Genomic DNA, 72089 nt, shown 5'->3' on the forward strand with positions numbered 1-72089 from the left:
ATTGTGAATGTGCATTTCAAGAACTTAAGAAACGTCTCACCACTGCCCCTATTCTTACCCTTCCATCTGGAACTGACGGATTTGTAATTTATAGTGATGCTTCTAAGAATGGGTTAGGATGTGTCTTGATGCAAAACGGAAAAGTTATTGCTTATGCTTCACGCCAACTCAAAATTCATGAACAAAATTACCCTACCCATGACCTCGAACTTGCAGCTGTTGTTTTCGCCCTTAAGATTTGGAGACATTATTTGTATGGAGTTTCGTGTCAAATTTTCACTGGCCATAAGAGTCTTAAGTACATTTTCACCCAGAAAGAACTCAACATGAGACAACGTAGGTGGTTAGAACTTCTTAAAGATTACGATCTTGATATTCAATATCATCCCGGAAAGGCTAACGTTGTTGCAGATGCATTAAGTCGGAAGTCTCACCTAAATTCTATCCTAACTTTTTCCCGAGCCAACCAATATGATCTACAAAAGATGGAAATTGAGTTTATCATGAAAGGAAATCCTTGTTTGAATGTGTTGGTAATGAATCCAACTTTGATTGATGAAATTAATAACGCACAATGTAAGGACTTGCAATTAGAAAGAATAAGGGGTGAAGTGGAAAATGGGAAGTCACCTGGTTTTGTCATTCAAGAAGATGGAACGTTGAAGTTTCAGGGAAGATTATGTGTGCCAAATGATGAGAAGTTGAAAAAGAGAGTTTTAGAAGAGGCTCATAGTTCACCATACTCGATTCACCCTAGAGGAGATAAGATGTATAAGGATTTAAGACAAAGGTACTGGTGGAGCAACATGAAGCAAGAAGTGGCATAATATGTGGCTAAATGTTTGACGTGTCAGAGAATCAAGATCGAGCATCAAAGACCAGCAGGTTTGTTGCAACCTCTGGATGTGCCAGAATGGAAATGGGATTCAGTTTCAATGGATTTTATCATAGGTTTACCAAGATCCACCAAGGGAATGAATGCTATTTGGGTTATTGTTGATCGATTAACGAAGTCAGCGCATTTCTTAGCAATGAAGAGCAATTCGAGTTTAGATCAACTGGCTGAGCTATATGTGAACACTATTGTGCGATTGCATGGAGTGCCCAGTTCTATTGTTTCTGATCGTGATACGAGGTATCAATCAACCTATTGGAAAGAATTGCAGAAAGCTCTTGGGACGAAACTTAACTTCAGTACTGCATTTCATCCAACGACTAATGGACAAACAGAACGCACTAACCAAATTGTTGAGGATATGTTGAGAGCTTGTGTTTTGGATTTTCAAGGAACGTGGGAAAAGTTTCTGCCTATGGTTGAATTTTCGTACAACAACAGTTATCAGGCCACCATTGGTATGGCACCGTACGAAGCGCTTTACGGAAAGAAATGTCGAACACCATTATGTTGGAGTCATATCGATGAAGCACGTGTTTTAGGACCAGAATTGATTCAAGAAACTACTGACAAGATTCGTTTAATCCAATCAAGAATGATGGCAGCGCAAAGTAGGCAAAAGAGTTATGCAGACCAACGAAGAAGACCACTAGAGTTTGAGGTCGGAGGTCACGTGTTCTTGAAAATTTCGCCAACGAAAGGAATAATGAGATTTGGTCAAACAGGGAAGTTGAGCCCAAGATACATCGGGCCATATGAGATACTAGAAAGAGTAGGTGCAGTAGTGTAGACACCTACTTTTGTCCCCATTCCCGAAAGGGAAGGTTCGATGATGAAAACATAAATCTACACTTGACAACGCATCTCCTATAAAATAACGAATCTCAATTCCCCTTTTCGTTTCACCCGAAACCTGCTATTTATAGAAACCTGCTACTTATGGAAACCTGCTAAAAATAGTAACTGCCGTAATGGGCAGCTGTTAAAAGTGGCAAGTCATAAAAGATAGAAACCTGTCAGAATTAGGTGTTGCACTCCAACATAAATCCTAAATGAGATAGAAACTGCGAGAGAATCCTATTCCTAATACGATTCGAAAATAAGAGTTACGTATTGATCGAAATCCTAACGAGCCTAGAGTTCGTAACGGGCCCAGACGCATTCCGTCATAAAATTAATACGCACTAAAAGACTCGATTAAGTCTCATACACTCCGGATTCTAAGAGTCTGAATCTGACAAAAAAACGGCCCAAACAGCAATTTCAACGCCCAGGCCTGGGCGTTGACATTTCCTGGATCCTATTTTCAACGCCCAGAGCTGGGCGCCGAAATCTTCGGCGCCCAGGCCTGGGCGCTGAAAATACCTGGTACGTGTTTTTTCCTAATTCCTCGTGGATTAGAGTTCTGCAATTCTATCTTTCCACGAACTCTTTTCTATAAATAGGGCCTTAAGGTCGACGTGAAAAAGAACAACAACACACAATGATTATATTCTGAGTATTGACTCTAAACCCCTAAGCCTAAGCCTCACGCTGCAAAACTGATAACGCGTTCTGTCGCAATCGATCCATAAATCGAACAGAACTTATCCCGTCCCATAATTTGAGATTCGTTAAATAAAAGGAGAAATAGCAAAGTCAAAGTGGTAAGTTTTCTGAGAACCGTGACACACCTCTCAAGGGTGCGTCGTAATGTGTCCCTTTTCCATGGTTTAATTGCTTTCCTCGCCCTTTTATGAACTGTTAAACTAACTAAAATCTGATTGTTCGATCACGCTTAATAAATATGATATTTTTGGGAAATTGGATTATCATGCTAGGTCCCTTAAAATAATCTAAATCAGATAATCGCGCTCGATCTAGTACTATATGTTGCATATTGTTAAAATCAACTCAGATTAGTTTAATAGTTAACGCATGTCCCTTCAATTATTTATGCTGAGCTAGTAAGGATATCCTGCCTCTGGAGTTATCGAAGAGCGAGTACTCCTCTCGGTAGTTACAGTCCCCCGAACCCTCAATCTCTACCCTGCGGGTGTACGTTGAGCGATCCCCACCACCAGGGATCACAAGGGAACCTACGGCCATCGTGGTCAAACATAATTGCACTCCCTTTATGTCACGATAACCTGGTTTTGTCAGTTTTTCTCATTGTCGTTAAAAACTGAATGGCGACTCCTATATTACTAGTGAATTGGGTGTAAACTCACAAGAAATCCAATTACACTTGATTTGACAAAAAGAAGCGTCACACCCACGAGGGACGAGGTCACGCATTAGCCTCGTGCTTTTTCGACCCCCTCACAAGTAGCGTATCGACTAGCTTTACCAACCAACTTGGAAAAGGCGCATAATGTGTTCCACGTGTCGATGTTAAGAAAATATGTTCCTGACCCTAGCCATGTGATTACGCACGAACCCTTGATGTTGCGAAACGACTTGACTTACGAGGAGAAACCGATTGAAATTCTTGAACGAAGAGAAAAGCGACTTAGAACCAAAGTAATTCCAATGGTTAAAGTCTTGTGGGCAAACCACTTGACATCTGAAGCTACATGGGAAGTCGAAGCGCAAATGAGATCGAAATATCCCTAGTTATTCATTTAGAAACGATAAGATGTATGAATTTTAATATGCTACTTGAATGATTATGTTATAATGTTATTCCGCCATGTGTGTCTAGCGTATAGAACGAATAAGTATGAATTGTATAATTTCTATGAATGGCTAGTTCAACTGAGCTCATGTTTCGAGGACGAAACTTTTTCTAAGGGGGTAAGGATGTAATACCCCGAAATTTTAAATTAGATTTATTAAAATTAAAAATATTTATTAACTTGATTTCGTTTTAGTTAAATTACGAATAATCGAATTTCGTTATTTTAATCATTTTTACGATTTATTTTCAACGATAAATTTATAAACTGAAATTATTTATTTTCCGTTAACGATAATTTTTAAGAAATTATTTTAAATAAACATTTCTATTTTTAGCAATTTCTGAAAATTACAAACAATTTCTGAATTTTGCCAAAATTGTGAATTTATTAAAAAAATTAAAAAAAAAAGAAAAGAAAATTTATTTTTTTTCTTCCTTGCTCTCCACGCACAAACCATGAAGTTTTGACTTCCTCTCCTTCCCTCAAATCAGTCCCCATATATTTGCTTGAGCCCCAAGGCCTTTCCCTTCTAGAATCATTCCAAAATTTAAAAATTCCATCAAATTTCTGATACATTTCAATACCAAAATCAATTCACAAAACTGAAAATAAACTCCCCTTAGTTCTTCTTTAATTCGAACCACCACCACCACCGGCAGCCACTGCCACCACCGTCCACCATCTCCACCATCACCTACCACCAACAACAACCACCTCAACCATCCTGACCATCGTACCCATGGGGCATCCGCCCATTGAGCCAAGGCTCTCATGTTCTCGGGCCAAGGCCCCATGTTTTATGGACAACGGTCCATCGTGGAAGACGTTCCACCATGTCATACTTGCCACGGCTAGCATGTGCACCCAAAAGTTATGAATGAATTAAATAAAGGACTTTATAAAATGTTTTACATTATTCTATTCTCCCTGTGTTATTAAATAAAATGAATTGAAATGAATTTACGTTGCTAGAATAGTTCGTTACTGAGTCTTCGGCTCACCGTTAATTAAATTTACGTTGCTGGGAACGATGAGAACGAGTAGTGGCGAGGATTTCACTTTAATAATATTCACTTAGTTTATGCTTAATGTTTTAATAGTTTAATTAAAGACTTTTAGTAAGTTATGTACTTTTATTTTGATAATATAAAGGATTATTATATATATTTTGGGATTTAATAGCTCATGATTGATGGTTGCCTTGTAATTTCCAAAGGGAAGTTACGGCCGGTAATTCCCCGACCGAATTAGGTTAATTCCGCTGCTAATTATGCTTTAATAATTGAATTAGAGGTCGGGGTGTTACAGGCGACCACATTAATTGTCAAGGGACATTACATGATTGTTTATGGATGTGAATTGTATTACGTGAACTTGGTGAATTCATAGTTGATTTGGTGGACGATCATGTGAATTATTATTGTTGGAATTATTGATTTGTTGATTGAACAAGCATGTTGGGATTATTATGAGTATGAATTTCATTGTCAATCATGTTGTTCAATATTTATGCATGTATGGTTTGTTTCACATGCAAGGGATGGATTATTTATTTGTGTGCTATTGTACGGGATGTCTAGCATACTTTGAGCCAATTATTCGTACTTCGTTGTACTATTTATTTTACCACATGTGAAGGGTTAGCTCACGTAAGCCACCGCACATGTAGGGTTCAGTTGGGAATATTATGTATGAAATGAATTAGGATTTGTCGTGCAAGGGCACAACCCTCATGTTAATGTGCATGATGTGGAGTCTCACTTTGGTGAGGAGGAACATGGTAGTAATATCACAAGTGTCTTTCCTTGTTGATCACAAGTCCTAAAGAATTTAAAATAAGATTGTTTTGGTTGTTGTTTATTAACTGTATGTGTGCATGTTGGTGAGTCTTGAGTTCGCCTTTAATAAAATATTAATAAACGTAAAGTGCAACCAGAACAAGCTTCAAAACTCTTGGAATGTATATACCTTGAGTATGAACAATGGGGGGAGTCTTGCCGGAAAGCTCGTACTCCTACTAATGATACAAGACGTTGTTTCATTTATATTACGCGCAGGAATTTCGTCGGTATGGCCCGAAACTCGGTATGGCCCGATTTTATTATTATTATATTTGGTATATGGTTGGCTCCCATCACCTTTTCCCTTTGTGGATTATTCTTTTGGCCCGTTCGAAGCTTATTCTAATTAAATTGCGATTCAAGAGTCGAGTCAAGAGTCGAGTCTTGTATTCATGATTGATTGTTAATTATTATATGGCTTTTGCATGTTGATTAGTACTTAGTGAGTGATGCATGTTTTAGTTTCATTCACTCTATGCTTGTAAGTACTCAGCTTTTGCTGACTACGTGCTTTGTGTGTTTTGGTCATGGTCTTTGCCTTAATGACCCTATGATGATCTATCATTTGCACTTGCATTGATGGGGAGTAGAATAAAATAGCAGGTTGGTAGATCGGAATCATGTGGCTTGGGATGATCGAGAGAGTTTCATGTTTTCGTATTTTGAACTATTTAACTTTACTTTAATTATGTTTAAAATGTTTGAATTATTTATACTTTGGGTTTTGGGCCATTATGGTTCCAAATTGTAGGAGGCCTCAATATTTCATTAATTATGTTTTTAAAAAGTTAGTTGACATTTAATTCCGCTGCGTAATTCTGGTAATAGCCTTAACCGTTATCACGGTGGCGGTAATGCTTTAGTAATTCCTTTATTTTAAGTTGGAAAATAATTTTATAAAAACAAGGAATTATTAGGGTGTTACAGATAATCCCACCAGACCCCATTCTTTAAATACACTAAAGTAACCCATTTGATCCAAACATTGTCTTGCTTGGTGACCAGAGCCCATACATACTTGCCCATATTGGCTACATTCCACAATAGGACATCCTTGAATCCCAAACCACCAGTCTGTTTATCACAATAGACCTTCTCCCAAGAAATGTTACTTGGTCTGTGACAATAAGCATGACCACTCCAAAGAAATGCTCTACAAATTTTCACAATGTTCTACAGTACACTATTTGGAAGCACATAAATCTGGGCCCAATACATATGCAAGCTAAGCAAGAAAGAGTTAACTAATTGCATTCTAGTTGTATATGAAAGGTTCCTGGAACTCCACATTTTGATCACAGCTGTCATCTTATCCACCAAAACCCCACATTGAGCAACATAAATCCTTTTGGAGCAGATGGGAACCCCAAGATATTTAAAGGGAAACACACTCTTGGTAAAACCAGAAACCTCCACTACCCTTTGAACTTCACTTTCAGCCATACCATGACAGAAAATGGAGGATTTCTTTTGGTTAGCCTTCAAACCAGAAGAATCTGAAAAAGAGCTTGAAAGCTTGCAGTAAGAGGTAAATGGGGGGGGGGGGGTGATACTCACCTTTACAGCAAAGAATCAAATCATCAGGAAAACAAAAATGGGTGAGCCTAGTATCTTTGCATCTTGGGTGGAACTGAAATTGAGGCAGATCACTCATATTATGCAAAATTCTTGAAAAATATTCCATGCATATGACAAAAGGGAGAGGTGAGAGGAGATCTCCTTGCCTCAAACCTCTATGAGACTTAAATAAACCATGCATTGAACCATTAATCGTCACAGAAAACTTTGGCGTGGTAACACATTCCATGACTATATCCACAAACTGTGTTGGGAACTCCAAATACTCCTTCATTTCCTTTAGAAATTGCCAATCTACAGTGTCATAGGCTTTTTGCAGATCAATCTTCATCAGACAGCTAGGTTTGACACCCTTCCTCCCATAATGCCTCACAAGATCCTGAACCACCATTATATTGTGAATAATATACCTGCCATGAACAAATCCACCTTGCATGGTTCTCCAAAAGGAGATCAGGAAGCACCTGTGTAAGCCTTCCACACAAAACTTTAGTAATACACTTATATAAAGTGTTGCAACAAGAAATATGCCTAAAGTCACTAACATTCTTTGGACACTTAGTCTTAGGAATTAAAGTGACAACTGTGTGATTTGCCTCTTTTAACAATTTACCATGCTGGAAAACATCTAAGACATTTGCAATAACCTCATCCCCAACTATATGCCAAGAACCCTTATAGAAATAGGAACCAAAACCATCAGGCCCTAGTGCCTTGACACCTGGTATAGAAAAGAGATCTACCTTCACCTCCTCTGCAGTATATGGGGCATTAAGAATTGCCCATGTGATGATCTTGGCAGACATGACCAGATTGTACAACCTGTTTAAAAACAGGAGTTCTAGGCTCATGAGTACTTCCCAACAACACCTTGTAATAGTCTAAGAAAGCTTCTTAGACATCTGCAGGCTTGTCTTTCCACACTCCCCTCATATCATGGATACTATACACCTGATTTTTCACTGTCCTGCTTCTAATACTTTGGTGAAATAAAGTTGTATTCTCATCACCATCTTTAATCCATGCCCATCTTTAATCCATGCCAATTTAGCCTTCTAACTCAGGAAATCTAGATACACCTTATGCTTAATCCTCTACTCCTGAATAGCCTGTAATTCCATATCTGCAAGGCTCTGATAAGTAGGAGTTGAGTGCATGGCCTCTTGAGCAGCAATCATTGCTTGGTAAGCACTCAAATCAGTAGCCTAGACATACGTAAACCCAGTTTTATTAAGGTCCTTAAGAGGAACCTTAACTTTCTTCAGCTTGGTAACCACAATGAACATTTTACTCCCACTTATTTGGGTATTCCATGCTGCATGAATAATATCATTGAAAACAGGAGAAGTTTTCCACATTGTGAAATATTTAAATGGTTTTCTCCCTCCACCAATCCTGCGATACACAGCCATCAAACCAGGGGAATGATCAAACTGACCTTCTGGCATAAAACAAGCTTCTGCAGATGGATAACACCCTTGCCAAGCATAATTAGCTAAAACTCTATCAAGTTTTGAGAAAACTCTATCAGTACCCTGCTGCTTATTATTCCAAGTGTACAGATTACCAATATCCTCCATACCACATACATGCATGCAATTATTAATGTCAACCATATCAGCATGCCTAACTGGAGCACCTATTCTTTCATCCACAACCATGACACAATTGAAGACCCCACAAAGAATCCAAGGACTCTGAACATTAAGAATATTGAAATTCCTCCATAATTCCTGCCTCAAACTATGATCATTGAAAGCATAAACAAAAATGCAGTGAAAACTTGGCATACCACCTACAAGAGTGATATGACAATGAAGAAACTGACTTGAAGCTGCTACAATGTTAACTATAAAACAACCAGACTTCCAGGCTACAACTATCCTACCCCCAGAGTGATAGCTAGAATTGTTGGTAAAACACCAGTTTGAAAACACCTTCTGATAAAGCTTACCTAGATTGGGCAGCTTTACCTTATGCTCCAAGAGACCCACAAGCCCCACCTCATACTTATGAATGAAATGCTTGACTTCATTCTGTTTTTGAAGTGAATTGAGCCCCCTGACATTTCATGCTAAGATCCTATCCATGAGGGTGGGGAGAGTCCCCCCTTCCATTTGTACTTCTCTCATTCCCTCCACCAATAATCACCTCAGTTTCATTTCTGTTTCCAGCCTCATTTTGAACCTCAGTCTCCAAAAGATGGAATGTATTAGTTGTTTGAGTTGGAATCACTGGTGAATTCCTAACTCTGATTGGCCTAAGGGCCCTTTGAAACCCCTATGGATCCATAGTTGAAGCAGTCTCACCAGTTTCACCACCCTCGGGTACCTGAACCTGAGTTACTAATGTGTGTTTCCTAACCCAAACCTTCTTAGTGTTACCCTGCCTACAATAAGAAGCCATATGTCCAACCATTGTGCATTTTGAACACACAGTTGATCTCCATTCATAATGCACACTAACCCTTGTCCATCATGAACTTTATTTTCATTATATTGGGTCATTTGTTTTTAACTCATCCAATACTTTGATTAATCTCCCAAGGCTCCTATTTACTTAATCCAACAACCAAATAAGTTATAAACGTCTACTTGTCGATCACCTAACAATAATTATGAAAGTAAAATCTGCATTTTTTAAAGAACAAAAAAGCTATCCCCACTTTAATTATTCGTTAATTTGTGTTCATGATACCAAAGTAAAGAAGCAAAATGATCGAATGAAGTAATGTGTACGCATCTTGAGTCTTATTAGCTCTATTGATTACGCTTATGTTAAACTCTCAAATGTTATGGAAAAAACCTTCTTCGATCTTGCTAATTAAAATTTGTTAAAGTTAGAAAAAATGGCAAATTTGATTTTATTAGTAGATTATGGCTAGTCTCCTTTAAAAGGTTTTAACTTTTAATTAACTAAAAACGTCTCAAGTTTAAATACTCACTTTTCTAGACGGTCCTTAACTATAATTTACTCTAACCTTATTAAACATGATATAGCTATAGTTGACACGTTCATGTAATTAATAACTAAAATATGGATAAGACTATATTAAAAATATTAACTGCCAAGTTTTGTATCGAGGCAATTTTTTTTCTCTAGAAGATAAACAAATTTATTATCGCAATACTTATTTTATTTTAGTTCACTTTTAAGAATTCTTTTAAGATAGAACTTTATACGGAGTATGTTGAAATTAAATATTTGATTTATTGACAATACACGATATAAAAATGAGTTTCAAGAAGCTTTATGCGCTCCGCACATATTTAATTTTACCATTTCCCTCCATATGAAGGTTTAGATTAGAGAGAGCTTATATAGGAAATGTTGTCATAAAAAAATTTACATAATTAAATCCATTTATTTAGGGGAATATCGAAAAAATATGAGCGGAAAAACTTTTATTGTGAAAGTGACACGTGTCATCTTAAGTTTTAGGGGTCTCTGTTTTAGTATAGATCGATATAGATTATAGTCATGTGAGATCTTGTTATAGTCCTCTCATTGTACAAATTTATATTAACTTCTTATAACTTTTACCTAGTGATAAACTAAAGATATTAATTGATTGAAGTATTGCAATGACAAACGTGATAAAGAAATGTGTAAACATAAAAAGAAGGGAGAAAATCCATGTTATTTCCATGTTCAATTATTATGCTTCAAAAAGATTGCAAATTAATAAATGCCTATTTTCTCCACATGGACGTATATTAAAAAAAATTGTGCAAATTAACAATAGTGTGAATAGAAAATTAAAAGGCAAGACAAAAAAAATCTCTAACCAAAGGAATCGTATTCTCCATTAGAAAGAATGAAAAGAATCCATAATAAAATATTGATGTATTTAATAAAGTAATAATAAAGATATAATTCATACAAAGGAGTAGTCAAAAAGCAAATAAACCATGAAAATTTCATGTAAAGAAAGGAAGCCCCCAAGAAACGTACCATGGAAAGGCAAAGAATATTATTATATCATAATTTTAATTTGCATATATATATAAATACATGATCATCAAACATAACCCTTGAAAATATTAATCCTAACAATTAATATTCAACAAAATATTCTCTATATTTTTCGAAAAATGTCTAGCTCAGATTCAAAAGCACAAATGTTAAGCCCTTTGCTAGTAAAAGCTGGAATCCCAGCTGCTCTTTCTGTTGCAGCTTACATTTGTGCGAAGATCCTCTCGAAAAGATCGAACTTTTCGACCTCATCTTCATCGAATTATACGGAACAAATTTATCATGTTGATAGCCTTAATAATGCAACTTCTTATGATCAAAGTAATGAAGATAATGATGCATGTTTGCAAGTCTTAGGGCATAGTAGTAGTAGTAACTTAGAAGACAAGTTACTAGAACTCGAAGATCTTCGAAAGAGGGAAAGGGAATTGATGAGGCGATTTCTTCAATACCGATCAATGAAGGAGAAACAATTTATGCTAATGGAGATAAAGTCTAAGATGGTGTTGGAAAAAGCTCGAGCCGAGTTCATGTTGAAGGAGATATCATTAGTAAAAGAGGAGAGTAAAAGGGTTGGAGGTTTGATTTTGGAGTACATTAGAGTTGTGAATCTACTCGAAGATTCGAACAAGGAAAATGTGTTGCTTTACAGGAAAGCAAGGAAGTTATGCAAAAGAGCAAGACAAAGGTTGAAGATTGTAAGGGAGCAAAAGTTGAGGATTGAAGCAAGAGAGGAAGAGGTGTTAAACAATCAAGAAGAGGTTCAAAAAAAGGATGAACTTATTCAAGAATTGGAGGATGAAATTAGTGAAATGAAAGAGGTTATTGATCATTTGCAAAGGGAGAAAATTGAAGTCTCTAACAAGGTGGAACTTGGTGAAAATTTATGTTCTTCAAATCCAAAGGTTAATTTGTTCTTTCTTTCTTTCAATTATAAGCTGGATCAGCTCCCTTGCACGTATGGATTTTCTAATTTTCTTTTTATATATAAAACATTATAGAATATTCCCCTCACAAAGTTACTACATAATTAATAAAATTTTGAACAAATTCATTTAATCATCTAATATGCAATTTTTTCGTACTACATATTACATACGTACTCCGTATAATATTTTTTATGTTTAATATGTTATTTTGACAAATTAGTGAGTAAATATATTTTCCATTATAATATAGCGACTTGACTAAAATGTTATCAAAAATCTTTTTTAGCAAATTATTATTACGTGGTACGTCTTATATATTATTGCCATAATCTAGTAATTGATAAGTTAATTTCTTTTACCTGATAAATCAGAATAAAAACCAACTTTAAAATGTTCAAAATATAGTATTGTCTTTGTTCTTGAATGTTAGTCCTATATTCTTATTGTGTTTTTTTTAAAATTAGTCCCCATTGAACTATTCCCTTATTTGTCCAATATTTATCCCGTTTTATACGCTTATAAATATCCTAATGGTTCACTTGTTACTCTCAAGTAAACTTTTATCCCGTTAAAGCCCTTAGCTATTTCTCTCTTCTACCCATATGAGTTATATTCATTGATATTCACGTGACAATTGAACTTATGTTGGATTATCTTAGATTCAAAAGGAACTATATAACATTCAAGAACGAAGGGAGTAGTAATACTTTCTTTATATCAATACAAGAAAAAAAATTCCTCGTCCTAGATTAATTTTTTCACTTTTATTTTAGAAAATACCCCATAATTATTTTAATACCCTCTCTTTCCACTATCAAAAAAGTCAGGATCTCACATTTTATCACATTTAATAAAAAAAAAAATACTACTCAGCATATTCTATTATTTTCTATCAATCTACTTTTCTATAAAATAATATCCTAGTATCTCCTTTCCTATCAACTTTAATAAAATAATACTTCCTCCATTTTTATTTATATGACACATTTGAGTTTTGAACACTATTCACACTAGCTCATTTGACTTTCATTTGTGATTTAGACTTAAGAAAAAATATAGTAGTGTGAGATCTTGTTAGATTTGTCTCAATAAATATTTTTTAAATATCAACTTTTTATATTTTTTCTTATCTATAATTGAATATATTAATGTTTGAAATCGTGCATTAACAAAATTGACTAAATAATTATGTCATTTAAATAAGAACAAATGAAGTATTTGATAATCAAACAATAATGGCACAAAGTAATTTGTGACGGAGGAGAGTTTTTTAAAATTCTAATTGTAGAAATATAATATGTGGGAAAATGAGAAATCTCTCTTTTTCTTTTCGTACTTTCTTTTAAGGAAAGAAGCCATTTTAGCATCTCAACTCACAAGTAGTCACTACTCACCAACTTTAATGTAAAGTAACCATGAAAATCCCACGGTTTTGCGTTAATTTATTTTAATTTAAAGTTAAAAGTTGCATATGTTGTTTTGAGAAACTTTATTCTACTTTGTCTATTTCTTAAATGTTGCACCATGATTGACTTTACTCTTTGTAACTTAGGAAATTAATTAGTTAAAAGTTGAAAGTTGCATATATATATATATATTATTTACGTAATATAGTGCAGCTAATTAGGAAACTAATTTGTACAAAATATTTAAGAAAATAAATATTTACATATTCTAATTAATATTCTAAAATATTTATGAAAATAAATATATTTACATATTTACATATTCTATCATTAACCTTAAAAAAATGTTAGTTGTTGTGGTTTTACCTTATACCGGATAACTGTTAAATATTTTATTTTAAGGTAACTTTACATATATCCGTCTTACAATATTTAATATACAATGGATGTAGTTAAAAGTTTGTGTTTACACATTATATGGAGCATGACCTTAATTTGAACTTGTAGGATGAGATAGAAGGCGTGACAAAGGAGGAGCACGAAAAGGTCCTAAAAGAGATAGAACAACTCGAAAAAGATCGAGAAGTGGAGGCGAATGAATTAACATACTTAAAATGGAGCAACGCATTCTTAAAGCGTGAATTATTGAGGTGCAATGAGCTAATTAACAAAGATGAAAGCGGCCGGAACCAACCCACCGAGGAATTCGAGTCGTTGGAAGATCATCATCATCATCATCATCATCATCATCATCATCATCAGCACGGTGGTCGTGACACCGATGAGTACAACACAAAACTAGCACTTTCAGGCCACGATATTGATGATGATAATGAGCCGTGTTTGGGTACTAATAATGGTAATCATCCTTCGAGAAGGCGTCGGTTTATTCAGAAGGTTAAAAAATGGGTTGAAGGAGGGAAATTGGATGAAAAAGAAAAGGATGATGATGATGATGATGATGTTAAGTGTTTTGGTAATAAGCATTCCAGTTATGAGGAGGCTCATCATAACTTGGTTGTTCATCCTAGAATGTCATGCTCTAGTGTTTAGTACTACGTACGTCTTTAATGCCTCTTTGTTATGTGTTTTAATTAACTGTTACTCCTTCGGTCACTTTTACTATTAGTACATTGTTATTGTTTTTAATTGTGCTACTACTCCCTCTGTTACATATATATATATATATATATATATATATATATATATATATATATATATATATATATATATATATATATATATATACTTTTTTAACGGTTTCTTATGAAATGTTCCGGAGTTTTGAAAAAATTCACCAAATAACCTTTAAATACCCCTATTTTAATACTTAATATCCCAAGTACCTCTACTTTTAACGCGTCGTTAGTGCGCCGTTAGCACAAATACAAAATTTATGAAATACCATTGTTTTATAACTTTATTCACCAAATAACACTACTATAAAACTAAAGTAACTAAATCCCTTCACTTAAAAGTAACAATTTTGATGCTCAAAAGTTAGTTTTGTGTTTGAAAAAGTAGCATTTGGTTATTCTTTGTATATAAATACCCATGTTTTGCATTGTTTAGGTGGTTGAGCAATTGTGGGGTTAATTTCCTTTGAGCGTCAAAATTGTTACTTTTAAGTGAAGCGTATATAGTGAATTAAATTTTGCAATAGGGTTATTTGGTGAGTAAAGTATAAATAAGGGTATTTTATGAACTTTTTATTAGTGTGAACGACTCACTAACAACGCGTTATTAGTAGGGGTACTTAGGGATATTATGTATTGAAATAAGGGTGTTTAACTATTTATATATTATGAAAATTTTAAGGTGATTCGATGAATTGCTTAACAATGCGGTGGTATTTTAAGAAAAACCCGTTTTTTTTTCAATATCACCACGTATCAAAAAAATTACCTCCAAAAGCATGTGAAAAAACGTGCTTCTAAATAATCGCCAACAAGGCCGGCTCTCAAGTAAGCTTGACTACAGAGTTCACTCAGTTAAGGCATGCTAGTTGGGCTCTTAAGATGGGCCTCCAAAGTCCAAACTATGTTGCTGTTAAGTATGGAGTTTAGGCATACTAGTTGGGCAATAGCTAACTGCTGTACCCGGGTACAGCCAGCTCTGGCTGTACCCCCCAAAACGACACACTCATATTGTTTGTTCATTCTTGTCGACTGTTTGTTATTTTTTATTGAACTGTTTGTTCTTTCTTATTGTACTGTTTGTTCTTTCTTGTTGTACTGTTTGTTCTTTCATGTTGTTTTTTAAATTCACCATCAAAATTTCATAATTGTTGTATTTTTTGTTCTTTCTTCTGGATTTTTATGTTCTTTTTTATATTGTTTGTTCTTTCTTGTTTATTTGTTTGTTTGTAATAATCATATGGTTAATGTTCATAATTAAACTCTTCATTGATCTTTTATTCTTTCTTTTTGTATTGATTGTTCTTTCTTGTTGTACTGTTTGTTCTTTCTTGTTGTTTTTTAAATTCATTCATCAAACTTATTGTTTGTTCTTTCATTTGGCTTTAAAATTCATCATAAAATTGTTCATAATTGTTGTATTGTTTGTTCTTTTTTCTGGAATTTTATGTTCTTTTTTATATTGTTTGTTCTTTTTTGTTGAATTATTTGTTCTTTTTTGTTTATTTGTTTGTTCACAATAAATATATGGTTAATGTTCATAATGAAATTGTTCACTTCATTGGTCTTTTATGTTTTTACAAGCGCCTATATTGTTTATTTCCAAATAAATAAATAAATGTTCATTTCCAAAATAGTAAATGTTCATTCCAAATAAATAAATAAATGTTCATTTCCGAAATAGTAAATGTTCATTTTTGTAGTTTATTTCCAAATAAATAAATAAATGTTCATTTCCAAAATAGTAAATGTTCATTCCAAATAAATAAATAAATGTTCATTTCCGAAATAGTAAATGTTCCTTTTTGTTGTATTGTTTGTTCTTTCATGTTGGCTTTAAAATTCATCATAAAATTGTTCATAATTGTTGTATTGTTTGTTCTTTTTTCTGGAATTTTATGTTATTTTTTATATTGTTTGTTTTTTTTGTTGAATTATTTGTTCTTTCTTGTTTATTTGTTTGTTCACAATAAATATATGGTTAATGTTTATAATGAAATTGTTCACTTCATTGGTCTTTTATGTTTTTACAAGCGCCTATATTGTTTATTTCCAAATAAATAAATAAATAAATGTTCATTTCCAAAATAGTAAATGTTCATTCCAAATAAAAAAACAAATGTTCATTTCCGAAATAGTAAATGTTCATTTTTGTAGTTTATTTCCAAATAAATAAATAAATGTTCATTTCCAAAATAGTAAATGTTCATTCCAAATAAATAAATAAATGTTCATTTCCGAAATAGTAAATGTTCATTTTTGTACCAGTATATTAATGTTCATTTTAAACAACACAAAACGACATCATTTTGGATGGGGGTACAGCCAGCTTTGGCTGTACCCGGGTATAGCCAAAAAATTGCGCTAGTTGGGCTCTTAGGGAGTTAGGGTGGGCCTCCAAAGTCCAAACTTCGCTATTTTCGACGCAATATCGAAAACCTTGAAATATCAATTTCAGGAACGGATAAGGATTGGCCGACTAATTTAGGAGCGTATGATAAAGCCACTAGAAGATGGTGAACTTAATATTTAATATGTGAGTGAGGTTAATACTTTCTTTTGATCTTTTCTAACTTCTTCTATGCCACTTTAAGATTTCTAATGTTATCATTTTTCTTAAAATGTATATGCAAATCAATACGTATATAAATATCATGCTAAAGTTTGATACTAGAAGTTCCGTACATCCATAAATATGAGTTTGATAAACTTAAAAACTGATTTAAGAAATTCTCAAAATTCTCGATAATTATAAAAAGTTGTTTCTCGTAAAATTTGACATATAATATCTGTATTGGCAAATTTAACATGCACAAATTAAAATGTTGTTGATAAGTTTCCATGCACAATGCTGTCAACAATTCAACAAATTCTGACACATCTCACGCATACAGGTCACATAACTATATATACTCCCAAGACCAAAAAAAAAATGACCCCGAAAGCTCAAAATGGTATTTTGCTGCCTCCAAAGCCCGGCGAGAAAAGAAAATCCGCACAAGTGTGGCTAAATTGAACTGGCCCAAACTTCAGTTGTAGTCCATGGAAAACGCCAAGCCCACGTAATCCTGACAAGAATTATGATAAGGTCAATAAGCTTGTGTTTGACTTATCATGTTGACTTAAATATTGACTTTCAGTTTTGGAGGGAATTTCTGTTATAACAGAATTTCTAACTGATTTCTTTTCTGTTATTTCTCATCTCTGCCTTAGCTGCTTTGTGAGATTAGTTTCTTAAATAGATTACAAGATCCTGTAATCACTTCATTCAGAAAATTAATAAAAAAAATCTTCTCCTTTCTCTCTCTCTCTTCTCGATCTCTTTCTTACTTACTGTTAGTTCTGCTATGATTTGAGTTCTTCCAACTCAGACTATTTGCTCTTTACAGTTCAAGGGTTTCCCTGACTGTAACAAATGATATGTTATCTTCACCTAAAATATGGTGTTCTAGATTGAATCTGATAAGTTCTGATCTTATTTGATTGACTTTTAACGTACATTAATAGAAGTATAAGAAAGAAAGTCATCAAGTGAACTCTCGTAGGATTCTTGTTAGCGTGTATTTTCCAAATATCTAAGTTTAGCAATTTCTATTAGTATAAAGTCGTAATTTAGAAGGTGGATTGTGGTGTACAGTGAGCACGATGCACCTTAAAAACACTAGTATATAGTTCATGGATTGGTTTTCTAAAATAAGGTGAAGAAAACGAATCCAAAAATCATATCACAACTCACATATTCAAGGAATTTTCGCATAACTCAGAAAATCATAAAGGACTTTTACACTATTTGGTGGTGAATAAGAGGGCCGAGCACAATAAGATTGTTCCGAGTGTGGAACTGGGAGGACGTTCCGGAGTGCCTTGGCCCTGTCAAGCAGAGCAAACGTGAGCTAACCTCGGGGGTTTAACCGAGGAAACCCCCTCCGATGCCTAAGTCAGCAAATAGATAAGAAGTCTTTAGAGAGAGAATATAGAGAGAAGGTGGAGCAAGTACCGTGTGTAAGAATATGTCCCATCATGAATGATGTGGGTGCTATTTATAGGCGTACTATTCTGTACTTTGGCCTACTTAGATGCCGCCACGTGTATGACGGCGATGTACTTTATTCCTTGTCGTTGTCGTTTAGCCTGCAGGTCCCTTCTTGGACTGATGCAGCCTTGCTTAGCTCTGCTCTGTGTCTTTACACGTGATCTGGGGAGGTTTGATCTGCCTGGGCTGCATATACTTGGCTTGGGGTTTAGAGTCTTTCTTTGACTTGGGTGTGCCCTGGGTGTCAGGGTTTGCTCTGTTGTTGATGTTCTGTCCTCTCTGGGTATGATCCCGTACAACTAGTCCCTCAAGAGTAGAGCTGACCTTTTAAGTCAGGTCTGCTCTTCTGTCCTTGATCTGGATATGACCCCGTACAACTAGTCCCTCAAGAGTAGAGTTGACCTTTTAAGTCAGATCTGCTCTTCTGTCCTTGATCTGGACTCTTTGGGGCTGCAATGCTTGTTTTGTTTGTTTTTTGCTTTTCTTCTGGCTGTGTATTTTCTTGCTACCAGTCCCTCCATTTTTTTTTTTTTTTTTTTTTTTTTTTGAGGTGAATGGTAAGAAATCTTTAGGGATTTTAACCGGCTTTTCCTCGTGCCACGCGTTGCCCATCCGAAGAGTCAATCGGAATCGTCGCTCAATCCGGACCGTCTTTCCTCATGATTAAGTTTGGTTGTATTGAGGTCTACACGTGTCCTTCATCCTGCTTATGCAACTGTATCGTTGCTCGCATCCTAGCCGTTCTTCTTTGGCTTTTAAAAAGAAAAGGTAACTTCCTTCCTTCTTCATCTTCATTTCTTACCTTCTCTCTCCTTGGTGCTTCTGAGAAAAAACACTCGAGTGCTCTCATTTTCCGTTGCTTGTTATTTGCAAAAGTCTTCTCAAAATTCGATCTTTTGCACATTTTTGTGTTTGCCGTCACTTTTCCGGTCGATTGCTAGTGTTCTTGTTGCTTGTGGTGGTCATTTGCCCCTCGTGTTTTCGTTTGCCATTTTGCGAAGGGAGGTTTTCGTTGCTGTGTTCCTTTTGATTCTAACTCTATCTTCTTTTTCCGGTAAGTTTCTATTTTTTGCTGTTTTTTCGATTCTTTTGCACGACTTTTGTTTGTTGTTCGCTTGATTTTAGTGTCTTTGGGGTTTCAATTTCTGGTATTTTTCGCCATTGTTAAGTCGTTTTTGAACTTCCGCCATTGTTGAGTAGCTTTTCCCCTTTTTTTGCTATTTACTTTTGTGCCCTTTTCCCTTGTCCTGTGACTTTCAGTTCATAATGTCTGATGCATCTGATAGCCAAAACCTTAGTAGCTCAGGCGCTAAAAGCGTTTCCTCTGCTTCCTATGTTACCTCTTCTCCCTCCTCTGTCTCTTTATCTTCTGATGAGGAGACTCGGGCTTCTGCTGAGCACAGAACCAAATCAATGCATGATGTTTTGTCTCGCTCTGTGCCTACTATGATTCCTTTGTCCTCTGACGATGAATCCTCTGGGGAGGAGCCGCCCCCCCCAGATGCGGGTGATTCTGGGTGTCCTGACTCTACAGCCGACCTGTCCCCATCTTTACGTCAAACTCTTAGGGAGACGCGCCATGACTATCTGTCGCGGATAGTTAGGATAAATCCGCCGTCCAATGTCCCCCCAGGGCTTGATGTTCAGCCTCTGTCTGAACAGGCCTGGTTAGATGATTTTGAGCAGCTTGCTGGAGCTAATGAGTCTGAACTGTCTTTACGTGTTTACAGACGCCGGGAATCTATTTTTCGTTCTATGATGGCCAACCATGTCACTATTTCTGTGGGTGGGCAAGCTGGTGGGGAAGATATTTTGGCCCAGGTGAATGAGATGAGGCCTTTTCCGAACTACGTGGAAGAGAATGTCGTTCCTGGGGATTCGACGCCCTTCCTTTCTGAGGCCTCTGCTTTTGGTCCCTTACACGCGAAGCTGAACACTAAGTGGACTGATGATGCGCGAAAAGAGAATCACGCTGTTGTTGGTAAAGAGTTTTATGGTCTGCCTGATGGTTATCGACTCATCGTGCCAGACGATGATGCTCGGATTACTCATCCACCAGAGGGGTGCATAGGCGTTTATGCCTATAGTCTGGATTTTGGTCTGCGCTTTCCTCTGGATCCTACCCTGGTGAAGATTCTTCGTGCCTTTAACGTTTGCTTAGCTCAGCTCCATCCCTTCGCTGTTCGTACTTTGATCAGCTATATTTGGGTCTATCGGTTTTTGGAGTTTCCTGAGACCCTTTCTCTCTGTAAGCGAGTCCATCATCTGCGCAACAGCGGTACTGGGAACAAGATTGGTTGGTTTTCCATCTATTGCAATCGTGGAAGATTGACCTGCCATGGGATGCCTACCGGTCAAAAGGAATGGAAGGATAGGTTTTACTGGCTCGCTGTCCCTGCTGACTTCCCTGTTGCTCGGGGCTTTGTTCGACCTCGGACTCGGCTAGAGGGAGTCGAGATTTTGGATGGTGCTGTCTTGGAGGAGAGGGCTTTTGAGCATTTTTCATCTGAGCCCAAGTTTAATGCTGCTGGTAAAGAGGTTGGGCGGTTGCCTCGTGTTTGGCTTCCGCATTCAAGTTATGTTTTGCGGAATGACGTGCTGTCCGCTATGTTTCTTTGTTCTACTCACCCTCAAGGTTAGTTCTGTGTTACTTTCTCACTTCATGTTTTCTTTTCTCTCTGTGCGAGTTGTTTTTTCTCTTCCTTACGGTTTTTTTTTTTTTTTTTTTTTATTTTTTTTTATTTTTAGGTCGTCGATTCTTGAATCTTGAGGAGTTGGGTGTTCGGGCTGATGGTTCTTTCATCTGCGCTGCTCCCCCCGATCCTGCTGCGAATGGGTATCAAATTTTGGCTGACCAAATAGAGGGCAGCAGGAGAAGTTCTACACGCCGATCTGGTCGGGGTGGCGGTTCTGGGATCGTTCCCAGAGTGTCTCGGGTGGTCTCCTCTACAAACACTGGCTCTGCGAGCACTCCTATTCGCCGAGGGCAGACCTCTCGCGGAGCTTCCCATCGTGGTGCTCTGTCAGGCTCTCGTCGTGACCGAGATGATTTCGAGGCTGGGCTCGAAGCTCCGACAGAGGATGCAGGCCATGATTTTGGGGAAGTGGCTGGTGAGGTATGCGACCAGCCAGGTCGTTCGGGCTCTGCGTCGGAACCTGTGGATATCGAAGCTGAGGAGCCGCCTTTTGTTCAGCGTCCTGGGAAACAACCTAGGCTTGATAGTGGAGCTGAGCTACTTCGAGCCTCCCCTTCTGCGGCTGATCCCCATCGTAGCAACACTTCTGGTAGCTCTTTTCGACAGTTTCTGGAGCAAGAGCTTCAAGGAAGTGATCTGGCTGCTGATGATCTTGACCTGCATATCACGGGTCGGCATAAGGAGTTTGTTGAGAAAGAATTTCTCGACATTCGTCCCCAGGCCGACCCTGAGCTGGCTGCTATCTTCTCTGGTCCTTCTGCTTCGGATCGTACTTTTGTCCCGCGCTGGGATGTGTCCGAATCAGAAAGCTTATATGGGAACTACCATGAGAAAGGCGGGACGCTTGCCCTGAGGATGTTAAGAGGTCTGTAGTTGCCCAGCGACCTGCCCAAAGAGCGTTTGTATACTCCTGGGGCGAATGCCTGCCAGAAGGTCATGGAGGTATACTTGGTTTACTTCTCTTCTCCTTTGGTACATTGGTTCGTTTCTTTTGTCATGCACTAACTTATAATGCTTGTCTCTTTTTCTATGTTCTTAGTGTGGCAACGCTGTTCGTGAGTTGACAGAAGTTTTCATAGTTTACCAGAAACGACTTGCTGCCAACGTTGCTCACATAGAGGCCCAAAAGAAGAGAATTGAGGAGCTAACTGCTGATCTGGAGTTATCTTCGACCTGTCTCACTTCGGCTAATGATCAATTGAAGCTTGTTACTGAAGAGCGTGATCAGCTGCAGGCTAGCTTTTCCCAGGCTCAAATTGATCTGGTCACCGGACAGCAGAAAATTGAGACTCTTCAGCAAGACTTTCTCTCTGTTGAGCAGTCTCATGACAATGAGATGGCCCAGCTGCAGAACTCCATCGAAGATCAACTTGCGGCTGCCATTCGCGACTTCCGTCGGTCAGACGAGCAGTATGCTCTGCGCACTCAGAGCTATGATGGCGGGTGGAAGGCTGCTTCGCTAATAGTGCAAGAAAAGCATCCTGATCTTGACTGGTCTCCTATCGAAGCTGCTTGGTTGGCTGGGCTCCATGTTGAGCTTCTGAGAAAGAAGAGGGAGGCCGAGCAAGCGTCTCTAGCTGCAGGCGGTGCGGTGCCAGAAGATGATGGGGTGCCTGACCATTGTGTTGAAAATCTTCACCCTGGGGAATTGCCTCTGTCTGATGCTGAAGATGATGCTGGGCAATAATGGCACAGGCGGCTGTCCCCATGTTCATCTTGCACTACCTCAGCCAATGCATAGTTTATTTCTTCTGGTTGTTTTTGTCCTCCCTGCGTGGAGAGTAAGAATTTGTTTCTGGGAATAAAATTTACCGTTTTTAGTTTTGATCAACAGTGGCCATTTTTGTAGGGCTGTACATTGCATAAGTTTTTGAGGTATAGCCGCCGGTCCCATTGTTTGTTAACTCGTCGTGCTTATGTTGCGTTTTACCTTGTTGTTTTTTGCTTGCTATTTTTTATTGTTTTGTTTCCCCCATATTTCCATTTGACCCGCTTTGCATGCTTGATTGTCCTGGCTTTGGCCAGGGCAAAACTCAAAAAGTATTTCTATATTCGCCTCGACCTGTTTTGGACTGTGCATTGTTGAATTGTCCTGGCTTTGGCCAGGACAAAAACCGAGAAGTGTTTTCGCATTTGCTCCAGCCTACTTTGGCTGCGTATTATTGAATTGTCCTGGCTTTGGCCAGGACAAAACTCGAGAAGTGTTTTCGTATTTATTTCAGCCTACTTTGGCTGCGCATTATTGAGTTGTCCTGGCTTTGGCCAGGACAAAACTCGAGAAGTGTTTTTGTATTTACTTCAGCCTATTTTGGGCTGAGTATGATTGAATTGTTCTGGCTTTGGCCAGGACAAAGCTCAAGAAGTATCTTCATATTTATTCCAGCCTACTTTGGCTGCGTATTATTGAATTGTCCTGGCTTTGGCCAGGACAAAACTCGAGAAACGTTTTCGCTTAAATCTCGTTGAGAAAAAACTTACCCAATAACTTGGTTGATCAGACCAAGTTATTCGTGGGTAGCGTTTCTCTCCCCTTTTTTTTTTACGAGTTTTAGCCGTTCACCTTTTACTTTTCCAAGAGACCTGACGCACTTTCTTCTTATCGAAGGTAGCTGGGCCAATTTTTATTATGCTTGTAAGCGTGGAAAATTACAAAAGTAAAGAACTACTCTGGCTTCCATTGCCTTGTTATAGTATTAACTTCTTGCGTCTATACATAGTATTTCTTTAGCATGTTGGCATTCCAGCTGTTCTTCAATTCTCTTCCTTCCATCGTCATTAGATGGTACGAGCCTGGGGCTACCTCTTTTGTGATCTGGTAAGGTCCTTCCCAATTGGCAGTGAATTTTCCTTCTGCCTTTCCCTTTCCAGTGGCAGCTGTTCTTCTGAGGACCAGATCCCCCACTTGCATAGGTCTGTGCTTTACCCTCTTGTTGTATGCCCTGCTCATTTTTTCTTTGTTTGCTGCCAACTTGAGCTCTGCTTGCAGCCTGACTTCTGGTAAGAGATCTAATGCTTCCCTCATACGCTGCTCATTAGTGCCTTCCTCATAGTACTGCACTCTAAAGCTAGGTAGACCCACTTCGACAGGCAGGACCGCCTCAGCCCCAAAAGCTAGTTTGTAAGGACTTTCTCCTGTTGCTTCTTTTTCAGTGGTCCTGTTGGAGCACAAGATCTCTGGAATAAGGTCGGCCCATGCACCCTTAAAATCTTCTACCTTCTTTCGCAGTGCTCCCAGGATTTGTTTATTTGCTGCCTCTGCCTGACCATTGCTCTGGGGATGGCACACAGATGCGTATGCGAATTTTATTCTTAGTTCAGCGCAATAATCCTTTATAGGAGTGCAGTCGAACTGTGTTCCATGATCGAAGACCAAACTTTCTGGGATGCCGAACCTTGTCACAATGTTCTTCCAGATGAAATCTTTCATCCGCTTGGCTGTTATGCTTTTAGTGGGCTCTGCCTCAATCCACTTAGTAAAATAGTCAACTGCCACGATCAGAAATTTTCTTCCCCCGCTTGCTGCTGTGAATGGTCCCAGAATATCCATTCCCCACTGGGCGAATGGTATGGGGTTGATGATTGGCTGTAAGTCATTAGAGGGTTGGTTGATCACTGGGGCGAATTTCTGGCACTTGTCGCACTTTTTAACATATGCTTGAGAATCACTTACCATGGTTGGCCAATAATATCCTGCTCTGAGAGCTTTCAAGGCTAATGTCCTGCCACCTATGTGGTTTCCACATATTCCCTCGTGTATTTCCTCGATGACTCGTTGTGACTCCTCTGTTGATATGCATCTCAGCAGAGGCAACGAAAATGATTTCTTGTACAGTTTACCCTGGTAAATGACGAACCAATGCTCGTTTCGTTTTACTTTTTTCTGCTCTTGCTCTGCTGTGGGAAGGCCCCTTCCCAGCTTGTATGAGACTATACTGTCATACCACTGTGGCTCAGTGTCGATGAAGTTGACTGCAAGCTTTTTGTCAATGCTCTTTTCTTCCTGGACCTCTACCATCACTGTTCTTTCCAAGTCCTGTAGCGTCGAACTTGCTAATTTGGATAGGGCGTCTGCTTGACTGTTCTCTGCCCTGGGAACCAGTTGAATCTCAAAGCTTTCTAGCTGGGCTACTGCTTCTTTCATCAAGGCCAAGTACCTCTGCATAGATGGTTCTCTGGCTTCATATTCGCCTCTATATTGGCTGGCCACCAGCTGTGAATCGGTTTTGAGCACTATTTTCTTAGCATCTGCTGCTTTGCACATCTGGATTCCTGCGATTGCCGCCTCATACTCTGCTTCGTTATTTGAAGCTTTGAATTTAAATTTTATAGCATATTCGAAAATGTTGCCTTCTGGTGACACCATTATGATACCTGCGCCCGACCCTGTGACTGCGGCGGAGCCGTCTACTGAGATCTGCCAAGTCCCCAATGGTTCTTCCTCCTCCTCGTATGATGCCTCTGCAATGAAATCTGCCAGTGCCTGTGCTTTTATGGCGGTTCTGGGTTTGTACTCGATGTCATATTCTGAGAGTTCCACTTCCCATTTCAGGAGTCTACCAGAGGTATCTAGCCTCTGCAATGACTTCTCTAAAGGCTGATTAGTTAACACTTGCACTTTATGTGCGTCAAAGTATGGTTTCAATTTCCTGGCAGCTATCATGATGGCGAAGGCCATTTTTTCAATCAGGGGGTACCTCTGTTCTGCTGGGTTGAGGATGTGGCTGACAAAGTAGACTGGCTGCTGGATTTTATCCTTCTCGACTACCGGAGCTGCTGCTACAGTTTTCTTGGAGGCAGAGATGTATAGCTGTAATATGTCCCCCACTTCTGGTCTGGCTATGGTTGGGAGGCTTTTCAAATGGTTCTTCACCTCCTTGAATGCTTTCTCTTGCTCTTCTCCCCATTTAAATGTTTTGTTTCCCTTTAGCACCTGGAAAAAGGGGAGAGACTTGTCCGCAGACTTGCTGATGAACCTGGTGAGTGCTGCCATTTTCCCAGTCAACCTCTGGATGTCTCGTATGTTTCTTGGTTCTGGTAGGTTGAGTATGGCCTCTACTTTTTCTGGATTGGCATCAATTCCTCTTTCACTGACCAGGAATCCCAAAAAATTTCCGGACTTAACACCGAACACGCATTTTTTTGGGTTTAACTTCATACCAAATTGCCTCAATGTTGCAAAAGTTTCCTTCAGATCCTTAATGTGATCACCCTCATTTTTGCTCTTGACTATGGAGTCATCTACATACACCTCCACGTTTCGGCCTTTTTGTCCTGCGAATATTTTGTCTACCAGTTTCTGGTATGTGGCCCCTGCGTTCTTTAGACCAAATGGCATAGCCCTGTAGTTGTAAACTCCAGCGTCTGTGATGAAGGCGGCTTTTTTCCGGTCTGATTCTAACAAACTGATCTGGTGATAGCCCGAAAAGGCATCCATGAAACTCAGCAGGGCATGCCCGCTGGTGGAATCCACCAGTTGATCTATTCTGGGTAGCGGGTAACAATCCTTCGGACAAGCCCTGTTTAGGTCTGTAAAGTCTACGCACATCCTCCATTGACCATTTGCTTTCTTTACCATCACGACATTAGCCAACCATTCCGGGTAGTCACACTCTTCTATGAATTTGGCTGCTAACAGTTTGCTGATCTCTTCCTGGATGGCTACATTCTTCTCTGTCGCAAAAGTTCTCTTCTTCTGTTTCACCGGTCTGACTTCTCTGTTAACATTCAACCTGTGGACCATGACGTTGGGATCAATCCCTGGCATTTCGTCGGCAGAGAAGGCAAATATGTCCGCGTGCTCTCGCAACAGATCGATGATATTTACCCTCAGGGAAAGGTCTATATCTGTGCCAATTCGGACTGTTCTGTCCTCTACTCCTTCCTCCAGCTCTATTTCTTCTGTTTCTTCTGCTGGGGCTGGTTTTAACAATCCTTCTTCACGATGCTCAAAATTCTCCATGTCCAGTAGTGCGTCTTTTTTACGCTCTGCTCTCTTTCTCTTTCTAGACAAGGGAATGTCTGCCTCTGCCAGGGGTGGGGGTCTGGGTGGCTGTTTCAGGGCTGTGTGGTAGCATCTCTTAGCCTGCTCTTGGTTTCCCTTGACCTTAGCTGATCTGTTATCATTCGTTGTGTACATCATGGTGAGGTGATAAGTAGACACCACTGCTCCTGCATCATGGATAAATGGTCTGCCCAGAATGGCGTTGTATGCTGCGGGTACCTTCACTATCATGAAATCAACCATGACATCCTTGATATCTTTCCCCTGCCCAATTTGGACAGGTAAGCTAACTATTCCTTCTGGTATCACCGTTGCCCCTGTGAAACCAATTACTGGGTAGCTAACTGGTTTTACGTGCTTTTCTTCAATCTGCAGCTCTTGGAAAGCTGGCCAGAATAGAATGTTTGCAGAGCTTCCTCCGTCTATCAAGATTCGATGGATTTTTCTGTTAGCCACATCCAGAGCTAACACCATTGGGTCATCATGGGGATAAATTATGCCCTTACAATCATCTTCTGTAAAAGTGCACTGTGGGATTTTTGGAGGGGCAGGCCATTTTCCTGAGTTATGGTAATTAACCTGGTGTTTAAATTCGTTCACACTGGCCTTAGCACCGCTGGCTGTAGTACCAGCGTAAACTGGTCCTCCTGTTATGACCAGTATATCATTCGACCTCTTCTGATCTGCTGGGTGGTTCTGCTTTTGCTCTGTCTTTCTGTTATCAAATCGACCCTCATCATCCCTGTTTTCGTAGGTCCTGCTGTATGAGCTCTTTGCCTTAAATTGTGTTAGGTACCCCCTTCGGATCAGGTCCTCAATGTTATCTTTCAGGTGAGTGCATTCCTCTGTGAGATGACCATGATCCTTGTGAAAATCACAGTACTTCTTCGTGTCCCTGTATTTGTTGTACATTTTCGGTGGTCTCTGCCATTTCTCATCCTCCTTGCTGATAGCAAAAATCTGGGTTCTGGATGCAACCAGAGGAGTGTATTCGTTGAATTTGCCTCGCTTTTCAGTTTTGAACTCACTACCCCTTCCTCTGACCTGCCCGTGCCAATCTTTTCTGGGCTGCTGATTTTCTCTTTTGTCTGGGTATTCTTTTTTGTACGGCTCTTTTCTGCTCTGACTACCGTAATTGTTCTCACTTGCTACATATCGTCGTGAGGTTGCTCTGCCAATCTCTTCACTTTTTATAAATTCATTTGCCTTCCCCAGTACCTCTGCCAGGGTTGTGAATGACTTTCTGCCCAGATAGCTCTTGAATTCTCCATCCCGCAGACCAGTCATCATAGCCAGGACTGCTACCTCTTGCTGTAACTTGGGTATATTCGATGCCTCCATATTGAATCTGGATATGTACTCCCTCAGAGATTCCTGAGGTCCTTGGACGACTGACATCAGCTCCCCTGTCATCCTTTCTCTGGCAATGTTTGCCACATATTGGGTGCGAAACAAGATGGCTAACTGCCGGAAAGAGGTTATGGTGCCCTTGGGTATTTTACCGAACCAGCTCTGTGCTATCCCCTCCAGAGTGGAAGGGAAGACCTTACACCACATAGAGTCTGTGTTGGTATATAGCATCATGTGTCCTCCAAAGGCAGAGAGGTGATTCGTTGGGTCTGACTTTCCGGAATATTTGCAGGTGGGCATTTTTATCTTTTCCATTTTTTCCGAGAGTATCTCATCACAGAAGGGGGAATTATCAGGTTTAACTATTGCTCGGGTGGGATTTGGCATACCTGACCCGGAGTGGTGCCTCTGGCTGGGTGCTTGTTCGGTCCTTGCTCTGGGTTGAGCTCTGCTAGGCGTGATACTTTCTGCCTCATATTCTTGGCTGTCAGCCCCTTCCATCTCCTGCTGCAGATTCCTCCTCCAGACGTTCGAACTGTTTTGGGGTCTGGGACGTTTTCTCCTCTGCTCAACCTCAACCTCTGGGGCTGTCCTCATGACCTGGGCTTGTGGTGTTGTCTGGGTAAGGAAGGTCAGGACTTCTATGGCTGTGCGCATCTGGTCGGGTGAGAACTGTGCCCCCAACCGTGCTAGTGAGGCACTGGTTGGAACTGGGATGCCCTGGCCCTGGCTAGGGGTTGCCATAGCTCTGGGTTGTGGTGTCTCTCTTGGCGGACCAAGACTCTGAGGCATGCCGAACAAAGGTACGTTTGTGGTTCTCTGGTTGTTTCTTGAGGTGGGTGGTTCTATCTGCTGGATTATCGGTTCGCTTGACTCGGTCATTTTGTGAGAGGGTAGGTCTTTTAGAGGCAAGGTCTGGGAAGTCCCCTCCTTCTAGCGCCACTTGTTCCGAGTGTGGAACTGGGAGGACGTTCCGGAGTGCCTTGGCCCTGTCAAGCAGAGCAAACGTGAGCTAACCTCGGGGGTTTAACCGAGGAAACCCCCTCCGATGCCTAAGTCAGCAAATAGATAAGAAGTCTTTAGAGAGAGAATATAGAGAGAAGGTGGAGCAAGTACCGTGTGTAAGAATATGTCCCATCATGAATGATGTGGGTGCTATTTATAGGCGTACTATTCTGTACTTTGGCCTACTTAGATGCCGCCACGTGTATGACGGCGATTTACTTTATTCCTTGTCGTTGTCGTTTAGCCTGCAGGTCCCTTCTTGGACTGATGCAGCCTTGCTTAGCTCTGCTCTGTGTCTTTACACGTGATCTGGGGAGGTTTGATCTGCCTGGGCTGCATATACTTGGCTTGGGGTTTAGAGTCTTTCTTTGACTTGGGTGTGCCCTGGGTGTCAGGGTTTGCTCTGTTGTTGATGTTCTGTCCTCTCTGGGTATGATCCCGTACAACTAGTCCCTCAAGAGTAGAGCTGACCTTTTAAGTCAGGTCTGCTCTTCTGTCCTTGATCTGGATATGACCCCGTACAAAGATATCTTGCTAAATTTTAAGAACAAGATCAGAACCTGTTGCAACAGGTTCTCAATTTTATAACTCGAAACTGAAAACTGAAATATTAAAATCGTAGATTCCTAACATATTTCGGTTTCAATTCAGAACATCATGATTTCTTGCTCACCTCCAGTGAATAGCAGGAAAAACTACTTGCCGCCAAAATCAAACGATTTAAAGAGAAACACAAAAGGATGAAGGATAAGAAAGAAAGAAAGCTGACTAAAAATAAGATGGTGATAGTCAAGAAATTTGCATACAATAAAATTGAAAACGGGCCAAGTGTTAGAAAAAAGTGGTTTACACCTTAAGGATGAATCATGAATGGAGCATACAATCATACATACAGTCCACGGTGTTGGTTGATAAGGCAGTCAAAGTAGCTGTTTTAATATTTGCTAGAAGAAGTGTGCATTGGGAAGACAAAAAGAAATTCTCTTTCTAAAATCATGCGGCAATCACGGTCACCTTATTATCCTAATCACCCAACATTGGAAACCAATATAGGGGTAATTCCTACTTATATAGTCTACGACTATGCTAATCATCATTTGATAATAGTCAATTGTCTAAACAATATTCCTAATTATGCTACTTCCTCCGTCCCATATTAGTTGTTACACTTTCCTTTTTCGGCCGTTTCAGATTAGTTGTTACACTTCTAAATTAAGAATGACCCCACAATTATTATATTGTCTCTCTCTTTCCACTAAAGTTTACTTTGTCCCCATACCCTCTTTCATTCAATTAAAAAATACTCCACTAACTCCTATCACATCTACTTTATTGAATAAAATAACAATTGATAACCAAACAACCACTTATTACTTAAAACTTTGTGTAAAAGTAAATGTAACAACTAATATGAGACGGAGGGAGTACTCATTACTCATTGAGATGAATCTATTATGACCAATTTTGTCTTAGAATGAAACTTTACGATCAAGCCGATCAATAATGTCCTTATATCTGTACTTAATGTATAGTAGTACGTAGTATTTTGCTTGGATGTTTTCTCATGACTACACTTTTGATTGTTTAGGCTCTGTTCTTTTCGACTTTATTTCAGTTCATTTTAGTTTATCTTTATTCAGTTTAATTCAGTCAAATAAAACTTAGAAGAACAAAGTCTAAACCGACTAGCAAAAATAAAAGTACACTTTAAATGCTCGAATAAATAACTCTAGCATTAAGATAATGTAACGATTAACAGTTCAAACCTAGAAAATAAAGCAAAAATACACAACTTGGGACAACTTGTAATATTAGGTGACCGAAAATGGAAACGTGGTATATTTTTTGTATTAACAAGTGACAAAACGAACATTACTTCCTTTCCTATACACACGGGGGTGAAGATGCAAATTCAACCTAGAAGTAATCACATATCCTTTTCACAATTAGTACTCCTAATAAAACCTAAATATTGGTTGCGCTCCTACAAAACATGAAAACACTAGACATTTGTCAAACCAAACGGCTAAGGTTTACACAAGTCACATCTAAAAACATAATTGATTTGGTTAAGAGGAGAAGAAGTAGTTGACACATGACTTTCTACATAGATGTGTTTGTCAAGTGAGTAAATAGTAAATGCAATCCCATCCTTCATTAACACGAACCTTGAGTCTAAATATACCTACACCTCTCCTTGTTTGATTTTGACCCTACTCCTAATTTATGGGTTGAGGTGGTGTGGTGTGGCCCGTATGGGTTCACGGTTATTTTCGTACTAAAAATGTATGCTTCTAAGTTGTTACATACATTACTTCAACATACCAATATGCCACTTTTACTAAAGCTTATCAAGTTATATATGCTTCATGTGACTCAAGTACTCAACTAACTTCCAAACTTGCTTGGTAGAGATGACGGAGAACTCTACTTTGACTTGGAGGTTAAAAGTTCAAGCTTTACCTTTTACCTTTTGCTTGTGCTTGATAATTTAGAGTCATTTACCACCCCTACTCTCAAGCGTCGCCTTATATAACTGGATGCCTGGATTGATTAACTTATAACAAGTGTTGTTCAATACGATATTTTATCTTACTAATAAAAAAAAGTACTCGACTAAAGCAATAGCATAATATGATATGTATGGGCACTTGACATTTCAATTCAAACTAAAAAAAATAAAGCATGTCGTATTTGCCACTAATACCTGAATTTGAGTAACGTAGCTACTAGCCAACTAGGCCCAATTAGTAAATACTTTTCTACCACTAAATATAAAACCAGAAGTACATAATATTGTCTGGCACTAAAAAAGAAAAGGTACACAATATTACACTTTAATCTTAAATTAGTACTCCATTTGGGCTATGTTAGTCACCCTCTTCATTTATTATTAAGTGTTTGCTTTGGAAATTCGATATTGAAACACTTTATTTTGGACAATGATAGAGTAACTCTAAGGGTTGGTAATCTTTTAAATATTGAATTGTGATTGGTAACAAATGCATTGAAACTCACCTTACAACACTTTCTCTCTCCAATTAATTACAGTTATATATTATTTTATGTTATATGTATCTTAAAGGTTGCTAACCCTTAGGGTCAACCAAACATTTTCCCTTTATTTTTTACTAATATCATAGAAAATTTTCACATTTAACCAAGTCATACCGCTTGAAGATGTACCGGTGTCTGACACTAGTACTCAAGTCTGAGTAATACTACCAAGTGTGTCTTGGCCTAGTGGAAAGGATTCCACCTTCCAACCAAAAGGTTGGGGGTTCAATCCCCACTAGGGTCACTTCCCCCACTCTCAAAGTGTCTAGTCTGCTAACCCGGACGGGTTGACCCATGCGGGGTTCCAACCCGATAGGGCTTTTCATCTTACCTTGCAAAAAAAAAAAAAAAAAGTCTGAGTAATACTTCGTATAGATTAGGGGAAGAGTGGGAGGATTAAAAAGTCTAACATGATTGAAGGAAGAGAGAGATTAGAGACTAATCAAAAGCTAAGAGCCTGTCAAATCCCTAAAGTGGCTACACACCAAACTATGTCATATAAAAAAGTACAAAAACAAAAGTGCACTAATTAAAAAATTTCTAATTAAAATTTTACCCTATATAATATATAATCTTCTCAATTTCCCCCCTTTGAAGCTTTAAAAAACTTTGGCACTTTTGATAACATAACATTAGACAGGGACCATTAAGTAAGGTAGAAGAGAACACAATGAAAGCCAAGGAGCGTGTGATCCAAAGACTTCCTAACATTAAAGCACAAACCCTCCTTCTTTTATACTATTCCTCAACACCATTTCCTCTAAATTTGTAATCTTTCATTTTCATTTGTATGTTGTTGTTGTTGTTGTTGTTGTTGTTTATGAAGAAGTACAGCAACGTTCATCTCTTTGAAAAAACTCGAAAAAACGATGCTGCTAAGGAACTCCATATCCAACACCAAGAAGTTCTTCCAAAGAACTTTAGATAATGTCAAGTCTTTTCTTTCTGTAGGAAGCACATATCAAAGGCTGCCTAAAACACCCCCCTTTTACCCTTTCTCTTGTGGGAGTGATACCAACAATGAGATGATGGGTAGCGAATCAGGGTTCAACACCGAGTTGGATGATTTCTACAACGAGTTCACTCATCAATGGGACTCACGTAAGGGCAAGGTGAAGAAGACAAAGAAGAAGAAGGATCAAAAGAACTCGGTTCTTCGTGCATCAGTGAAAAAGAGTCAGCAGGAAAACTGTAATTATTATGCTGCAAGAACTGAAGACAAAGTGAAAATCTCAGAAAATAAGGGTGATTTTGTTAAGGAGAGTAATGCAGAAATAAGAGAGGTTTTGAAGAGTAAGGGATTAAATGTGATTCCAGGGATGATGAGGAAACCCGAGCTGTGTTCAACAAGTGTCAGAGAAACAAGGATGTGTTTTGCAGCAGAAAAGTTAAAGGAGTTAGAAATGATGGATAAAGGGAATGTTGATCATAAACTAGATGTTGAAGAGTTTCTTCGTTACTATTCCTGTCTTACATGTCCTGCTTACCTTGACATAGTTGATAAGTTCCTAGTCGAGATGTGTACAGAGTTTTTCGGGCCTCAGGCATCTCCCAAGGTTAACTATGCTAGACCCAGATTGCAACCATTCAAGGTTTAGACAATGCATCACTAATTTTTTTATTTTTATTATACATTTGTTCTTGTTGATCACTTGTTTCCTAGGTTTCAAATAAATGATCAATTTATTCAGATTGTTTCTTTTTTAATGAGTGTGATTTCTCAAGTATTATGTAACTCTAAAATTTAATTCTTATGTATGTAATGAGTAATGTACTTCGTAATTTACAGTCAAGCACATACGAGGGAATAACTACTGTCAGAAAAACTAATGAGCAAGTTGTCGATCTGATTTATGTTTCCTAAAAGCTTCTAAGCCCCTTATGTATGTAATTGAGTAATGTATCTTGTATAACTAGCTAAAACAATGTGCTAGTTAGTTAATTAGCTAACAACTAATAACCAAACGAGGTGTAAGCTAATTGCAAAACAGGGCCGAATGCTTGTATACACGACACTCAGTATCTCCAAATTGCAGCTAAGAGTCAGAAATATAGGAGACAGACTGACTGACAGACAGAGACTTCAACATTTCTGATTGATATTTTATGTTTTCTGATGACATCTCAAAGAATTTGTCATAGAATCCTGCATTTAAAGAAGACATCCGAAATTCCAGACCATTTATGCAGATAAAAGAAGCGGAAATATTCTAGACAAATCGATCTCCAAAAGTATTGACACACTTACATATTCAGCTTTGAGAATCACCAAAACTGTAAAATCAGTTGTATATACAAGTCAGCAAACATTTCCTCTAATCTGCAATTCATCCAATCGCCTTAGAGATATCCTGCCAAGTCTGAAACAACAAAACTGCATTAGGTAATTCAATCTAAAGAGTATTCTTGTAACATGTTAACTTTTTTTATGAATAATAAGGCGATGATTGGTTGCTTTGAATATACTGTGGACCTAAAAAGTAACATTCGTTGTCTGAATCTGCTTCATCTTCATCCTCAGTCGCGCAAGCACCTAATTCCAAGAAGATCTAACCACATCAGATTGCATAGTTAGCAAATTTCTGTAAAATTCCTATCCCTGGAATATCTGAATTAACCAATTTCTTCTATACATCAATGCTTCAACTGTTTCTTCATCCATCATTTTATAATTTAGTACCTAAATCTACTTTCAAAACGGGTATAGCAAGAACATCCCTGGGAATGCACATCTTCATCTAGATAATAGTCCAACTCAGTTGTTACACCTACCTTAATTTTCACAGTTCACTACCAATTTTCCTCCAAAAAGATTCATATTTCTTTCAGCTGTTTCAGTCCAATAATCTACACTATTCCGAATTCTAAGAACTGTAATCACCAAGAATAGCTAGACCTGCCTTCGCTAAGCTAGCAGTCTTAGGGAATGTGTAAAACATCGCATCTGTAGGAATTTCCCCCCAACCATCACTGATGGACTAACTATAAAACCGTACAGAAAATGAAGCTCTGCAGTGTCCAAGAATCATCAACAAAGTATGCAGTTTCAGCTACAAATCTTCTTTCTTCATGAGATTTCCACAAATCCAAAGAAATAGCAATTCTACCCTCATTGTGTTTTTTAATAAATTCTTCCTTTTTTCTATTTCCTAATTGAACATTTTAAGTACTTCTCTCCTCAGATCAGTCAGCTTTGAGACACCTTTTCAAAATCAGGGTTTAAACTGCTTGAAATTCTTTTGAATCTCACTTCTTCAACGATAGAAAAAGGATAGTTGTGATTTGTGAAGGACAATCATGTTAACCAGCTCCTTTATTTTTACAGTTCTTTGACTGACTTCTCCTGAATTGGATGCATTGCTACAGCTGTCTGCAGATTGCGAGCCATTAGCCATGGCTAAATTTTGACAAGAACCGCTGGCCAGCCGGTGCTACGAGGCCTTTGAAGTTCTTCTTGTGACCATGTAAAACCTCGTAGAACCGCCATGGCTAAATGTTCTTGTGACCATGTTGTATTGATAAAGAATTAGAGTTTTACAAGGAGTTCACAAGAATATTGAGCAAACGCATTTAGTTGGTCAACATTAAGAATGGTAACGACTAACGAGTAATTCAGTTTCTTATGTTGGGTTCTTGCCTCAACAAGGAAGACGCTATACATAATTGTTCTTCTGTCCCTAATTAACAATGCAATCTATAGTGGGTCAAAACTTGGTAAAGTACAACTATCTTAAAGGAAACCAATAGACAAGGTTTGAAAATGGTAAGCACAAAACTCCGATGACATCACGATTGCAAATTTAAGCCTCTGTAGCAGGGTATTCAAAAACTACATCCTTTCCGCAAAGCTTCCTATAGACACCAGAGAATGTCTCTAGCTTGTACTCGGTGTCATTCTTGGTTTTGGGATCCAAGTATACCTGTCCATCATAAAGAATAAATATAAGTCACAACACACCACCAAAAGTATTGACAAACTGAACCATCACTAGCAGCAGATAAATAAAATTGAAAGGATTACACTACCTTAATCATCTTAGAGCCATCAAGACGGTATCTGCAACGTTTGCCAACGATCTCAGCTGGCTGCACAAGATCCTCAAGAATGTTCTCGTGCACTGAGGTGAGGGTACGGGATCTGGGACGCTTGGCTGCAGAACCCTTCTTTGGAGGCCTCACAATTCTTCTGGTGGCAATGAAGACAACATCCTGAAGACATTACACGATAAGAAAACTGTTAAAGAACCTTGAAAATTGCAATCATAAAGGTTGCCGAAACAACAATAACAATGGCAATTCAACAAATGATACCCACCGAGAAGTTCCACAAACCATTAAAGTCAATCAATTAAGAAGTAAGAATTACCACAATTGCCACCATATATAACACCACCAAGTTGTGAAATCAACATTCACAATGACAGTTCAACAAATAATACACCCCAAGAAGTTCCGAAAACCATAAGGTTGCGTTTGGATACAAAAATTCATTTCAAATAATGTATTTTAATTTCCAGAATTGAAATCTTGGAATTCAATTCCAAATTTTATGTTTGGGAAATATTAGAATTTGAAATCCCGAATTTCAGTTATGGCTACTCTTTCTATTGTAAGTCAGGGAAGCAAGTACGATAATAATACGAGTATAAACGAAAGCTAGGTCCGCCCCCACAAACATCGCCATCGTCGCCGTTAACAGGTCAGCGGCGGCCACCACCACCATCATCATCAACACCCGCGGCGGCCACCACCACCATCATCATCAACACCCGCGGCGGCCACCACCACCATCATCACCATTGTCAGCGATTTTGCAATTCCAAATTCCAAAAAAAAGAAGAAAAAAATCCAAATTCTTATCTACAATCAATGTTAATCAACCAAAAATCAAATGGGCTAATTTATGGAATCATTTTATTAATCAACAATTGATTGAAATAAAACCCTAAAAAAATCAAATTGGGAAAACAAAACCCTAAATCTTCGAATCTCCTTGCTTTATAGTCATCTCGCCAAATTGCCCCGTGAATCGTCTTGAGGTGGCCAGAAATTTCGCGACGATTATAAACAGGCGGCGGCAACAAAGTGGCTACAAGGAGGCTGCGAGGCTGCGAGGGAAGGGGATCTACAACGTGGAAAGGAGAGAGAATGAGGGATGAAGAGGAGACATGATTGAAGGAGAGGAGAGGAGTTGATATGGTGGTTAGCAATGAAAGTGAGGAGAGAGAAAGGGTGAGTGAAAAAAATGAACCAGGATTTCAAATGACGTGGTTTTAGTTGGCATTTCAAATTCTTAACCTTAGGTTTATTTTATGGAAGACTTGGAATTGGGCCAAATACAAATCCAAATTCTTGGGTTAGCCAAACAAGTTATTTGGCCCAATTCCAGAATTTCAAATGAAATGCAAGAATCCAAACTGGCCATAAAAGTAATTCAACTAAGAATTACCACATTTTCCACCATATATAACGCCACCATTACGTAAACATTAAATATAAAAGAAACTAATAGGAATTGTACCCAGGCATGATGTGATGTTCACAAAAGGTAATACTTCATACGTCATGATATTAACTTGCATACAGATAGGGAAGGATTGTGTTCTTCGGGGTGGGTGAAGTTATACTATTCTAAACATCCAGTGAAGCAATGATAAAACTAAGGCAAGTTGGGTTTACCTTGCCACTGAACTTCTTCTCTAGCTCCCTGACCAACCGGTTGTGAATTTTGCGGAAAGCTTTTCTCAATCTGTATGGAACATGGACAACAATAGCCTTCTTGTTGTTCGAGATGTCAACCTGACTGTATAAAGGTAAAAGACAACCTCATCAAACCTCAAGGCAAAACAGAATTCGCATGGCATCAACCTAAAAACTATGTACTATCACTTACACAGCAGAGTTGATAAACAGATCCTTCAATTCATTTCCCATATCCTTGTTGTTGGTCTCAAGGTCAAATATTGCCTGCACGAGAAAAAAAGCACATTTATAGTTTTTTGGCAAATTAATTCTCAGTTGATGACATTACAGTTTTCAGAATTTACCTGAGCAAGATTCTCCTCAAGGTCAGTTGGATCAACACCCCTTTCTTTTTGAATCTTCCTCGAAGCAGTAAACATCTTGACAGTGCTGATGTACACACAAAAATGACAATAATCAGATACAGCCATTTAACAGCAATGCTATCTTCTTCGCCAGCATTCAGCTATTTATAACACTTGAATCCAAATGACACCAATTCACTACTGAACTAAACGTCTAAACCTAAAAATACCACCAATGCTCTAACCAAGTACCAAACCCCACTCCCCAAACTTGTGCCAAATCCGGCTGCTACTAATCAAATTATCAATCCAAATGGCACCAATTCACTACTGAACTAAACGTCTAAACCTAAAAATCCCACCAACGCTCTAAACAACTCCTACTCCCCAAACTTGAGCCCGGCCAGAATCAAACCCCGCTGCTACTAATCAAATTATCATAACAAAACAAAAGGCTTGGCATTTGGTGAATTTTTCCACATTTTCATACATTTCTACAAATTCAACTAATTATAATTTCATAAAAACATTTTCTTTAAACCCAATATATTTATCATCGAGGCGCAAACAATGGTCTTTCTATGGCTAAATATCTATTCTAACAAAAGGAAGATCAAATTGGCTTTACGAATGATTCCAGAAAGCTTTCTAACATAAAATCCTAATCAAATACAATATAATTACTAACAAAAACAAGGGCATACAACTCTTTTTCATTGGATATGAAAACAAGATACGAAGGACAATCTTAATGAATCTGAAATCAGTAAATTGGAAACCAGAACAAATTGCTTCAGAAACTTTTAAGAAAACCAACACTTGCGAAATTTCCAACCAGTGAAACCAAATACACAAATCAAAATACGAAATTTCAGGAAACCTAAACCATTAGACCCAAAATCATTCAGCGACATCAACAAATTAACAGGATTCAATGAAGAAAAAATGCAGAGAACAAATCTATAAATTAAAGGAACACAATTTAAGAACAATCAATCAAAAGGAGGAGACACATGAAGTGAGATTACCTACAGGCTACAGTTCGATTGAGGGGAAGATAGAGAAAAACCCGCGAACAGAAAAGTGTTGGAGGCTGAAAATGTAGGGTTTATAACAGGAGGCCGAGAGAGATGGGCCTCCAATTTATTTGTTTTCTCTTATGGGCTTAGCCCAATACTAAGAATCTATGATAGGAGACCCACACAGCCACACTAAATACTTCTTATGTTCTACAAATATCGTACCATGTTGACTTTTACGCTATTTATGAAGTGTCTTTGACCATTTTTTATAATATATACGTAAAATAATATGTAATCATGTATAATCTTATTAGATTCCTATTGATATCTACTTTCTAAATATTAATTTTTTTTTATAATTTTTACGAGTCAAAGTTGTGTGTTGGAAGTGTGAAGTCAACATGGCGCAATATTTAAGGAACAGAGCAAGTAATACTTTTGAGTTGGCAAAAGTCTTGATGTCCGAGTCAAATTCGACTGAGGTCATTTGGGTCGGTCGAATAACACTCGGCTCTATAGTCAATACTTCTTCCGCTCTTTTTTGGATGACACAACTTTTTAGGCGGGTTTGCTAATGCACAATTTAAAACATTAATGTCTTCAGTTATAGATAAGAAAAAATTATAAAAAGTTGATATTTAAAAACTATTCATTAAGACGTATCTAATAAGAATCCACATTATTATGTATTTTCTTAAATATAAATCACACAAAAAAAAAGTCAAATGAACTTGTGTGAATAGTGTCAAAAATTTCATTGTGTCATCTAATAAAAAACGGAGGAAGTGTATTATTATGAAAATTGATCTATTTTAGACTTCAAGTCATATTTCTTTTCGAGTACGGTGATTTTTTTCGAGTCAACCATATTTAAGTACAGTTTGATTATAGAATTACTAGTTTTATAGGCACATGTCTCGTCTGGTGGTGTATACATTTATTTTATTACAACTAATTACCATAAACAATAGGCAACAAAATATCGTTCACAAAGTTATCTAAAGAAAAATTAGACATCATCTCATGGACCACATCTAAATTAAGAACCAATGTAATACGTACGCATGCACTTACCTGGCCAAAAATCCATATTGTATTAACAAATTAAAGGAAACATTGACGGGAATAAGTTAACCTTTGTCCCATTTATTAATATTAAGTCTAACTTTTAATTATATCTGATTAAGTTAACCTTTTAAACCCATTTATTTTTATCAAGTTGCCTTAAATTTTAACCGGTTAAGTGGGTAACAACTATGACGTGTCAACGCTAATGTGACATGTCATGTTTTTTTTTGTTTTTTTATTTATTTTTAGATTTTTTTGTTATTTTAATTAGTTTCAGGACTTCATCTTCTATTCTTCCTCCTCTACTGTCTTTATGTTAAATGCTTAAACTTCATCCTCTTCCCTTTCTCCATTAAACTTCCACCTTTTTCTTGTATTTCCAGTTTATTTCTTTTTATTTTTACATATATATAATATGTATATATTAATAAATATATAGTTCCTAATTGCAATTTGTGGCTACTGAAGCAGTCGTCTATTAGATCTGGGTTTTCTTCGAGTTTAAGAATGGAGGTTGTTCAGAGAAGGCTGTGTACATGTAGGAAGGTAGAAGAGGCGAGAACGGTAATAAATGGTCCAAAATTGGGAATGAAGATCTGGTTGTCCATTGTTAGTAGCGACATAATTGAAATTTAATTTTCTTAATTTTTTTAATTAAATGTTCTTTTTTGGTAAAATTGGTGTGTTAGTTGTATAAATGAAAATGGGTTTTGATATAGGATACCCTATACGAGATGTTTAGGTGGTTTAACGAGAGTAATATTGTGGAAACTCTTCAATATCAACTTTTGGAGAAGGAAACAACAATCTGCAAAATGGAGGTTGAGAAAAAAAAATCAAAGATGCTAAGATACATAAACTGCAATAGAAGAAGGATAATTTGGAGATGAAAAACGAGCTTCACGAAATGCGTATCGAGGTCCTGAAGTGTACAGGGAACGAGAAAACCTTCTTGGCCCTGTATGGTGTCTAGTATTTTAGACTACATTGTCTCTGCAATTATGTGGTAGAGCTTGTACATTATCCTCTCGAAGTAGAGAATATTGCAATTTCATACTTGAGATAATTTGTTACCATTTGTTTTCTTATTATTCGAATAATAATTTGCCTAGCTGAAGCTTTATTTTTCTTTCCTTATTAACGTTGGTAAGTTCACAGTTTGTGGAAAAAATGGATATCCAACATCAAAGTTTTCTTAAATTTTTATTTCCCGACTAATGTGGGCATCCTACATCAAAGTTTAGGGTCTTATCTAATGGGAAGAAAAAGGGGTAGAGCTCATATCTTATGTAACAACTACTATACAATACACTGTACCCCTGACTATTACTGCAGAAGCCTCTGAAATTCTGATTAGCTTCATCCAAGCATTGAGCACAAGAGAGAGTAGATAAGTCTCTTTCCGTATTCCGTTTCTAGGTTTATTCATTTCTCGTTATTAAAAATGTCATTATTCCGTATTCCTTATTCCGTTTCGAGGTTTATTCATTCCTCGTTAGTAAAAATTTCATTATTCCGTATTCCGTATTCCGTTTCGAGGTTTATTCATTCCTCGTTAATAAAAATGTCATTATTCCGTATTCTGTATTTCGTTTCGAGGTTTATTCATTCCTCTTTAATAAAAATGTCATTATTCCGTATTCTGTATTCTATATTCGGTATTCTGTATTCTGTATTTTGTATCCCGTATTCTATATCTTGTACTCCGCATTCGGTATTTCGCGTACTATGTTTCGTATTCTATATCCCGTATACTGTATTCCATATTATGTACTCCATATTCCGTTGTCATTCCGCATTCGGTGTTCTGTCATCGTCCCGTATCCTGTCATCATTCCATTTCCTGTATTCTGTTCTCGAAAAAATCAAGTTACTTAGTTGTTTTCGAAAAACTCGGCTCCACTAGTTGAATGTCTTCAATGACTCTGTGAGAAGTCAGTTCAAGTCAATAGATTCCCGATGACTCGTGAGGGAACTATTGGAATTCCCAGTGGTGACCCTTCAATCAAATGTTATCACTCGGAGGCTCGTGAGACCCTCGTTCGGACTTGGTTTTAACCAGGCTAGACGCACTCCGTCTACCAATACTTTGATTGTCATCTTGCTCAGACTCGATCAAAGTGGGGGCTAACTATAGACGCCTACATTTGTCCCTATAACCGACATGTTATGTTCGATGATGAAACCAAACACCGCTTGACTAAGATTTCCTAAATATGCCACGAACGATCCATGACTGACTGATGATCCCGTAAATCGTATTTCCATTTTTAGAAACTACTATTTATAGTAACTGCTATGCCTGAACGCTGCCCAGAGTAGCCACCGTATAAGATAAAATATCCGAGTGTTTAAGTCGCATTACGATTTATCGTTGGATAAAGGGCAAGAGTTGCATCCCAACTCGTATTCCAAAGGATAGAAACCGTGAGTGAGATTCGGGTAAAAGCCGATAAGACTGGAAAAGCGAAATAAAACACCAGCGCTAAAAAATTCTAACGCTGGCAATATAAGCGCTACAATATTCCAGCGCACAAATCAAAAGCGTCGTAATATTCCGGCGCTGCCATTTTGTTTTACACAAAGATAGATTTAATCCAGCTGTCACAAGACACATCTGGCGCTGGGAATGTGAGCGCTAGAAATTACCAGCGCTCTTGATCCAAGCGCTGGAAATTTCTATCGCTGTACAGATCACAGTCGAAAAAATCACATTTCTCAGATTATAAATAGGGGCTCTAAATTCCGAAAAATAACACACATTCCTAATCCTAAACCGTAAGCTTGAGTATTGACCGAAGCTTTTCTCTGTCCCGTATTCGTGTGTCTACCGCATTTAACACACTATTAAGAAGACCTGCCCGCACGATCACCTGGTTAGTCTAAATACTGCTGAAGTGATGGTGAAGTCTTAACCCAATTCTTAAGCCTAAAACATACAAAAACTCTGGAAGAATCCCGTCCCGCAGTCAGTCATTCATTGGACAGTTCTAAAGCCAAACGGAAATCTAGAAAAGTCAAGTGGTAGATGTTCCTGAGAACCGTAGTATAGCATATGCTATACTGTAACTTGCATCTATATTTAACAGCTTTCGTCACCATATAAATCTGTTAACTTTAACCTGTTATATTGTTCACGCCTAAATCATACAATTCTTGGACAAATCGGTTCATTGCTAGGCACCTTGAATTAACCTAAATCAGTGTTTTGACATCTGTTTAGTAATATTTGTGCATTAAAATCAATCCGGAGTAGTAATGTAGCATAACGCATGTCCCATCGTGGTCACAAATGAACTAGTAAGGATCGCGCCACGTGGGCTAATGTCGGGCACTCCCCGTATTAGTAAACATCCCCCGAATTCTCAATATCTGCTTCGCTGGATGTACGTTGAGGGATCTCCACACAAGGGAACCTATCGCCGTTGCGAGTCAAATATGTTTGCACTTCAGGCATATTACGATAACCGGGGTTTTTCAATTTTCTTAAACTGAATGGCGACTCCTACAGACTAGTAAAAAGAGGCTAACGCTCACAGTTAGTTCCTATTTACTTAATATGCTTGCCACATCCAGAGGGGAAAAGTCGTGCGGGCCGAATACTCTTTCAGAGGCGCCCCGTCTTATTTTTTGACCCCCTCACAAAGAGTCGTATCAAGAGTCGAGTATTTTCTTTATGTTTGAATGTTTATACATGTGGATTTTGCATGTGCACTTATTTATTATAATTTGGAGTGAAGAATATTTAGCTATAGGCAATTTTTAGCTTGTAGTACTTAGCTTTTGTTGATTACGTACTTTCACTTATTTTGATCATGGTCTTTTCCTTAATGACCCTGTGATGATCCATCAATTGCACTTGTGTTATTGGTGTGTAATATTTTCTAAGCAGGACTTGTAGGGGTGACTCGCAAGTGAAGTTATCATTCAAGATGGGATGGTTGAGAGTGATTAACATTACTTGTATTGTTTTAAACTCTGTTTTAATAAAGACTAGACTACAACTTAGTTAATGGATTGTTTTGTTTAAGTATTGGATTTTGGTTTGGGCTTATATGGTTTCAACTTGTATTAAAGGCCATTAACTATTTTATTCATATTTTGAAAGTTATTTATTTCCGCTACGTAGTTCTGGTACTAGCCTTAACCGTTATCACAGTGGCGATGATGATGTTCTAGTAGTTCCTTTATTTAAGTAGGAAAATGGTTTTATATAAGCAATGAATTATTAGGGTGTCACACCGGGTCCGGTCATCTCGGGTCTCGGGTCATGATTAGGTCGAGTCGTGTCGGGTCACTTTGTCACTCGGACTCAGGTCGGGTTTAGTTGGGTTGGTTTTCGGTAGGTTCATGTTGGGTTTTTTCCCATTTTGGGTTCGGGTCGTGTCATGGTGGGGTTCAATTTCGGGTTCGCGTCTTATATAGTCGGGGTTGAATCGTGTTTGTAGCAGTTAATCACGGGCTCGAGTCAAGTTTGGATTAGATGATTTTTGGGTCGGTTAGAATTCAGGTCGGGTTCACTCTCGAACACGGGTTAAGAGCGAGTCCAATAATTATCTTTTGAATCGGGTTCAGATCAGTGTACCGTCGGGTCGGGCACTTCGAAAACGGGTTTGTTGCAGCTAGCTTTTCTTTATTTAAATAATAATGTTAAGTTGTTCAATAAGTTTCCATTTTTCGGATCCGGTAACAAAATTAATAATATAGACTTATGGTTGAAGCTACTATTTGAGCGGGCCAATCGCAGGTCGGGTTGTCAACATGCATACCCGGTAAAATCGTCTATCGGGTTGTCACAGGTCGGGTCAATATAAAGTTTCAACGAGTTACAATCAATTCGATTTGGCATCGGGTCAAGTGTTGAATCAGGTTCGGATCAGGGTTAGGTCGGGTTAATTTGGTTAACGATCATCTTCAGGTCGGGTGTCAGGTTCGGGTTTGGGTCATAGTCATAGAGTACCAGGTCAAAATCGGTTATCGGGTTTGGATCATAGAGTACCAGGTCAAAACCGGTTATCGGTTTTATCGGGTCGGGTATAGGTCGAGTTACGATTGTACTATTTTAACAATATTTTGGGTTTCGATCGGTTACGGTTATGGTCGGTTACGGATACGGTCGGTTCAGGTCGGTTTTCAGGATGAGTCAGCTTTTGCCAGCTATGTGGAGTAGCTTTTTTTTTCCTTAAGAATGACGTTTTGTTGAGCAGTTGTGCCCATTTTTCGGGCGTGACTTGAAATTCAAGCCGGAATGGGCCAGCTTTTCGGGCTAAATCTAGTCAGGACTAGAGTTTGAGGCTGGAGTTATTCCCCTCAGCTCTAATCGAGTGTCTATATGACTTTATTATATACGAAGTAATAAAATAAAATAAAATATTATACTAAGAGAAATGTCGGAGCCAGGGGTGGCGGGTAGGGGAGGCCCCCAACATCCCTCCCCCTCCACCCACCCAAGATTTGAAAAAAAAACGTTTATATACTATTTAAGGGTAGAAAAAAATCATAAAATGTTTTATGCTATAGTGGTAAAGAGTATTGTGATAGAGATTTGTGTGCTTTGGATCTGGAGTTTGATCTTATCAAGCACAAGTTTTTTTTTGTTATTCCAGTAGGAACACGCACAAGAGGGGGGGGGGGGGGGTGAATTGTAATTGGAACTTTGGTAAAGTTTCTTGCGAAACTTAAGAAACAATCAAGGAACTGAGAATAGAGAAGACAATAACAATAATTGTGAAAACTTCTTGACACTAATCAAGAAGAGAATTCCTTTTATTATAGTAATGCCTCGATTACAATAATCTCTCCAACACAAGTTCCTCTCAAACTTGTGTTCCTCACAGTAATCTACTCTGATTACAGCTCTTTCACTCCTCTCTCTCAGACTTAAACTCTAAGTCTCAACAAGATAACTCTATCCTTACTAATACAAAATACAATTCGTGTTTTGATAACTCTAGATATTAATGATGCTTTGGTGTATATATGGCACTTAGGAACTTAGGATTAACTAGGACACAAACTGTTTTTTTTTTTTGAAAAATCTTTGACAATGCGTTTTTAGGAAAGCAAGAATTCTTAGAAAGTTTGTGTATTTTTTTCAGAAAACTTCTTGGCCTTATATAGAGTTTTGTCCTTAGGGTTTGTTCCCTTCAAAAACTCAACTGCCAACAACTGACACTTTGATTTTCACGTCCCTAGACTTGAGGAACAAGGGGAGACCACTTCCCACACAACTTCCTCAACTGCTGGACGTGTTTAAGACTATGTCAAACACTGTTGTTTTCTAAAAAAATGTTTATTTATTTTGTCAAAATATTTAGGAGAAGTTTTAGGAAGATAAAAACTGTTTTTATTTAAGTAACAGAATGTGATGAAAATCTTATTTTTATTAAACATGAAAAGATATTTTATTTAAAGTATTTTCCTTAAAACTGTGTTGCTTGATATTTTGACAAAAACACACGAGTAATCCAAGTTCCTCTAGTTCCTTATATACTACTTAACATATTAATATATTACATATAATCTAAGCAAGATAAACTACCTAGACATATATGTCTTTCCTTTGGTGAGGCATTCAACTCTGAAGCTTCACTTGTTCCAGCTCAGGAACAATAATGAGTTCCTCTTATGTTTAAATAGGAACTCGTTGCCATGAGTCTGTAATAGTTCTTGTGAACATTCGGAACTCTTGATATGTAACTGTGTTGCTCCTCTTGTGACTTCAAACTGGAACAAATACAACTTCCAGCTCTGGAACTCCAGTGACTGTTCCAAGTGTACATCAGGAACTTCACCATCTGATTCAAGTTCCTATCCTAATAGAAACTTGGGCATTTACCTGTTCAAAGTCATTTAGCAACCATAATCAGGAAGTTTGCAATATGTGTGTGTCATCAACCAAAACTTAGGAACAACAATATTCCCCCTTTTTGGTGATGACAACACTTGCAAACTTTTTACAAAGAGAGTAAGCACAAACAAGAACTTATACAGACTATTGTGAAACAGAACACACAAAAAAATTGAAAAACAGAAGAGAACGAAAAAAAAGAAGAAAGAAAAAAATAAACTTACAGAGAGATTCAGAGAGATTGATGCAGGAACTGGGATTGAGTGTACCTTGGAAGTTTGCACCCTTGACTTCCCCCTGTTGACATCAACAAAAAGCATAGCACGAAATATAGCCATTCCAAACACAGTGCCCCACGATCAACGTTTGGCAAGTTAAGCTAGCCTCAAAGTATTAAACCAACTCATACAGTAAATTGAAAGTAAGCAGTAATGATCAAAACTAGAAAGCACAGATAGGTGTTGTTAGGTTATGATTCATATGACATTTACATAGATCATGCGGAAACAACCATTAACCCAGGAAACATATTATTTACACATAATCATATAGCATAATTAGATGCATACTCTTTGTTGCGTGCCTTCCCTAGCTGCGCCCGAACCGAACAAGAACAAGTCTTTTAGGACTCCAAGTGTCGTCCCTCCGTAGATAGTCCACAGCACGTCCGGATCCGCCTTAAGATTGACCAACTAGAACCGCCCTTAAGGTACTAGAAAATTCGGCACTTTTATGAGCAAGATGTGTTTTAATTTTCTCTCAAAAACTCACTTTTGAATACTTTGAAACTTGTGTATAAATTATGACCCCTAGGCCTTTATTTATAGAGTTATGGAAAAGGAATCGTAATCCTAGTAGGATGCGAATTAATTGGAATTAGAATCCTACATGAATTCTATTTAATTAATTTATCCAATTAGGAATAGACATTTAATCATACACTGACTCTTGCAGATTCAGGAATCATGCATGAGCACAAACTCACACACACACGGCAGCCACAAGGGCTGCCCATGCGTGCGAGCAGCAGCCCGCGCAGCACGGCCCACGCAGCCGTGGCCCTTGGCGCGCGCTGGGCCTGCCTTGCGATAGGCCTGGGCGCTGCCTTGGCTGGGCTTGTGGCGCGCACGCTTGCTGGGCGATGGCCCCGGCTTCGTGCTGGGCCTTCGTCCGGCAAGCCTCGTCCGATGCTAATTCGTACGATACGCTTCCGATTAAATTTCCATTTCCGGAATCTATTTCCGATACGAACAATATTTAACATTTCCGATTCCGGAATTAATTTCCGTTTCGAACAAATATTTAATATTTCCGTTTCCGGAATTATTTTCCGATTCCGGCAATATTTCCGATTCTGACAATATTTCCGTTTCCGGTAATATTTCCGATTCTGGTAATATTTCCATTTCCAATAATATTTTCCGATACGTACCATGTTTCCGTTTCCGGCAACATCTACGACTTGGATAATATTCATATTTCCGATACGATCCATATTTCCGTTTCCGGCAATATCATCGTTTCCGGAGTATTCATTTCTTGCCTGTGACGATCTCAGCTCCCACTGAAACCAAGATCCGTCGGTTCCGAATATTCATAGATGGAGTATTTAATGCCATTAAATACTTGATCCGTTTACGTACTATTTGTGTGACCCTACGGGTTCAGTCAAGAGTAAGCTGTGGATTAATATCATTAATTCCACTTGAACTGAAGCGGCCTCTAGCTAGGCATTCAGCTCACTTGATCTCACTGAATTATTAACTTGTTAATTAATACTGAACCGCATTTATTAGACTTAACATAGAATGCATACTTGGACCAAGGGCATTATTTCCTTCAGTCTCCCACTTGTCCTTAGGGACAAGTGTGCATTTCCTAATTCCTTTGTCGCTCGATGCTTGCTCTTGAACATAAGGTAAGAGTTGTCATCCTTATTATGTCCAGAGGTGTTCCTCGGTTTCAGAGTTCAACTGATCAAATAAACAGATAATCATAGCCTATGATTCATCCGAGCACGGCCATGCATTTCACAGTTTCTAGCTCTCCGAGTGGCCTTGTACAACTTTTAAGCATCTCATCCCGATTTATGGGAGGACAATCCCAATCTTGCGATCTTGAGATTAGACTTCGTTTGATAGGTGATTACCTGAGCGTTGCCTTTATAGCCTCCTTTTACGGTGCGACGGTTGGTCAACGTCAAAGCAACCAGTTCTCAAACAAGTAATCTCAAATCACTCAGGTATTGAGGATTTAGTGTCTAATAATTTAATGAAATTTACTTATGACAGACTTTCATCTCTTACAGTAAAGTTTCATAGGTCTTGTCCGATACTAGTCTTCCCAAAGTAAGTATCTATGCAAATGATTATGACATTGCCATGTCCACATAGTTCAAGAAACAGAACTACTAGTCATCTTGCACTCTAATCGTCTAACGTTTTCTATGCGTCCAATTTTATAGAAAACTCCGATTAGGGACCATTTTCAACCTTTGACATTCAAGTTCACTTGATAGACATTTCTTAGTCACAGGACTGGTCCTGACAGTCTATCTTGAATATATCGTCAAGTTGATGTTAGGTTATGATACATATGACATTACATAGATCATGCGGAAACAACCATTAACCCAGGAAACATATTATTTACACATAATCATTTAGCATAGTTTAGATGCATACTCTTTGTTGCGTGCCTTCCCTAGCTGCGCCCGAACCGAACAAGAACAAGTCTTTTAGGACTCCAAGTGTCGTCCCTCCGTAGAAAGTCCACAGCACGTCCGGATCCGCCTTAAGATTGACCAACTAGAATCGCCCTTAAGGTACTCAGAAAATTCGGCACTTTTGGGGCAAGATGGGTGTTTGAATTTTCTCTCAAAAACCTCACTTTTGAATACTTTGAAACTTATATATAAATTATGACCCCTAGGCCTTTATTTATAGAGTTATGGAAAAGGAATCGTAATCCTAGTAGGATGCGAATTAATTGGAATTAGAATTCTACATGAATTCTACTTAATCAATTTATCCAATAGGAATAGACATTAAATCATACACTGACTCTTGCAGATTCAGGAATCTCGCATGAGCTCAAACTCACACACACACGGCAGCCACAAGGGCTGCCCACGCATGCGAGCAGCAGCCCACGCAGCGCGGCCCACGCATGCGTGGCCTTGTGCGCGCTGGGCTGTGGCGTGCGTGCTTGCTGGGCGATGGCCTGGCTTCGTGCTGGGCCTTCGTCCGGCAGGCCTCGTCCGATGCTAATTCGTACGATACGCTTCCGATTAAATTTCCATTTCCGGAATCTATTTCCGATACGAACAATATTCAATATTTCCGATTCCGGAATTAATTTCCGTTTCGAACAAATATTTAATATTTCCGTTTCCGGAATTATTTTCCGATTCCGGTAATATTTCCGATTCTGACAATATTTCCGTTTCCGGCAATATTTCCGATTCTGGTAATATTTCCATTTCCAACAATATTTTCCGATACGTACCATGTTTCCGTTTCCGGCAACATCTACGACTTGGATAATATTCATATTTCCGATACGATCCATATTTCCGTTTCCGGCAATATCATCGTTTCCGGAGTATTCATTTCTTGCCTGTGACGATCTTAGCTCCCACTGAAACCAAGATCCGTCGGTTCCGAATATTCATAGATGGAGTATTTAATGCCATTAAACACTTGATCCGTTTACGTACTATTTGTGTGACCCTACGGGTTCAGTCAAGAGTAAGCTGTGGATTAATATCATTAATTCCACTTGAACTGAAGCGGCCTCTAGCTAGGCATTCAGCTCACTTGATCTCACTGAATTATTAACTTGTTAATTAATACTGAACCGCATTTATTAGACTTAACATAGAATGCATACTTGGACCAAGGGCATTATTTCCTTCAGTCTCCCACTTGTCCTTAGGGACAAGTGTGCATTTCCTAATTCCTTTGTCGCTCGATGCTTGCTCTTGAACATAAGGTAAGAGTTGTCATCCTTATTATGTCCAGAGGTGTTCCTCGGTTTCAGAGTTCAACTGATCAAATAAACAGATAATCATAGCCTATGATTCATCCGAGCACGGCCATGCATTTCACAGTTTCTAGCTCTCCGAGTGGCCTTGTACAACTTTTAAGCATCTCATCCCGATTTATGGGAGGACAATCCCAATCTTGCGATCTTGAGATTAGACTTCGTTTGATAGGTGATTACCTGAGCGTTGCCTTTATAGCCTCCTTTTACGGTGCGACGGTTGGTCAACGTCAAAGCAACCAGTTCTCAAACAAGTAATCTCAAATCACTCAGGTATTGAGGATTTAGTGTCTAATAATTTAATGAAATTTACTTATGACAGACTTTCATCTCTTACAGTAAAGTTTCATAGGTCTTGTCCGATACTAGTCTTCCCAAAGTAAGTATCTATGCAAATGATTATGACATTGCCATGTCCACATAGTTCAAGAAACAGAACTACTAGTCATCTTGCATTCTAATCGTCTAACGTTTTCTATGCGTCCAATTTTATAGAAAACTCCGATTAGGGACCATTTTCAACCTTTGACATTCAAGTTCACTTGATAGACATTTCTTAGTCACAGGACTGGTCCTGACAGTCTATCTTGAATATATTGTCAAATTGAAGGGACTCATCATTTAATACTAAACCAAGATTAAATGGAATATGAAAACACATTTCATATATGATAAATGTTTAACCCCAATGTTTTATAACCATGGGCCTCAAACCCATCTTTAAAACAGTTCATGGAATTCAAAGCTATGCTTGATTTCCAGTGCTACAATGTGAGTGTTGTTTCTCACTTGTTGCATAGGTTTAGTTATCATGCTTTGCCAATCTTAACATCCTTTTCTATCGAATGTTCTTCGAGATATGATGATAAGATCTTTTCGAGTTTGTTTATTATGTGATCTAGTCTTTCTTACTTCGATGGTGGTTTTACTCATTTTGCAATGAAGAACCATCAAGTTAGCAGACGTTTTTCTTGTTCCAAGAGTGGTTCTACGCATTTTTCAATGAAGAACCATCAAGCCAGCAGATAGGTGATCTACCCAAGTTCAGTGAAGAACTTTAAACAACCCTGTTTTATTGCTTCTTAGGCAATAATCACTTTTACTTCAACTGTATAGGTTGCTAGTGATGCTTTGTTTGGAATTACTTATCCAAGCAGTTCACAGATATGTGGAATACTCTCAACTATATCTTAGAACATAGAAATTACTATTTTTAATTTCCCACGCAACAACTCATGGTCTCCAATCCATGTTGCCATTTCAAAACACGATGCTCTATAGCTCGTCCTTATCAATGGTTAAATCCAAAGGGTCTTGTTTGATCCTTTGCCAGTGTTTATGCGTGTAGCATCAATATTTAGCATATCTTTATTTCCTTGAATCAAGAAGTAATCCTATGTACCTTTTCAAGTACCATAAGTTTTTCTTGATCTCAATCTAATTGGTCTTCACTTAGATCAATAGAGATTGGTATATGTTCGTCATGCCTAAAGTCATACGATACGTTTTTGGCGATCCTCATATTATATCATACATGATAAATTCTTTTGCAGAATAATTCCCAATTTGAATTCTATTCATGTAACTTTAGCTCATTCAATTTCAGTAGATACTGAATCCAGCTAAATTCTTTGACATATAATATAGGTGAAGAATCTCATTTAGACTCTTTGATGTTTAACTTAGTAAATGCTTATACATAGTTCAAACATCCTTTACTTAGATTTATTCATATGGGTCGAATGTCTCCAATGGAGTCTTTCGTGTTTGATTTAGTAAATGCCATTACTTAATCCAAAACAATATCATAAGATCTTTGTAAATGGATCTTAATACCCAGTATGTACTAAGTTTCGCCATGGTCCATCATTGATGAATAATTTCAAATCTAAGTCATTAGCATTTGAATGTTATTTCACAATAGAGAGATATGTGTGTGATACACATAGGACCAATTAAGTTTTATGTACTCCCACTAAACTTCTTATATATCTATAAGAATCATGTATATTTTATGAAACTAAAATACTTATTAGCTTCACTAAAATACATTTCTAATTCCCAATTGCTTGCTTAAATCTGTACTTAGATTTCATAAGCTAGCTTTCCTTTTCAAGCATTTATTTGGATCCACAAATCCTATGACATACCATGTACATAGTTTATTCCAACATTTGATTGAGGAATACGTTTTGTCATCCAATTGCCATATGTACCAATATGCAATCATTGCTTGAATTATAGACTTAAGCATTACGATTTTGCATGAGGTTTCAACACAATCCATGCCATGAATTTGCTTGTAACCTTTAGCAACTAATCTAGCTTTGTGTGTGAACACAATTCCATGTTTGATGGTTTTTATCCTTAAAACAAACCTGCAACCAATAGGTGTGAAACTATTCTTGCAAATTAACAAAATTTCAATTTTGTCATCAAAACATTGAGTATGTTTTATGGCCTCTAACCATTTAAAACATTTGAGTCTATATATGGCCTCTAACCATTTTAGGGAATCTAGGTTTCGTCATAGCTTTCTCACAAGTCATAAACTCATTAATCTACATGATAATAGTTTGACTGCAAGTTGTAGGTTTCTTCACTATCGAATAGAAGAATCTCATAGTTTCATTGACCAGAACTCTATGTTTCCTTACTATCTAATAGAAGAATCTCATAGTTCCAGTGACTTGAACTCTATGCCTACTTGGGTATAGAACATCAAACAATAGAATATCAACAGGCACTTTGAGAGTCCTTTGAATATTCTATTCTCCTTGAAGCACTTGTAAAGTCTTCTAAGAGATGTCTATTCTTTAAAAGCTACTTCTAAAGTCCTTTCAGAATAAGTTCGGATTTTCTGAAGCACTTCGAAAAGCCTCCGGAATGTCCGTTTATGTTTGTTGTTCGCCTCGAAAACTTTCGAGGTCTATTTTCTCCCACTTGTCATTTTGGAAACGAATCTCCAAAAGGACATTATTTCGAGCAAACAAACATTATGTTCTCAAAAATTTGTGGTAGAAACAATACCCTTGTGTCTCATTTGAATAAATCACAATGAAACATATATCTATACTTGGGCCTTAGTTTGTTGAATAACAAACACTAAGCTCCCACTGAGTTTAGGAACTCTTTAGATATATTATGAAAAGATATTCTGAAATTACTTTTCAATAGCTTTGACGAAATTGGTTTAGTTTGGTGGTAGTTGAGCATTTTGTTTTAGAAATTATAGGAAAAGTCTTTATGATCCGTCATTGATCGAATCAAGTACTAATTGACTTCGATTATTCCAACTAAGATATGCCATATCTTATGGACCTAGATTGTGAAATTACAACACACAATCATTGATGATCATATTTGGTCTCAAGTAATCATCAACATGATCTAACCTAGATCTTTATGATTTCTTTCCAAGTGGATTTTATATTTTTGAATCTTTGAACTAGCCAAACAGATTCAACTTATATCACATTTTAGTAAATAAACCTATATTCACTCAAATCCATGTGAAATAATAAAGTCATAAAACCTTTCTTTAGCTTTGAACTCTATCGTCTAGGCGTTCTAACAATAGTTCATATTCTTTGTTACTTTCAACAAGTAAGACTAGCTTGTCTTAAGTTGATCTAGAAATCAACCAACTTTCAAAAGTCCATCAAAATAGAGCTTTTGAATGTTAACTTGTTGATATGGTCTAAGCAACAATGCCAAAGATTAGTGGAACTCAAATCAAGAAGTTGATTTGAACCTAGTAAAGTTCTTTAAAGAGTTGTTTGTTTTAATCAAGCATATTGACTCAACCTGTAATTGACCATTTCATTCAAATAAACAAACAAACATTGCTTTTGTTTTTCTTGAATGTGAGTCTTTCTGTGTTTGAAGCAGAAATTTAGGTATGCTGATTATGGAACAAAATAGCCATTTAGTTCCAGCCTTTGAAAGGACTTAAAACAAACTAGATGACCCTACAACTAATGTAGCATTGCCATGCTTCATTTCTCACTTGTAGGTCATTAGTGTATCCTAGCTTCCATTGTTTGAGTTTTTACCGAAGTAAGAACCTCAAGCGGTATATGATACCAAGGAAGTCTGATTGCTAGGTCACTTCTCTTTAAACATAAATTTATAGGTAGAAACGGAATCGTAAATTCCTTTCATTTGTTCCTTGTTTCCTATTTCTTGTACCCTTTCTTATAGTCTTAAGAATTGAATTCTTTAGTGTTGACTTTTATACTTGTTAGACATGTCCAATGTCACCCCAACAAGGTTCTTAACATTTAATTTATGTTGAATATTAAGTTTCAACTAGATGATCTTACCAGAAGCTTCTAAAGTTCTCTAAGCATCGATCTATTCGAATGTCTAGGGACTAGACTCATTCGAGAATTAAATGGACAAAGATATTAGGTTGTTAACCATTGGTAAAGCTGAGCGTTTAAGCTCAATGCTTTATGATCTCAAAACTACAGTGTATTTTGAATTCACAAGCACCAATTGGTTTGCCATTCGAATTTGATATTCGAAAACAACCATAAAAGTCGATATAAGAAACGTACATTTTAAATTGCTCACTTTCTCTCTTTTCCGTGAATCGTTCTTGGATTCACTACCAATCGAGGAAATTTACTGTTACCTTTCTAAAAGGATTTATTGCAGTGCAAGATATTTAATTATAAACAATAATTAAAACATACATTGAAGCATGCAAAGTCTAAACATTTATCATGAATAATAACTTGAAATTAAAGCAACCATGCAATTCAAACAAGTTATTAGCATTTTATTCGATTTTATTGTTCCGGCAGGTGTGAATAAAATGATTCCAAGATCCTAAAATCATTGAAGAACTAAGCACAGTTTGTCGACTTAATCCTAGAACATCTTAGGTAAGCAAAAGCCTTTTGCTAATAGTCTAGAAACTATTCTTGGTTGATAGGTACGTCTAAGAACTTATTAGGTAAACCTATCGAATTTGCCACGACATAAAAGGACTCCTTACTTATATCGTTGAGTTTCACCAAAACTAACATGTACTCACAATTATTTGTGTACCTTGCCCCTTTAGGACCAATAAGTAACACCTCGCTGAGCGAAAACTATTACTAGATTGATGTAAAGGATATCCAAGCAAGTGTATATTTTGGCATGGCACCTTTTAACTCAATTTTTAAGTTTGGAACTTAAGGCTCTTACTATGTTGGTTAGATTTTAAGTGAACTAAAATCCTTAATCATGCAACATAATCAAGCTTTTGATCTCATGCATTTTAAGACATATTTAAAGCAATAAATAACTTAAAACATGCATAAGATATTTGTGATCTAGTATGGCCCGACTTCATCTTGAAGCTTTGACTTCAAAGTCCGTCTTGAAAATCTCCGTGGGAGGCACCATTTTCTTCAAATAGGATAAGTTATAACTAATTACAACTATTTGATGGTACGCAGACCATATTTGAATTGAAAAACAACTTTGGTACTTTAGACCAATTACATTCAAATTAATGGTACGCAGACCATATTTTCTATCCTATTTGGGCCATACTAGTCACTTCATAACCTGCAAAACAGTACATATACAATATATACCATTCACCCATTCATTATCATGAATGGCCCACATAGCTGGTTAGTTAAACACATTATGCATCACGTAAACATTTGCAGCAATTAATCAAGGGCACCAATAATCTACCAATTATTCAGTCCTTATTAATTCTAATCGAGTTGTTTTAACCTTAAGGATTTGTAGACCTAATCAAGAGTTTATGACTAAAAGCACTCCCACTCAAACCAATAAATTCATATGCTTTACTAATTTTAAACATAAAATTGTATTTCTAGTCTAACCGGAAACATACAAATTTAATTAAAATTTAAAGCTCATATAAATTTATAATTGAATCCAAAAATTTAATTTTAATTTCAGTCACATTTAAATTAATTTATGATTTTAATTTTAGTAAAATAATTAGAATAAATGCCATTTATTATAATTATAATATTCAAAATTAAAATCCAAGAAATTAATTCAAATTATTAATTTTAAAATCAATTAAAAATTACGTGAACTGAAATTTTCAAATTAAACATTCAAAACGATCTAATCGTAACGCAAACACCCTACGCGTTGCACGCCCATGGGCTGTACGCACACAGCCATTGCTGGCCATGTGCGCGCAGCCCATGCGCTCGTTGCATAGCTGCTGCTGTCCCATACGCAAGCCTCCGCACAGCGCCCACCGCACGCGAGCTATCGCTCGCAGCGCGCGCGCGTTACCGCGCTCGCTGGTGCGCGAGATCGCTCGCTGGTGCGCGCGAGCCATCGCTCGCTGGGGCGCTGCATCGCTCGCTGGCGCGCGAGATCGCGCGCTGGCGCGCGAGATCGCTCGCTGGTGCGCGCGAGTGATGCTGGGCGCAGCGCTCGTGGCACGCGAGCTTGCGCTCGCTGCGCACGAGGCTGCGCGCTGTTGTGCGAGGCAGCGCGCGCTGTGGCGCAGCTCGCTTGCTGCCCACACGCGACTGCCTTGGCTCGCCCCTCGCCCATGCCCATACGTTCATTGCTCGTGGCACACGACACAAGGCAGGGCTGCTGCCTTGTGCTCGTGCACTACGGCCTTGCTCATTGCATTCGTGCCGCACGGGCGACGAGCTCCCTTGCTCGTCGTCGCATGCCCGCATTATACAACACCCCTTAAGGGTAACACGAAGCGTCCATTGCTTCGTGCGTGCAAGTTATTTGAACGAATCGCATAAAAATTTAAAATTTATATTTAAAATTAATGACAAATTAATAAATATTATTAATTTCATAATTTTAGGGCGAAAAAATCGAAAATTTATTATCCAATTGATTTCCGATTGATATGGATTCAAGTCTAGGTCATAAAAATTTAAAATTTATCGTAAATTTACAATTTTTATGGTGGTTTTTAATCATAGGTTTCTAATTAAATTACAATTAATTATGAAAATCAAATTAATTCTAAATTATTCTAATTTTCAACAAATTAATCATAATTACAAATTAGATTGCATAATTAACAAGACTAGGCATTCAAACTTGTTAAACATATGCAGTAGGTCAATCAAAAATTCAAGATTTATCAACAGGAATCGCAAATATTTAATTTAACATCTTAAATTTACGAAATTTTGCATCCGAAAAACTAAAACCTTCGAAAAGTCATAGTTAGGCTTCGAATTTGAGAATTCTGGGTTTGGCAGAAAAATACTATTTTTGTCAAAATTTTAGAATGCCTTTTACATACGGAATTGACACAAAAATCACTCAATTCGGATGAGTAATGAAGAAACTGCCGAAAAACTGCGTACATATATTTAAATAAACGCAATTTGCAATTAATTAACAATTACGAAAATTAATCACCCCTTTTAATTCTTGCAAATTTGTAATATTTAACCATGTTCATGCAATTTAGATTATGAAAATAATAAGGGGCTCGTGATACCACTGTTAGGTTATGATACATATGACATTACATAGATCATGCGGAAACAACCATTAACCCAGGAAACATATTATTTACACATAATCATTTAGCATAGTTTAGATGCATACTCTTTGTTGCGTGCCTTCCCTAGCTGCGCCCGAACCGAACAAGAACAAGTCTTTTAGGACTCCAAGTGTCGTCCCTCCGTAGAAAGTCCACAGCACGTCCGGATCCGCCTTAAGATTGACCAACTAGAATCGCCCTTAAGGTACTCAGAAAATTCGGCACTTTTGGGGCAAGATGGGTGTTTGAATTTTCTCTCAAAAACCTCACTTTTGAATACTTTGAAACTTATATATAAATTATGACCCCTAGGCCTTTATTTATAGAGTTATGGAAAAGGAATCGTAATCCTAGTAGGATGCGAATTAATTGGAATTAGAATTCTACATGAATTCTACTTAATCAATTTATCCAATAGGAATAGACATTTAATCATACACTGACTCTTGCAGATTCAGGAATCTCGCATGAGCTCAAACTCACACACACACGGCAGCCACAAGGGCTGCCCACGCATGCGAGCAGCAGCCCACGCAGCGCGGCCCACGCATGCGTGGCCTTGTGCGCGCTGGGCTGTGGCGTGCGTGCTTGCTGGGCGATGGCCTGGCTTCGTGCTGGGCCTTCGTCCGGCAGGCCTCGTCCGATGCTAATTCGTACGATACGCTTCCGATTAAATTTCCATTTCCGGAATCTATTTCCGATACGAACAATATTCAATATTTCCGATTCCGGAATTAATTTCCGTTTCGAACAAATATTTAATATTTCCGTTTCCGGAATTATTTTCCGATTCCGGTAATATTTCCGATTCTGACAATATTTCCGTTTCCGGCAATATTTCCGATTCTGGTAATATTTCCATTTCCAACAATATTTTCCGATACGTACCATGTTTCCGTTTCCGGCAACATCTACGACTTGGATAATATTCATATTTCCGATACGATCCATATTTCCGTTTCCGGCAATATCATCGTTTCCGGAGTATTCATTTCTTGCCTGTGACGATCTTAGCTCCCACTGAAACCAAGATCCGTCGGTTCCGAATATTCATAGATGGAGTATTTAATGCCATTAAACACTTGATCCGTTTACGTACTATTTGTGTGACCCTACGGGTTCAGTCAAGAGTAAGCTGTGGATTAATATCATTAATTCCACTTGAACTGAAGCGGCCTCTAGCTAGGCATTCAGCTCACTTGATCTCACTGAATTATTAACTTGTTAATTAATACTGAACCGCATTTATTAGACTTAACATAGAATGCATACTTGGACCAAGGGCATTATTTCCTTCAGTTGAAGGGACTCATCATTTAATAAACCACAAATTAAATGGAAAAATGAATTCCTTTCATTTATTGTGAATGATTTACCAATAATGTTTTACAAAGATTTAAACTCTAAAACTTTAAAACATTAAACAGAGACATCAAAGCCATTCTCCAATATGCTTGATTCCCATAGCTGCAGTGTGCGAGTTGTGCTTCGCTTGCGGCAGAGGTTTAGTTAATGGATCTGATATGTTGTCATCAGTTCCAATTTTGCTTATCTCGACTTCTTTTCTTTCAACGAACTCTCGTAGAAGGTGAAATCTACGAAGTACATGCTTGACTCTCTGGTGGTGTCTAGGCTCTTTTGCCTGTGCAATAGCTCCGTTATTATCACAATACAGGGCTATTGGTCCTTTAATGGAGGGGACTACACCAAGTTCTCCTATGAACTTCCTTAGCCATATAGCTTCCTTTGCTGCTTCATGTGCAGCAATGTACTCCGCTTCAGTTGTAGAATCCGCAATGGTGCTTTGCTTAGCACTTTTCCAGCTTACTGCTCCTCCGTTGAGGCAGAAGACAAACCCAGACTGTGATCTGAAATCATCTTTGTCGGTTTGGAAACTTGCGTCCGTATAGCCTTTAACAATTAATTCATCATCTCCACCATAGACCAGGAAGTCATCTTTGTGCCTTTTCAGGTACTTCAGAATGTTCTTGGCAGCAGTCCAATGCGCCTCTCCTGGGTCTGACTGGTATCTGCTCGTAGCACTGAGTGCGTACGCAACATCCGGGCGTGTACATATCATAGCATACATTATTGAACCAATCAATGATGCATATGGAATCCCATTCATTCGTCTACGCTCATCAAGTGTTTTTGGGCACTGAGTCTTGCTTAGAGTCATTCCATGAGACATGGGTAGGTAGCCTCGCTTGGAGTCCGCCATCTTGAACCTATCAAGTACCTTATTGATATAAGTGCTTTGACTAAGTCCAATCATCTTTTTAGATCTATCTCTGTAAATCTTGATGCCCAATATGTACTGTGCTTCTCCTAGATCCTTCATCGAAAAACATTTCCCAAGCCAAATCTTGACAGAGTTCAACATAGGAATGTCATTTCCGATAAGCAATATGTCGTCGACATATAATACTAGGAAAGCAATTTTGCTCCCACTGACCTTCTTGTATACACAAGATTCGTCTGCGTTCTTGATGAAACCAAAGTCACTGACTGCTTCATCAAAACGTATATTCCAGCTCCTGGATGCCTGCTTCAATCCGTAGATTGACTTCTTTAGCTTGCATACCTTTTTAGCATTCTTTGGATCCTCAAAACCTTCAGGCTGTGTCATAAACACAGTTTCTGTTAAAACGCCGTTTAAGAAAGCAGTTTTGACATCCATCTGCCATATTTCGTAATCGTAATATGCAGCGATTGCTAACATTATTCGAATAGACTTTAGCATTGCAACTGGTGAAAAGGTTTCATCGTAATCCACACCGTGGACTTGCCTGTAACCTTTTGCAACCAATCTAGCTTTGAAAACTTCAAGTTTCCCATCCTTGTCCTTTTTCAGTTTGAAAACCCATTTGCTTCCAATGGCTTGGTAGCCATCTGGCAAATCGACCAAATCCCATACTTGGTTTTCAGACATGGAGTCTAATTCAGATTGCATGGCTTCTTGCCATTGCTTGGAGCTAGGGCTCGTCATAGCTTGCTTGTAAGTCGCAGGTTCATCACTTTCAAGTAATAGAACGTCATAGCTCTCGTTCGTCAAAATACCTAAGTACCTTTCCGGTTGAGATCTATATCTTTGCGATCTACGCGGGGTAACATTTCTAGATTGACCATGATTCTCACCAGATTCTTCTAAAGATCTCTGAGTTTCATCCTGAATGTCATCTTGAGCATTCTCTAGAGTTTGTTGTTCGACTCGAATTTCTTCGAGGTCTACTTTTCTCCCACTTGTCATTTTGGAAATGTGATCCTTCTCCAAAAAGACACCATCTCGAGCAACAAACACTTTGTTCTCAGATGTATTGTAGAAGTAATACCCCTTTGTTTCCTTTGGATAGCCCACAAGGATACATTTGTCAGATTTTGGATGAAGTTTGTCTGAAATTAATCGTTTGACGTATACTTCACATCCCCAAATCTTAAGAAAAGACACATTTGGAGGTTTTCCAAACCATAATTCGTATGGAGTCTTTTCGACAGCTTTAGACGGAGCTCTATTTATAGTGAGTGCAGCTGTATTTAGTGCATGTCCCCAAAATTCTAATGGAAGTTCGGCCTGACCCATCATTGACCTGACCATGTCTAGCAAGGTTCTGTTCCTCCGTTCTGACACACCGTTCCATTGTGGTGTTCCAAGAGGAGTCAATTCTGATAGAATTCCACATTCTTTCAGATGGTCATCAAATTCATAGCTCAGATATTCACCGCCTCTATCAGACCGCAGTGCCTTAATCTTCTTGCCTAATTGATTCTCTACTTCACTCTGAAATTCCTTGAATTTGTCAAAGGATTCAGACTTATGCTTCATTAGGTAGACATAACCATACCTACTGAAGTCATCAGTGAAAGTGATAAAGTAGCTGAAACCACCTCTAGCATTTGTACTCATTGGTCCACATACATCTGTATGGATTAAACCCAATAGTTCATTTGCTCTTTCTCCGACTTTAGAGAAAGGTTGCTTTGTCATTTTGCCAAGTAAACATGATTCGCATTTACCATAATCCTCTAAGTCAAATGGTTCTAGAATTCCTTCCCTTTGAAGTCTTTCTAAGCGTTTCAAGTTTATATGGCCTAATCGACAATGCCACAGATAGGTGAGATCTGAATCATCCTTTTTGGCCTTTTTGGTATTTATGTTATATACTTATTTGTCGTGATCTAATAAATAAAGTCCATTGACTAATCTAGCAGATCCATAAAACATCTCTTTAAAATAAAACGAACAACTATTGTCTTTTATTATAAAGGAAAATCCCTTAGCATCTAAGCAAGAAACTGAAATGATGTTTTTAGTAAGACTTGGAACATGGAAACATTCTTCCAGTTCCAAAACTAGCCCGGAGGGCAACGACAAATAGTAAGTTCCTACGGCTAATGCAGCAATCCGTGCTCCATTTCCCACTCGTAGGTCGACTTCACCCTTGCTTAACTTTCTACTTCTTCTTAGTCCCTGTGGATTGGAACATAAGTGTGAGCCACAACCTGTATCTAATACCCAAGAAGTTGAATTAGCAAGTATACAGTCTATAACGAAAATACCTGAAGATGGAACGACTGTTCCGTTCTTCTGATCTTCCTTTAGCTTCAAGCAATCTCTCTTCCAATGCCCCTTCTTCTTGCAGTAGAAGCATTCGGATTCAGAAGTGGGTTGACTGACCTTCCTCTTTGCAGATTTGGCGCCAGTTTGCTTAGTTGGGCTGGCCTTGTTGCCACCTTTCTTAGCATTCCTCTTCTTTCCAGATTTCTTGAACTTGCCCCCACGCACCATAAGCACATCTTGCTTATCACTTTTGAGCGTCTTTTCAGCGGTCTTCAGCATACCGTGAAGCTCAGTGAGCGTTTTGTCCAGACTATTCATACTGTAGTTCAGTTTGAACTGATCATACCCGCTATGAAGAGAATGGAGGATGGTGTCTATAGCCATTTCCTGAGAAAATTGTTGATCCAGCCGACTCATATTCTCAATGAGTCCAATCATTTTGAGAACATGTGGACTTACGGGCTCGCCTTTCTTAAGCTTGGTCTCAAGAATTTGCCTATGAGTTTCGAATCTTTCGACTCGAGCCAGATCTTGGAACATGTTCTTCAACTCACTGATGATTGTGAAAGCATCTGAGTTGATGAACGTTTTCTGCAGATCCGCACTCATAGTGGCGAGCATTAGACATTTCACATCCTTGTTGGCATCAATCCAACGATTGAGGGCTGCCTGAGTGATCCCGTCGCCTGGAGCTTCGGGCATCGCCTCATCTAGGACATACTCCTTTTCTTCCTGCATAAGAACTATTTGCAAGTTCCTTTGCCAGTCAAGGAAGTTTTTCCCGTTCAACTTCTCCTTTTCGAGAATTGATCGAATGTTGAATGAATTGTTGTTTGCCATATTAAAACTACAATTGAAAAGAATAAACAAATAAACAACCATTCACAGTTTCTCTTAATAAACTTAAATTCTAGCATACATGCATAATTCAATGTTTATTAAGCATTTTATTCAAGTTATGTGTTCCGGCAGGTGTGAATAAAATGATTCCAAGATCCTAAAATCATTGAAGAACTAAGCACAGTTTGTCGACTTAATCCTAGAACATCTTAGGTAAGCAAAAGCCTTTTGCTAATAGTCTAGAAACTATTCTTGGTTGATAGGTACGTCTAAGAACTTATTAGGTAAACCTATCGAATTTGCCACGACATAAAAGGACTCCTTACTTATATCGTTGAGTTTCACCAAAACTAACATGTACTCACAATTATTTGTGTACCTTGCCCCTTTAGGACCAATAAGTAACACCTCGCTGAGCGAAAACTATTACTAGATTGATGTAAAGGATATCCAAGCAAGTGTATATTTTGGCATGGCACCTTTTAACTCAATTTTTAAGTTTGGAACTTAAGGCTCTTACTATGTTGGTTAGATTTTAAGTGAACTAAAATCCTTAATCATGCAACATAATCAAGCTTATGATCTCATGCATTTTAAGACATATTTAAAGCAATAAATAACTTAAAACATGCATAAGATATTTGTGATCTAGTATGGCCCGACTTCATCTTGAAGCTTTGACTTCAAAGTCCGTCTTGAAAATCTCCGTGGGAGGCACCATTTTCTTCAAATAGGATAAGCTATAACTAATTACAACTATTTGATGGTTCGCAGACCATTTTGAATTAAAAAATAACTTTGGTGCTTTAGACCAATTACATTCAAATTAATGGTACGCAGACCATATTTTCTATCCTATTTGGGCCATACTAGTCACTTCATAACCTGCAAAACAGTACATATACAATATATACCATTCACCCATTCATTATCATGAATGGCCCACATAGCTGGTTAGTAAAACACATTATGCATCACGTAAACATTTGCAGCAATTAATCAAGGGCACCAATAATCTACCAATTATTCAGTCCTTATTAATTCTAATCGAGTTGTTTTAACCTTAAGGATTTGTAGACCTAATCAAGAGTTTATGACTAAAAAGCGCTCCCACTCAAACCAATAAATTCATATGCTTTACTAATTTTAAACATAAAATTGTATTTCTAGTCTAACCGGAAACATACAAATTTAATTAAAATTTAAAGCTCATATAAATTTATAATTGAATCCAAAAATTTAATTTAATTTCAGTCGCATTTAAATTAATTCATGATTTTAATTTTAGTAAAATAATTAGAATAAATTCCATTTATTATAATTATAATATTCAAAATTAAAATCCAAGAAATTAATTCAAATTATTAATTTTAAAATTAATTAAAATTACGTGAACTGAAATTTTCAAATTAAACATTCAAAACGATCTAATCGAAACGCAAACACCCTACGCGTTGCACGCCCATGGGCCGTACGCACACAGCCATTGCTGGCCATGTGCGCGCAGCCCATGCGCTCGTAGCATAGCTGCTGCTGTCTCATCGCAAGCCTCCGCACAGCGCCCCATCGCACGCGAGCTATCGCTCGCAGTGCGCGCGCGAGATCGCTCGCTGGGCGCGCTGGCTCGCTCGCTGCGCGCGCGAGCCATCGCTCGCTGGGGCGCGACATCGCTCGCTGGGCGAGCGACATCGCGCGCTGCGCGCGCGAGCCATCGCTCGCTGGCGCGAGCCATCGCTCGCTGGTGCGCGACATCGCTCGCTGGGCGAGCGACATCGCGCGCTGCGCGCGCGAGCAGTGCTGGGCGCAGCGCTCGTGGCACGCGAGCTTGCGCTCGCTGCGCGCGAGGCTGCGCGCACTTGTGCGAGGCAGCGCGCGTTGTGGCGCAGCTCGCTTGCTGCCCACACGCGACTGCCTTGGCTCGCCCTTCGCCCATGCCCATTCGTTCATTGCTCGTGGCACACGACACAAGGCAGGGCTGCTGCCTTGTGCTCGTGCACTACGCCCTTGCTCATTGCATTCGTGCCGCACGGGCGACGAGCTCCCTTGCTCGTCGTCGCATGCCCGCATTATACAACACCCCTTAAGGGTAACACGAAGCGTCCATTGCTTCGTGCGTGCAAGTTATTTGAACGAATCGCATAAAAATTTAAAATTTATATTTAAAATTAATGACAAATTAATAAATATTATTAATTTCATAATTTTAGGGCGAAAAATCGAAAATTTATTAACCAATTGATTTCCGATTGTTATGGATTCAAGTCTAGGTCATAAAAATTTAAAATTTATCGTAAATTTACAATTTTTATGGTGGTTTTTAATCATAGGTTTCTAATTAAATTACAATTAATTATGAAAATCAAATTAATTCTAAATTATTCTAATTTTCAACAAATTAATCATAATTACAAATTAGATTGCATAATTAACAAGACTAGGCATTCAAACTTGTTAAACATATGCAGTAGGTCAATCAAAAATTCAAGATTTATCAACAGGAATCGCAAATATTTAATTTAACATCTTAAATTTACGAAATTTTGCATCCGAAAAACTAAAACCTTCGAAAAGTCATAGTTAGGCTTCGAATTTGAGAATTCTGTGTTCGGCAGAAAAATACTATTTTTGTCAAAATTTTAGAATGCCTTTTACATGCGGAATTGACACAAAAATCACTCAATTCGGATGAGTAATGAAGAAACTGCCGAAAAACTGCGTACATATAATTAAATAAACGCAATTTGCAATTAATTAACAATTACGAAAATTAATCACCCCTTTTAATTCTTGCAAATTTGTAATATTTAACCATGTTCATGCAATTTAGATTATGAAAATAATAAGGGGCTCGTGATACCACTGTTAGGTTATGATTCATATGACATTTACATAGATCATGCGGAAACAACCATTAACCCAGGAAACATATTATTTACACATAATCATATAGCATAATTAGATGCATACTCTTTGTTGCGTGCCTTCCCTAGCTGCGCCCGAACCGAACAAGAACAAGTCTTTTAGGACTCCAAGTGTCGTCCCTCCGTAGATAGTCCACAGCACGTCCGGATCCGCCTTAAGATTGACCAACTAGAACCGCCCTTAAGGTACTAGAAAATTCGGCACTTTTATGAGCAAGATGTGTTTTAATTTTCTCTCAAAAACTCACTTTTGAATACTTTGAAACTTGTGTATAAATTATGACCCCTAGGCCTTTATTTATAGAGTTATGGAAAAGGAATCGTAATCCTAGTAGGATGCGAATTAATTGGAATTAGAATCCTACATGAATTCTATTTAATTAATTTATCCAATTAGGAATAGACATTTAATCATACACTGACTCTTGCAGATTCAGGAATCATGCATGAGCACAAACTCACACACACACGGCAGCCACAAGGGCTGCCCATGCGTGCGAGCAGCAGCCCGCGCAGCACGGCCCACGCAGCCGTGGCCCTTGGCGCGCGCTGGGCCTGCCTTGCGGTAGGCCTGGGCGCTGCCTTGGCTGGGCTTGTGGCGCGCACGCTTGCTGGGCGATGGCCCCGGCTTCGTGCTGGGCCTTCGTCCGGCAAGCCTCGTCCGATGCTAATTCGTACGATACGCTTCCGATTAAATTTCCATTTCCGGAATCTATTTCCGATACGAACAATATTTAACATTTCCGATTCCGGAATTAATTTCCGTTTCGAACAAATATTTAATATTTCCGTTTCCGGAATTATTTTCCGATTCCGGCAATATTTCCGATTCTGACAATATTTCCGTTTCCGGTAATATTTCCGATTCTGGTAATATTTCCATTTCCAATAATATTTTCCGATACGTACCATGTTTCCGTTTCCGGCAACATCTACGACTTGGATAATATTCATATTTCCGATACGATCCATATTTCCGTTTCCGGCAATATCATCGTTTCCGGAGTATTCATTTCTTGCCTGTGACGATCTCAGCTCCCACTGAAACCAAGATCCGTCGGTTCCGAATATTCATAGATGGAGTATTTAATGCCATTAAATACTTGATCCGTTTACGTACTATTTGTGTGACCCTACGGGTTCAGTCAAGAGTAAGCTGTGGATTAATATCATTAATTCCACTTGAACTGAAGCGGCCTCTAGCTAGGCATTCAGCTCACTTGATCTCACTGAATTATTAACTTGTTAATTAATACTGAACCGCATTTATTAGACTTAACATAGAATGCATACTTGGACCAAGGGCATTATTTCCTTCAGGTGTAACCAAGCAAGTCAAAATAAGATGGAACAAATACCCAAGTTTGAAAATTATACAGACCAAAAGCAAATTAAAAGATTGTTCCATGGCAAAAGATAAAAGAAACATGGGATAAGGTGATTAGGCTTGGGATGGGGAACCAGAACCAGCAGTTTCTTCTATCACAGTCTCCTCAAAAGATTCCAGATTGTTGATCTTGGTGAGGATTGTGGCACGAGTTGCATTAGCTTGTTCTGAGTAATGGTGAAGAGTGGTTTGGAGAGTCTTGACACTAGTAACCAATGCACCTATGTGGGCCTGCATTGAGCTGATCCTGTGATCTGTTCCCTCCTGCAGTTCCACCAGACGAGCAACTGTTGCCTTCAGCTCCAATATCTGATCATCCTTTGTGTTCCAGGCACCCCCATGATCTTGAACATGTTCCTGTTCAGATGGAACACGACGAGCTTTGGACTTTTTGGAGGATCTGGGTGTCCTTTTCCTTGGCCCAACAGTTTCAGGCAGTTCCTCTTGATTCAGTGGAACAACATCCTCCTCTATGGGCATCTCCTTGACATCCCCTTCCTCATTTATTTCCATGAAGACAGGCCCTCTTTTCTTGTTCTCCTTCATTGCCACCCTCAAGCTCTTTCTTTTTCCTTGGGATCCTACACTCTTCCTGTTCCCTCGAGATAAAGGGACCTCTATTTGTTCGAGTTCCTCCTCCTCCTCCACTTCTTCTTTAACTACAGTTCCCTCCTGATCTTCCTCATCTTGTTTCTCTTCCTTTCCAGCCCTAATGACTTTACCCGGAACCACTTTAAGATTTAATAGATGGAGCATTTCAAGTTGAAGGATTTGGGTGGATTTTAAGGGAATCACAAAGTATGGGCTAAGGTCAACTGAGAAGCTTTTGAAGATTTCTGTGAGAAGGGAGGAGTATGGAATTTTGAATTTGGGGATACAGGTGGATAAGTGTTTGATCATGATTGCAGGAAAGTTTATGGCAATTTTCCTTTCAAGACAATACATGAGACATGCATCAAACAGACTTGCTATGTTCCTTTTCTGAGTTCGAGGAACTACACCTCTCCACACAATATTAAACAGTAATTTTTGAAGAGGTGAAAAGCAGTTGTGTGAGGTGGAGGTGGATACTTTAGAATCTCCTCCAATGGAACCAACTATATCTTTCTCATCTACATTATCTATGGTCACTGTGATTTGACCTTTGAGCCACATATCAAAACCCCTATTGGGTGTACCAAACAGCTGTTCCAGATAAGAGGCATCAAATTCGATGCGAGTTCCATTCACTTTACTTGAACATACATTATCAACACATGCAAAGTTCTTGCAGAATTCTTTCATAGCTTCAGGAATTAAGGGGGATTTGGCATAGGTACTCAACAGACTTACCCATTTTTGTTGTTCAAGGATTTCCATCAACTCTTTAAATTTCGTGGCTTCACACCATGTTGAGTTGATTGCGAACCCCTCGACCAGGTTGTTTTCCTTTGCAGTGAGTTTCTTGGACCCTTTTGCTTCCCCCTGAGTTTGAGCATTCTCCTCTGTTTCCTCGATGTTTTCACCAGAAGCTTCCACTCGTCGTTTTTTGGATTTTCTTGTGGAGGATCTAGGGTTTGAGATTGGGGATTTCATTTCGATGTCAGTGTCGGTTTGTTCCCCCTGAGTGATTGCGAGCATTGGATTGTGGGATCGAAGAGGAATTGGCGATTGAATGGGTGAGGTATCCATGGGAACTGGAGATGAAGGGTTTCTCTTTCGTTTGAGGGAAGTGAGATCAGTGTTGTTGCTTGTGAGAACCATGGTGAAGGTTTTTATAGGTGAAAGGAGAGGTGATGTCAGTGGAGAAGGCGTGTGGGAGAGAGAGAAAGGGGGTTGCATGGATTGAATGTGGAAAGGGAAGAGTTTCTCCTATTTATTGCCAATGGAACCGTTCCAAACATTCTTTGAATATGGGTATTCGGTTTTGAATTTTTAAAAAATAAATAAATAAAAAATAAAAGGAAAATGTAGAAAAAAAATTGTGTTTGACTTTGACTTGCTTAATTTCGTATCTCTGACTTAACTAGTTTGAAAGGAACTGCTTACCTTGCTCATTTGGAGTGTGAGTGAATTTGCCACGATGGTAAGCTTCAACTATGTTTGCACACAAGATTTTGTGTTTGTAATAGTCTATATGTACCATGATTTTTGCTTTTGCCTTAGAGGAACTTCAATTTAGCAATTACCTTAGCTTGATCATTCCGAGTTCCATTCTCATTTTCTCATGTTTCTCTCTGTTCAAAGACTTAGTTAAAATATCAGCAATTTGGTGATCAGTTTGGCAAAAATCTAATTTGATCAAACCTTTCTCAACATTATCTTTAAGGAAATGGTGTCTAATGTGGATGTGTTTGACCCGGGAATGATGAACCGGATCTTTTGAAATACAAATAGCACTAGTGTTATCACAATAGATAGGAACACAATCATAGATAATACCAAAATCTCTTAGCTGTTGTTTTATCCATAGAATTTGTGAGCAACAAGCTGCAGCAGCTACATACTCAGCTTCAGCTGTGGATAGAGCAACAATGTTCTGTTTCTTGGAACCCCAAGAAACCATGCATGGGCCTAGGAACTGTACCATACCTGATGTGCTTTTTCTATTCACTAAGTCACCTGCATAATCAGCATCCGCATATCCTCTTAGCTCGAAAGATCCACTTCTTGGATAGTATAGGCATAGGTCATCAGTTCCTTTGAGATATCTTAGTATTCTTTTCACCGCAGTTAGATGGGACTCCTTTGGATTTGATTGAAATCTTGCACATAGTCCTACACTAAAAGAAATGTTAGGTCTACTGGCTGTTAAATATAATAGTGATCCAATCATACCTCTGTATTTCGTTTGATTCACACTTTTCCCATTTGGATCAGTGTCTAATCTGGTAGCAGTTCCCATGGGAGTGTGATTTACTTTGGCTGATTCTAGCTCATATTTTTTTAGGAGTTCCTTCATATACTTTTGTTGGTGTATCATGATTCCTTCCTCGGTTTGCTTGATTTGTAAACCAAGGAAGAAATTGAGTTCCCCCATCATACTCATTTCAAATTCACTGCTCATCAAGCTTGCAAAATCCTTGCACAAATTTTCATTAGTTGCTCCAAATAATATATCATCAACATAAATTTGAACTACTAACAAGTCAGTTCCTCTAGATTTTAAGAATAAGGTTTTGTCTATTCTACCTCTTTTAAAATCATTTTGAAGGAGGAACTTTGATAATCTCTCGTACCAAGATCTAGGGGGGCTTGTTTTAGTCCATAGAGAGCCTTATCTAATTTG

General features: G+C 38.3%; 4 protein-coding genes across 5 annotated transcripts; 2 read left to right on the plus strand and 2 right to left on the minus strand.

Moving 5' to 3' along the window:
• Positions 1 to 6317: 6317 nt before the first annotated feature.
• LOC110790773 (uncharacterized) lies at positions 6318 to 9392 on the minus strand. The gene is made up of 8 exons (XM_056836064.1): positions 9345 to 9392; positions 9126 to 9254; positions 8225 to 9010; positions 8073 to 8179; positions 7520 to 7796; positions 6954 to 7353; positions 6685 to 6892; positions 6318 to 6549 (listed from the first exon to the last, which is right to left on the minus strand). The coding sequence occupies exons 1-8, from the start codon at positions 9390 to 9392 to the stop codon at positions 6318 to 6320; spliced, it is 2187 nt and encodes a 728-aa protein (XP_056692042.1).
• A 1581-nt stretch (positions 9393 to 10973) lies between these two features.
• Positions 10974 to 14433, plus strand: LOC110790763 (protein CHUP1, chloroplastic). Its single transcript, XM_021995532.2, has 2 exons — positions 10974 to 11854; positions 13792 to 14433. Exons 1-2 carry the CDS (start codon positions 11069 to 11071, stop codon positions 14335 to 14337), a joined length of 1332 nt encoding a protein of 443 aa, XP_021851224.1. The 5' UTR covers positions 10974 to 11068; the 3' UTR covers positions 14338 to 14433.
• An 18730-nt stretch (positions 14434 to 33163) lies between these two features.
• LOC110790764 (uncharacterized) lies at positions 33164 to 34348 on the plus strand. The gene has a single exon (XM_021995534.2). The coding sequence runs from the start codon at positions 33432 to 33434 to the stop codon at positions 34158 to 34160; it is 729 nt and encodes a 242-aa protein (XP_021851226.1). The 5' UTR covers positions 33164 to 33431; the 3' UTR covers positions 34161 to 34348.
• Positions 34349 to 36118: 1770 nt separating this feature from the next.
• On the minus strand, positions 36119 to 39708 carry LOC110790777 (40S ribosomal protein S7-1). 2 transcript variants are annotated; one of them, XM_021995544.2, is made up of 6 exons: positions 39638 to 39708; positions 38610 to 38694; positions 38456 to 38529; positions 38242 to 38365; positions 36589 to 36771; positions 36119 to 36482 (listed from the first exon to the last, which is right to left on the minus strand). In XM_021995544.2, the coding sequence occupies exons 2-6, from the start codon at positions 38682 to 38684 to the stop codon at positions 36363 to 36365; spliced, it is 576 nt and encodes a 191-aa protein (XP_021851236.1). In that variant the 5' UTR covers positions 38685 to 38694; positions 39638 to 39708; the 3' UTR covers positions 36119 to 36362. The 2 variants fall into 2 exon arrangements, with proteins under 2 accessions (XP_021851236.1, XP_021851237.1); XM_021995545.2 differs by having other exon boundaries at positions 39642 to 39707.
• Between the last annotated feature and the right edge of the window lie 32381 nt (positions 39709 to 72089).

Source organism: Spinacia oleracea, chromosome 2, assembly GCF_020520425.1.
Source record: "Spinacia oleracea cultivar Varoflay chromosome 2, BTI_SOV_V1, whole genome shotgun sequence".
In the NCBI taxonomy this organism is placed as follows: domain Eukaryota; kingdom Viridiplantae; phylum Streptophyta; class Magnoliopsida; order Caryophyllales; family Amaranthaceae; genus Spinacia; species Spinacia oleracea.

What these genes read in the sequence shown, in the direction of transcription:
- LOC110790773 (XM_056836064.1), bottom strand. Translation starts at nt 9,392, where the DNA reads ATGGTTGGACATATGGCTTCTTATTGTAGGCAGGGTAACACTAAGAAG. An exon ending in GAAACAGAAATGAAACTGAG is followed by an intron (nt 9,011 to 9,125) that starts GTGATTATTGGT and finishes CTTCAAAAACAG; the next exon opens with AATGAAGTCAAGCATTTCAT. An exon ending in GAATTACAGGCTATTCAGGA is followed by an intron (nt 7,797 to 8,072) that starts GTAGAGGATTAA and finishes GTTTTTAAACAG; the next exon opens with GTTGTACAATCTGGTCATGT.
- LOC110790763 (XM_021995532.2), top strand. Translation starts at nt 11,069, where the DNA reads ATGTCTAGCTCAGATTCAAAAGCACAAATGTTAAGCCCTTTGCTAGTA. An exon ending in TATGTTCTTCAAATCCAAAG is followed by an intron (nt 11,855 to 13,791) that starts GTTAATTTGTTC and finishes TTGAACTTGTAG; the next exon opens with GATGAGATAGAAGGCGTGAC.
- LOC110790764 (XM_021995534.2), top strand. Translation starts at nt 33,432, where the DNA reads ATGCTGCTAAGGAACTCCATATCCAACACCAAGAAGTTCTTCCAAAGA.
- LOC110790777 (XM_021995544.2), bottom strand. Translation starts at nt 38,684, where the DNA reads ATGTTTACTGCTTCGAGGAAGATTCAAAAAGAAAGGGGTGTTGATCCA. An exon ending in CTGTTTATCAACTCTGCTGT is followed by an intron (nt 38,366 to 38,455) that starts GTAAGTGATAGT and finishes ACCTTTATACAG; the next exon opens with TCAGGTTGACATCTCGAACA. An exon ending in AGAAGAAGTTCAGTGGCAAG is followed by an intron (nt 36,772 to 38,241) that starts GTAAACCCAACT and finishes TAATGTCTTCAG; the next exon opens with GATGTTGTCTTCATTGCCAC.